Source organism: Orcinus orca, chromosome 19 (genome assembly GCF_937001465.1).
Source record: "Orcinus orca chromosome 19, mOrcOrc1.1, whole genome shotgun sequence".
Taxonomy (NCBI): Eukaryota; Metazoa; Chordata; class Mammalia; order Artiodactyla; family Delphinidae; genus Orcinus; species Orcinus orca.
In genome coordinates, this window is record NC_064577.1 from 54540462 (window position 1) to 54612550 (window position 72089).

Consider the following 72089-nt stretch of genomic DNA (forward strand, 5'->3'; position numbering starts at 1 on the left):
GCCAATGGTCTAAGACTTTATATTAGCAGCTTATTTAATTTCCATAACAACTCTATGAGACAGATTCTAATATTCTTCTCACTTTAGTGATGAGGAACATATTCAGTTATATAGTACAGATCTCTCAAGGAAAGAATATGGGGACGTTTCTTGAAACGTTCCTGATGGTGAATGATTCCACTCATAGTAAATGCCAAAAACAGACATGATGCAAGCTTGGAATGAAAGCTACCTGAATTCCAGATTATTTAGTGCTCTCCTGACCCAGGAAACTCATGTCTTCCATTTATACCCCTTAAATATTCATCAATGCAGCTACTGATATCACTAAAGCTCCATCTATTAGGAAGCTGTAAAATAAAATGACCTCTATCCTACCAGAATATTGTTCAATTTTTAACTTAAGGGTCAACTCTTTCCATCTTGATAGCAAGAAGGGGAAGCACTGCATTTATGTCACCTCTGCAACTAACAGTTGTGGGGCTTGGACGTGGAGGACATAATTTTACCTTCCTGGGCCGCTCTCTTGTGAAATGAAGAGTTTGGCCAAAAAAGTATAAGATTCTTTCCAACTTGGCCTTGTTGTAACCGGAACTTAGAATAGTCAGTTTCACAACCAATCTGTTCTATTTTGTTCAATTATGGAATTTTTTAAACAAAGTTTCTCAGAGCTGAGCAAATCCTTCCCTTCTATGGGAAGTTTTATGGTTCTATTTTAAAAGTGTCCTCCACAGCTGCTCCCTGGCCCCTTTTATGGTCCATGAGTCTGTTTATCTGGTAACCAAGTGTAGAGACCCCTTGTGACCTGAGGCAAGAGATTCAAGGTTCAAACATGCGGGCATGGTAGGGGGACTTTAAATTGCAAGCCTGCATCTCGGAACAGAAATCATCTGAAATGCTAAGCTCAGTCCCAAACTTCCTCACCTCAATTTCATGTCCCTAATAGTAGGAAATGCACTACGTACACCTTAAACTACCCACAGGCCAGGAACCATCAGATGAAGAAATAGCACAAGAATTCTGCTCAAATCTGTATAGTCTCCAAAATTGTCCAGCCAAAGAGCCGTTCCATCTTAAGGTCAGTGAGTGTGGCCAAGGCCAACTTCTCTAAGTGGTTAGAGGCGCTATGGATTCTAATCCTCTTACTGAATCATCAAACGGGTTTGATTTCTACAAGTTGCAGGCAGGTCTGCAGTTACCCCCATATTTCAGCTGGAACTCTTGAAGCAAACTGCCATGCAGATGACTGCTCCCAAAGTCCACCCACCTGCCAACCTTCCATCCATCTTTTTTTTTTTTTTTTTTTTTCCGGTAAGCAGGCCTCTCACTGTTGTGGACTCTCCCGTTGCGGAGCACAGACTCCGGACGCGCAGGCTCAGCGGCCATGGCTCACAGGCCCAGCCACTCCACGGCATGTGGGATCTTCCCGGACCGGGGCACGAACCCGTGTCCCCTGCATCGGCAGGCAGACTCTCAACCACTGCGCCACCAGGGAAGCCCCTTCCATCCATCTTGCTGCCACCAGCCCCGCCCCAGCTCCAGCTCCCTCCTGGAGTGCTTCCTCAGCATTTTCTTACTTAAGGAAAGGTTTTTAGCAAAAGTAACTTTGCATTGTGATTGATTTTTCACCTTTATTTCACACAAACACTAAAAATATATATATATGAAATGGAGGCATTTCAAACTTCTTTTGGAAGGGATTTAAGGTTGCCCCTACTGTTTGTTGCCATTGTTAGTTTTAAAGTTATGTATATTGTCAACTTCAAGATGTAGCCCTAAACCCAGAGCCCCACAGAGTCGGGGGGAGTCCCTTTACCACTCCCCCAGCAGCTGTGGGAACTAGAGCTTTCTGATTGCCAGACTTGGGTGGGAACGTGGAAAGGCCTTGCCCCACTTTGACTCTGCCATCCTTGCTCAGAGGCTGACCTCCTTCCCTCTGCCCAGGACACAGCACCAGTATTTCTAAATCAGGACCTAACACAGCAAAGTGTAAACTCTACATTCCATTCCTTCTGTAAGAGAGTCCTGTTAAAGTTCTCTTCTTGAAAAGGGGGTGGGGATGGGGGGAGCTACCACTGGCTGCCTGCTTTCAGGGTAAATCTTTCCATCTCCCCATAGAAGGAGACTTTGAAAGGAGGAGACTGGTTAGGGTGATGCATCATGCCCCAAAGGTGGTCCACGTACATTCTGCTACCAAACAATTTCATTTTAAAATAAGGCTGGGGAATAATGCATGTTACTGACTCTCAGAGATTCACACTGACGTGTTAAAGGTTCTGAGAAAGAAAAAAAGCTGTTTGTTTGCTTTTATAATTTATTTTTTAAATTATTTATTTATTTATTTTTGGCTGCATTGGGTCTTTGTTACTGCACGCGGGCTCTCTCTAGTTGCAGCGAGCAGGGGCTACTCTTTGTCGTGGTGCGTGGGTTTCTCATTACAGGGGCTTCTCTTGTTGCAGAGCACGGGCTCTAGGCATGCGGGTTCAGTAGTTGTGGTGTGTGGGCTCAGTAACTGTGGCTCACGGGCTCTAGATGCAGGCTCAGTAGTTGTGGCACACGGGCTTAGTTGCTCTGCAGCATGTGGGATCTTCCCGGATCAGGGCTCGAACCCATGTCCCCTGCATTGGCAGGCAGATTCTTAACAATTGTGCCACCAGGGAAGTCCAGAAAGCTGTTTAAGTTTAGTGCAAGATTTCCAAAAGCTATTTGACCATACTGCCTTTTTTTTCTCTTTTATTCAACACTTATAAACGTCTCTTCTGAAGAACACAAACTGGGAAATGCAGGTTTAATGGAAAATCGTGACCTTTGGTGTTAATAAATCTAGATTGGAGCCACCATTGTATCGTTTACTTGCTGTGGGGCCCTGGGAAATTTACTTAATCTCTCTAAGTCTCCATCCTGCCATCTTTAAAAGTAAGCTAATAATTCCAACCTCATGAGGGTACTGTGAGAATGAAATAAGTCAAGGTATCGCTTGACACCTGATGGGAGTCCAATGAATGGTAATTGCCATTTATAAAAATGACACCTTGTGGAATGGCAGCTGTAAGGCACTTTCCAGATCCCCCCTTCCAGAATAAAGGAAGGAATTATTTCCCCAGATGCTGAGAATGCTGCCCGGGAGGGCTCAACTCTCAGCCCTCTTCAGGAATTGTCTTGGCTGGAGACCGCATGTCAATGACATACCCCATCCTTCCAGCAGCTGTGAAGGGGCCGGGGTTACAAAGGTCTGACCCTCTCACCCAATATGGGGGCCTGTCTGAAGGGTCATCTCAGCTTCAGAGCTTCCTGTGGGGTCGGCTAAGGCTGTCCTCCTCCCCCAATCCCACTTCCCTCTGCTCCCCTCCCCACTTCTTTCCCCCCTTCCCTCCCTTCTACAGGTGTCAATCCAAGAGCACTCCCTAAAAACCTCCAGCACATCAATTTCCACTTCAGAGTCAGCTTCCTGAGAACCCAGCCAGCACCACTGTGATTCTAATAGTCCACCTTCCATCAGGACTTTGATGGCAGGAAGGAAAGGCATAGGGCTCAAACAGCCTCAGCAAGACCCAGATTTATGCATCTAATGAAGTAGGAGTTCCTTAAAGAAATGCATCTTATGCTAGGCAAATGTCCTCCCCAACCATGTCTCTGACAGGTTCTCTCAGTAGTAGGCTATGGTATCACCTGAGCAGCTTGAAAACCATGGGGCCTGTCAGGCCCATCCCAGACCGTCTTAGGAGGCACTTTGGGATGACACTGAGAATCAATATTTGTAACAAACCCTCCAAATGATGCTGGTGTGGGCTACTCTTGGACCACTGTTAGAGAAGCAGTGCTGCAAACTTTTTCGTTTTTAGGTGTGGCAGGTCAGATAGCCTGTGCCATAACTGCTCAACTCTGCATTCGTTGTAGCATGAAAGCAGCCACAGACAAAATGTGAGATGAAACAGATAGCTGGAGTCCAATAAAACTTCATTTACAGAAACAGACCGCAGGCCACATGAGTCCGTAGGCCATGCTTTGGCAACCCCCACCCTAGACTCTTATTTTTCAAGGCATGATCCTAGGATCATCAACTTCACCTTGGACCCTGCTATAAAAGGCTGGTTCTCAGGCCCAGGCCCGGAAGTACTGAATCAGAATCTGTAATTTAACAGGCTGATCAGGTGATTTCTACTATGTTTGAGTTTGAGAAGCAATGCTATATAGTGTCCATTGGAGCAAGGTCATAGATTTGTATCGCCATGACCTAGTTAAGCTTCTCTCTGTTCCATGATTAGAGGAAAGATTGGAACTTTCCCAACCTGTGCTAGGTATCTCGCAAAAGTGTGCCACGTAGAGCAGGTCAGTTCAAGTGCCCCTTTCCTGGGCAAACCAAGTAAATTCTGACTTTCTAACTGGAGGCCAGTGGTTAATTAATGCGAAAGACACACATTTGTAAAATGATATAATCAAGCTGATACGGGAGCCAGGTGGGAGTCAAAGAAACCTTTTAATCCTTGTGGGGAGGTAGAGTGGAAGAGACCATCTGGATTGCCAGGCACAAGAGCTCATCTTCCTGACTCATTCAATCCTGTTTTTCTGGCAGAGAATATTTGCAATATTGCATTAGTCAAGTGATTCTGCAACATCATTTAAATGACATAAAATGTCTGCTTGTGTCTGAGCATGATTCTGAGGGAAGACTTGTGCCAGCCCATCTGTTTCTCTGGAGAATAGATCCAGAATTAATTATATTAGGAAAAAACAGGCTCATTTTGACAGGATGACCCTGGTAAGTGTGTATAAAAGGCCTATATGCTAGAACTGTCCTCACAAGGGGCATGGGCATCACCGGCATAAGGGCAGATACATCTTGTCCCGCCCTCCACTCATGCCCTGACAAAAGTCCAGAGATGCTTTCTTGGTTGGACTTAAGCACTCCATCTTCTAAAGCAGTGATTGGCAAACTTTTTCTGTAAAGGGCCAGAGAGTAAATATTTTAGGCTTTGTCAGCTATAAGGTCTCTGTTACAACCACTCAGCTCTGCACTGTAGTACAAAAGCAGCCATAGACAGTGAGTAAAGGAATGAGGAGGACTTGTTTAATAAAACTTCATTTACAAAAGCAGGCAGTGAGCTGGATTTGACCTATGGATTTTAGTCTGCTGGCTCCTGCTCTAGTGTGGTTTAAACCACTGCTTCTCAAACTGTAATGTGCATAGAAATCAGCAGAGTGTCTTGTTAAAATGCAGATTCTTATTCAGTAGGTGAGGCCTGAGATTCTACATTTTTTTTTATCCATTTATTTAATTTTTGGCTGCATTGGGTCTTCGCTGCTGCATGTGGGTTTTCTCTAGGTGCTGAGAGTGGGGGCTACTCTTTTGTTGTGGCGCGCAGGCTTCTCATTGCGGTGGCTGCTCTTGTTGCGGAGCACGGGCTTTAGGCATGTGGGCTTCAGTAGTTGTGGCTCACGGGCTCTAGAGCGCAGTCTCAGTAGTTGTGGCGCACGGGCTTAGTTGCTCCGCGGCATGTGGGATCTTCGCGGACCAGGGCTCGAACCCGTGTCCCCTGCATTGGCAGGCGGATTCTTAACCACTGTGCCACCAGGGAAGCCCGAGATTCTACATTTTTAACCAGCTCCCATATGGTGATGATGGTGGTGGTCTAGAAACATGTTTTGAGCAGCAAGGATTGAGTTTAGACCAGAAGTTCTCAACCTTGGATGTACCCTGGAATCACCTGGAGAGCTTTAAAAATACCATTACCCAAGAGGAATGACAACAATGCCTGGTTCCTACCCTTACCCTCTGAAGTTCTTATTTCACTGGTCTGGTTGTGACCTGAATATCAGCTTTGGGTTTTTTTTTTTTTTTTTAGCTTTGTTTAAAGCTCTGCAGGTAATTCTGATACGCAGCTGAAATTAAAAATCATTGTCAGGATAGAATCTGGAAGTTGGGGCATTCATGTCAACTGTTTGGTAGAGGAAGGGATATTCCCCCAACAAACACTTCCTGAGCAATTAGCATGTCCGAGGGAAGGTCATCTATTGAGTGCGGGAAATGCAGGTGGAGTGAAGGACTTGAAGAAAATGGTGAAAATTCAGAACAGGTACTCAGAACACTAAGAGAAGATGCAGAGCAGCGGACAAAGGGATTTCCCAGTGCTGTAAAGGGCCCGTTATAATTAGAGACATTTTCAACTGAATAAAAGGAAGAATTTGCTGACAGTAAAACTGTCCAAAGTTGTCATGGGCTCCCATCGGAAATGGCGAACCTCTGTCACTGGATGATTTCAACCACTGGTGAAATCGGCACTTTTCATGCACGAAACCTAGGTATCAAGAACAGCCTAGCAGGGTGTTACTAGTAATTTTGGCTATTAGGAGTTAAACTGCCAACCTTTGCAAATGAATGACTTTAAAAATATACTTTAGAATACAGTCAAGCCTGTTTCTGTAACAGCATCCCTCTTAACTATTTGCATTATTGATTCACTTTGAGTGGAAAAAAAAAAGCGTGGCACAAAGTTAATGCCAGGAGTTGCACACAACCCACTAACTCTCTTAATCTCATCAGCAGAGGTGTTGTATCTCACAGGTAGCATCACCCATCACGTGTGGAGTAGTGGAACAAAAGGACTTTGAACCGCTGAGACAGATGGTACCGTGGTAGAGGGGGATCCAAGAATTGAATTTGGAGAGGAGATGTCGAGCCAGCAGCAGTTAAAATTCCTTCCAACTCTGATACTTGGTGATTCTAAGAAAACACCTGTGCTTCTGTTTGTTCTTTTGGTTTGAAAGTAAAAGCTTCCTATTAAGAGGGAGAATGAATCACTACATAAATTATTCAGGGCTTGAAGTCCTTTAGAGAATTGCTCTCTGGTCTTTGAGGCAGGGATCTTCTCTTACAGCCCAAGTCTGGGTCAGACCTGCATTTATTTTTCAGATGCAGAGAAAGGCCACACATAGATAGTTAGGCCATAGGTAACTAGGCCTCCTTGACCTCATATTTTTATGATTATCAAAAGCATCACCTTGTGCATAACTTGCAATAAATTATTTTCCTTAAAGCCCAGAATTGTTGTTTGGCCTAGATTAGGTGTTGCTGCAAAGGGATTTCACTGCTAGCAAGATGCAGTGTGACACAGCAGCGTGCCTGCATTCACGTATCAGCTTTGCCACTTTCCGGGCAGTTACCTTAGATGGGTTGCTTTCTGCTCAATGCCAGCCTCATCATCAGTAAAATGAGGATAATGGTACCTATGTCAGAGGGTTAGTATGAGGACATAATACAGGTTCAGCGATTAGATTAGCAACTGGCAGGTACAAAGGTAAGTATTCAGGCTACATTAGTTATTATATAATTCCTGCCTTGTAGGAGCTGAGAGAAAGATACACTTAAAGGACACACTTCTACAGCACATGCAGCCAACAAAATAAGAGCATAAAACAAAAACAAAATTAGACAGTGGGTATTTTATTACTTTTCTTTTATAGATTCTACTTGTTTTTAAAATTAAGCACCAACTCTTCAGCTTAGCATCAAAGTCCATTATGATCTGATGCCAACATTTCTACACACATGACACATTCTTCCCCATTAAGTAAATAACCTATACTAGAACCTAACTGGACCATTAACTGTGATCTAATGGGCTCTATATCTTCTTATCTCTAAAAACTTAAACCTGTGTGTAATATACTTTTTACTCACCTTTACTGGTCAGTATCTCCCCACCCTTCACTATCTAGGCCAAATGACTTTCTCCATGAAGACTTTCTTTATAACCCCAGCAGACAGAATGTATTTATCCTTCTCTGTGACGTCAACACTTTATGCCACCGTTACCATATTTATCATATACTCCCTTGGTTTAGAGTTATTTTGTGAAGTCCACTAGGTTTTAAATACCTTGAAAGACAGAAATTGCCCCTTATTCATCTTTACATCCCATCCTCTGACCTGACCCCACCATCACCACCTTCACAATGCAGGCCATGGTGCCTTCTACACTGTAGGCATTTGACAAATATAGGCTGGGTCTGTGAATCTCTGGGATATAGGAGAACATAAGTGTGGAGATGGGGGAGAATTTCCTATGTAGCCCAAGTAAGAAAAGAGAAACCATATGACTATAACCCAGGGGCTTAACCGCTTATTAAAATTTGATACTCAACATCTGAGAACAAATTCTTGCACACATGTAGTATTAGGCAATTTTTAGGTGCTAGCCACACTCACACCCCCTTCTAAAAGGACTGTCCCCCATACTCAGACATCCTGATGAAGTGGTGGATGAGTCAACTTTGTTGTTCTACCATAGTTCACCCTCCAGCCTGCGAAGATTGGATCAGGGCAGCCAATTCACAGAAAGCCTGGTTACCCATAGCCTCGCAAGACAAGATGAGCTCAGCCAATGGCTCTCCCACTGAGAATGTCAAATTGGGACTTGGAGTATTCAACCAAGAGCTATAAACACCAGAGCTTCTGTAATAATAACAACAACACAGCTGTATTTATTGAGCATGTACTATGTGTCATGACTATGTTGAGTATTTAAGGACGTTACCTTAATTACTCCTCACAATATTCTGTGAGATTGAGGCTGTTATTAGCTCCATTTTATAGATGAGGAAACTGGAACACAGAGAAGTTAAGTGATAAATCAGGAGTCAAACTCAAGCAATCTGTCTCTAGAGTCTATGCCCTTAACCTCTGGGCGGAAATGTTTGTTTCCCCAGGACAGGGCAGGGCAGGGTGAAATGTCTGAAGACTGAGAGATGAGACGACCTTTTGAAGGTCACGGACAAGCCAAGGAGTAAGTGGAGGAAGCCAGTCTTTGTAGGAAAACAAAACAACAACAAAAGGAGGGTCGAAGAGAGAAAAGTAAATGAAAGATTACACAGTGGCAGAAAGACCTCATTTCCCGTCAGCTGTAAAATTCCCAGGGGCTTGGCAGTATTGTGTTTCCTGCCATAGAATTTTGTAACCCAACTGCTTATGATAAACTGACTTTTGTATGAGTTAAATTGAGTGGGGCTTCTTTGCAATGAAAAGAACCCGTGTGCACTTGTTCAAAGCCTGTGTTTCCATATTGCATGTTCAGCCTGTGGACTCAGAGGCCCCACTCATTGCATGGTCCCCAACTCAGCCCTGCTCCAACTCTGCAGACCCTCTAGCTCAGGGAAAAATTCCTTACTCGGAGTCACAGGACCTTGTAGTTCTAGCTCAGCCATCTTATTAACTGTGTGACCTTGAACTGGTCCTCGACGTGTCTAAACCTTAACCGCTTCATTTATAAAGTGGGTGTCAGGGAGGGGATGGCCAATAACAAAACATTTGTCCTGCCTCCTGCCTCCAGCCAAAAGTTGTGGTTGCAGTTTAACTAAGTTAACAGAGTAGGTGAAGAGGCTGTGCAAAATATGGAGCACTCTTTTAAGCATAGCATTCCTTAGGGATTGTTTGTAAACTGCGGCTTTTATCAGTGGTGCTGGGACAGTCAGTAAAGAAAAAGGTAATGTTATCACCACCGCATTCCCTTACTCCTGTCTCTGTTTACAAGGTCACAGGTATTGCCAGAAAATACTCACATTCCTTTCTTCTCACTAATGAGTCAACTCTGGAAGCACCAGTCTCTATCAGTAAGACATCTATTTTTCTTCTGCTCTGTGTACTCATGAGTGGAAACACACTCCTGGGCTGGTTCTCCCTAGTCTTGGTTCTGAGTGTTCCCATTTCTCTGCTTCAGCAGACCTTACCTACTCTGCCAAATTGGGCCTATATGGCCCCCTCCTCACCCCCAAAAAGAGTTGTGATTGCTGTCCAGGGAACCCTTAACTGACTGGGAAGAAAGTTACTTGACAACAAAGAGATGGCAGAGACAGATATTAGCTTGAGAGTCAGGCCAATTGTGTGATTCTCTGATATAATTAAGATCAACTGTATCTTGTGATACAAGACAGAGGGGTTTTAAATCTAGGTTAATTTCTTTGGCGGGTTTGTTAGTAAATGAACCTTCCTTATAAATATTATTTTGTGGGTTTTTCCCAACTTCAGAAATGTTTATCATCTCAGCAAAACTACAAAAGTCACTAAATCATAGTCTTCCTATTTTGTAACTCATGCAGACATAACCCAAATTTCCCATAAATAAATGATGAGATAGTTTATGCTTGCTTTCTTAAGTTAGGGAGTAGGGAGGATCCTGAGACATAGGAGCCCTGAGGTAGGCTGGCAGATAAAACACAGGACCCTCAAGTTAAATTTGAATTTCAGATAAATAATGAATAAACAACTGCAGATGGAAAATGTCTCCTGCCATATCAGTAGACAAAGGATGTGGCAGCAATTAAGCCATCAGTCATTGCAGCCACCCACCTGAGAGGTACAATGTGCACCCTGAGAGGATTCAGGACAGAGAAAAACAGGATACTGGCCCTAGATCGTTAAGGTGAATATCAAAGAAATGATTTCAATGAGCCCAGACTCTTGCATCTTCCCATACATAGAAAAGCGCTAAATTCATTAATTAGAGGTGTCTGTTTTTTCTTTAATTAGCAGTAATCTTTTGTTTTAACTATCTTTTCTTTGTTTGTGTTTTTCTTTGGTTTTTTGGGGTTCTTTTTGCGGTACGCAGGCCTCTCACTGTTGTGGCCTCTCCCGTTGCGGAGCACAGACTCCAGACGCGCAGGCCCAGCGGCCATGGCTCACGGGCCCAGCCAGTCCGTGGCATGTGGGATCCTCCCGGACCGGGGCACAAACCCACGTCCCCTGCATCGGCAGGCGGACTCTCAACCACTGCGCCACCAGGGAAACCCCCCTTTGTTTGTGTTTGTGGTTTTGGTTTTGTTTGCTTGTTTGTTTTGCAAAAACTCCTATATATCCTGGCTCCTCCCTTACCTTTTTTCTTTTTTTTTTCCCCTTACCTTTTCAGAAAAGTGCCTAAGAAATACCTGAGAGGCTGTCTCCCGGGCTTAAGCCCTCAATATGTGCACCAAATAAAATATAATTCTCGGGCTTCCCTGGTGGCCAATGCAGGGGACACGGGTTCGAGCCCTGGTCCGGGAAGATCCCACATGCCACAGAGCAACTAAGCCCATGTGCCACAACTACTGGGCCTGTGCTCTAGAGCCCGTGCTCTAGAGCCCGCGAGCCACAGCTACTGAGCCCGCGAGCCACAACTACTGAAGCCCGTGCACCTAGAGCCCGTGCTCTGCAACAAGCCCCCGCAATGAGAAGGCTGCACACCTCAACGAAGAGTAGCCCCTGCTCACCACAACTAGAAAAGCCCGCACGCAGCAACAAAGACCCAATGCAGCCAAAAATAAAATAAATTAATTTTTTTAAAAACATAATTCTCAACTTCTAGGCTGTGCCTTTTTTTTTCAGCCGACACAACCAACTCTCCATGGGATGAACTTATACTAAGAAATTATTTGTTGTTAACTGAAATTCTAATTTAACTGGGCGTCCTATATTTTTATTTGCTAAATGTGGCAACACTATCCCATTCTGACTCTTATTAACAGATAACATTTAAATTCTGCATTCCTCAGAATCCTCTATAAAATGAGAAGTCTGAACAAGATGAACCCTAAAGTTTCCTACAGCTCCATAATTACATAATTCTGTGACTCAAATACTAGTGAACAACAAATGTGATATTGGGTGAGTGATTTAATCTATGAAAGGATCAGTGTTCCCATCTTCAAAGTAAGGATGATAAAGCCAACATCACAGAATTGTTAGATGAGTGGACCTTTGTCAAAGAGAGACAAAGCCAGACATTAACGTGGTGAAAACATTTTATTCAATAAGTACTGACAGTAAGGGAAAGAGCTGAACTCCACTCTGATCTGTGCAGAGCTGACCGGGCATTTAAAGGGAGGATGAGCTAGGGGAGGTTGAGGGGGCAATTGGGGGCTCAAATAGAGGAAGTGAAAAATTACAAACGGTTAGTGTAAATTGACTAGCCAGCTGTGTCAGCTAGTTGGCAATTACTGAAACAAGGAATCTATCCTCCCACCAAGACTGGGAGACTGAGGCTCTGGATTCCATTTCAAAGGAATAACTTTTAGGGGAATTCCCTGGTGTTCCAGTGGTTAGGACTCTGTGCTCTCACTGAGGAGGGCCCAAGTTCCCTGAGTTGTAGGAGATACAATATACATCTCAAAGTGACAGAGGAAGAATTTACACTTGTAAGGGTTTTTTTTAGTAAATGCTCTAAGAAAGGGAGATCAGGGGCCTATTGTCAAGGATTGGCTAGAACTGGGAATAAGTTATTTTGACAGCCTGAGCTTTTCTAGCAGGAGCTCAAAAGGGGGCTGGGTCATCCCAGGAACATGGCCTTAGGCGCTGGAAGCCACAGACCATTGGTCTCTCATACAGGGGTTTGAATGGAGTCCTCTTGTGCCCAGATCTCTTTGCACTTCTCAGCTTCAAAAGTGCCTGGCACAGGAACTTGTGCTTAACAAATAACACTCCTGTTATCACATTAGATGTGAGGCCTCCCTCCTGGGGCCCTATCTGAACCGAAGTCCCCTGCCTTGGTCAGGGAATACTTTTCCTGCTCACATTCACGCTGTCAATAAGAAAACTGAGTTTGGTACAAGCAAGACAGGCTTTTATTCAATGGCCAGAGAATGTAGAAGAGGCGCTCATGTTCCCGAAGGGAGGAAAGTGGGGAACTTCCAAGGGGTAAGAGGAAGGTGCATCATCAGAAACTGGGGAGAAGGACAGAGACTTCCAGAAACAGATGGCACATGCAGTCCCTCAGGCTCCCTTGCACCTGGCACAAATTGTGCCTAGCAGAGTACAGATCTCCCCTTTGGGTGGAGATCTTAGTATGGTAATGAAGCTAAGGTAACTTTCAAACACCTCCAGATTTCACCTGCACAGGTACATTCCTGTGGTCAAATCAGAGCCAGTTTGAGGTAGTTGACCACTGTAAATCTCTCAAAGCATATATCTCTCAAAGTACAGCTGCAAAGCATCTCTGCCAAACACCAGGAGCTTTTGAAACAAACACAGAGATAAATCGAGGCAATGAAAGTGGCGACTTTTAGCCTATTTTGCCCACTATCTTGGATCTAGCTGGTTAAGTCTGGTTTTGTGGGGGGGTCTTTGTGGCATCCTGTTGATAAAACACAACTAGGGCTTCCCTGGTGGCGTAGAGTCCGCCTGCCGATGCAGGGGACGCGGGTTCGTGCCCTGGTCCAGGAGGATCCCACATGCCGCGGAGCGGCTGGGCTCGTGAGCCATGGCCACTGAGTCTGCCCGTCCGGAACCTGTGCTCCACAACGGGAGAGGCCACAACAGTGAGAGGTCTGCGTACTGCAAAAAAATAAAAAATAAAAAATAAACAACAACTAGCCTGTACGGTTAAAAACAGTTTTGGGGCCTGGGGCTTGGCCTGCATAGCAAGGGTGACAATTCCTTTATTCATTCAAAACACTGTGAGATCTTTCATAATCAAACTGTATCCAACCAGAATTTTTTACAGTGTGAAGAAAGAGCTTGGTGCAAAGTTTTAGTGTAAAAAGGGGAATAGAAAATTTGCTTAACTTGCTTAAAATATCATTGTCTTAAGAAATTGTTGGCAAGTAATGGACATGCTGCAGTTTAAAGTGAATCTTATTTTCCATTAAGACATCTCTTAAGACTTGCCATCCATGTTTTTGTTGACATGGAATTGGTGATTTACAGGCACAAAATACAGATACTTAAATTATTCTAGAATTTGTACTGTACGTTAGTTCTCAGCTTGCCCTCCCTTAGTCCAAATACAAAGATTTCTCAGTTTCTGAATAGGTCAGGGTACTACATTGATTTAATCATATCTATATTGCTGGCAATCTGAGCTGGGTCTGGGGAAGAGCATATGTCCTATTTTTGTTTCCCTTTACTCATTAGATTTCTATTTTTAAATGGTACTGAATTGTGAGTTTCACTTAATGCTCACAGAAGCAGTCATGGATGGAACTGTATTCCTCCCTGAGTTTTCACAGATTCAGGCTTTGTATAAATAGCCCTTTTATCCTTCTCAGATGAGCTCCTTTCTCTCCACTCCAATGGCATTACCCTAGTTCTGACCTTCATCACTTCTTGGCTGGATTATTCTAATCATGTTTCACCTGGTCACTCTACTTCCAGTTTCAGTCACAGTATCTGTTAGAATAACTTGCATGTGAGCGAAGCACAGACTAAGAGTGGTATAAATGAGATAGAACTTCTCTGGGGCTCAAAAGTCTGGCTGGCATGGCAGCTCTGGACCATGGGGACCTGACTCCTATCTTGCTGCTCTGCTCTGCTCTACCACATACTTCCCATGTTGCAGTTCAGTCTATGCAGGAAGGGACATGGATGAGGGGGCATTACCTTTAAAGGCATAACCCAGGAATTGCACTTCAGTTCACATATCCCATTGCCCAGAACTTAGTCATATGGCCCACACTTAGCTATAAGGCAAGCTAGAAAATGCAGTCTTTATTTTGGACAGCCATGTGCCCAGCTAAAAAATTGGGCCTCTATTAGGACAGATAAAAAGGAGAAGGATATATAATAGTGATGTCCAATATGGTAGCCACTAGCCACAGGTGACTATTTACATTTAAATTTATTAAAATTAAGTAACAGTATAAATTCAGTTTTTCAGATGCACTAGCCATGTTTCAAGTGCTCAGTAGTGTAAGTGGCTACATACCATGATACTGGCCAGCACAGATATAGAACATTTCTATCATCATTGAAAGTTCCACTGGATAGAGCTGATATAGACAACTAACAATCTTGTCCACACCCCTCCAATTCTTCATATAAATTTCAGCATATACAACTGATCACCTCACTTGTGTGTTTAAAGTTTTTCAACAGGTCTCTACTGCTTTCAGTATAAACTCCAAATCTCCTTAGTTTACCACATCAGTCCTTTGTTTAATCTGAACCCTTCTTATGACTCCATCTTCATCTACTACAATTCTCCACAAATGCCTTTTACTTATAGCATGTGGAATTGCAGGTCTTGAATCACATCATGCTTTTGCATATGCTGTGCTCTGTTACCCCAAAACTGAGTTCACCTCTTGGTGGGTGTCAAGCCAAAAGACTCCCTACCTTAACTGCTTACAAAATCTCCCCTTGAGATACTTCACTCCTCAATCTCGAGTGCTACAGGGCCAAAGGTCAGTCTTCTGTAATTGCTTCCTGCTGAGAATGGGTGATGTAGTCTCCCTAGTTAGAGGAGTGAAACTCTCTTGCTGCTAGAGCTAGATAAATTTTGGAGTCCACTGAAGCAGAGTCTGAACCTCGCTTAAAGAGCATTATTCTAGCAGTTGTAGGAGAGGCACAGCAAGAGGGACAATGAACAGCAACTTTGCAATCATTATTAGCAGAGATATGAGCCAAGAGCCCCCTAAATCAAACCGTTTTTCTAATGTTTTCCCTAAACTAGGAAGGGGATCATTCAGAGAGGAGATTTGATTTTTCATGTGCATCATAAGTTGAATCACATTAGAAGACTAATCAGGTATAAAAAACAGTATTTGGTATACATTATAGCATAAGTTCCTCCTAGAGAGACTGTTAAAATATCAAGAGCCATGTGTTTTTGTAGGACCACTTTTTTTTTTTTTTTTTATCATAGAAACATTTGAGTTCAGCAGATTGACAACCCGATTACTATCATTTTAAGGCTTGCTGGGTAAAATTCATTAAGGCCTCTATGTGAGTGATAATATCCTCTATTTTTTATTTCTAAATGCATTCCCCTCCTCAACAGCCAAAGCAGATGTACAATGCATGTTTATAGGCCACAAAAGAGGCCACTCTGGTCAGTATAAAGTTGGAGTTAAATTATGTGTTCATCAGAATGACTTCCTCAATTGGAAAATTTCTTTTATCATTTCCCCTTTTGATTGCAAATCTTTTGATAGATCAAAATATCTGTCCCTACATGACAGGGTGGTTGCTGCCTGCCATGGGTCCATCATGTCCATCAATGCTAAGCCTTCTTCTTGTTCATATATTTGCCTAGTTACCCACATTTTGGGAAAACTAATCAGATATAGTGAAAAAGCTCAGAGTTAAGTTAATGGGGAAACATTTTATAGGCTATACATGTTATTATACTGAATTGTCACACTAACATTTTACACGTGCTTTTAGCAGTAGACTTAAAGCAAGCCATGATACATGCCATGAGTAGTTGTGACAATTTCACTACAGAATTTCCTTCCCATCCTAAACATTGGGGGAACTTTCAATGTTGATAAGGAGACAAATGTTTTGTAAACAGCTCAATTAAATTAGTAGGATGGGTCTTACAGACCTGGTCCAGATTTTCGGGTCAGCTGCCTACCACTGCTGTTGTCTTTTTCCCTTTCTGGTGTGGGTGTCCTCTGGGGTCAGCAGTCCTTTGTATAGACCAGTCCAATTCAAAGTCCCTTCTGACAAAAGTCATTTTAATAATTCAATTAAACTTTACAATAATATAACATAGCGGCAAGGAGCTATCTGGGAAGTGAGTCTTAGGCAGTAAACACAGACCTCAGTTAACAAACTAGAATTTAATATCCACAGAAACATAACTTTTTTCTTTCTAAAATTCCCCTCATTTCCACCAAATATAGCCAGATTAAGACTAATTTGCTTGCAAAATAAGTCTGGCTAATGCACCACATAGGTTTTTTTAAATTGACTGTGCTGAAACTTTTCATAATGTAATTAATCCTTTCTGTTAACAGTTTTATGAAGCCATCAGGGTTTTCATTAAGATTCTTTAATTTCTTACCCAGTTCAGCAGTATGATCTGAAATTTATCAGAAACCTGTAATTGTCAAAAATTCCTTCCTGTGAATCTTCTTGAAGATAAAGCAATGTTTTTTGCAAAAACATTGGAGTAAAGCAAAAGTTGCCTACGAATGACAGAAGACTCTAAATGCATAATGAAACACCTGATCACAATGCAGTTGACAAAGAAACTTGGTTATAGTAACTAGAATTATGACTGATAATATTTTATCAGGACATACCAGAGTTTTAGGAATTTATATGATTTTTAGAATACCTGTATTAATAAAATTTACCCATACACGCATACAGATTTTTAGAAATTTATATGATTTTTAGAATACCTATATTAATAAAATTTACCCATACGGGATAACCTAAGAAGGCTTAACACCAGTCATTTTACAATACTTCCCACATAATTTAACATACCAAATAATCCTAGTTAATTTAGTCTCTCTGTGAGATGCCTCAGGGTTCCTCCAAAGCATCCCAAAGTTAGCTGGTCAAAAGAACTTCAATTAGTATTTGATATTTGGGAAGATTGTAAAAAATATCAAAAAGTTTCAAAACACCTGGTCAAATGGGATCAGAGGTCACTGTGAAATACCCATTCACTTAACCAAAGTGATAATAAAAGATCTCATAGGCAAATACAGAAAGTTCCAATCAGATCTCTCAAAAGGCAAAGAAACTTATAATCTACTATCAAAAGCAGCTCAACACTCTAAGAAAACTGTTTTCCCAGCAGAGAGAGAAAACCAAACTCCAGTCTTGCATCAGCCTACTCTTAATAACAAAGTTCATTTACTTAACTAAATTCAATCTAATCTTAGCCAATCCTAACCATTTACAAAACTCTTTTCTCGGTGTTCCTTTTCCACAAACCTTCTATAACTTTTTGTATCCATATATTTTGCCCCTTATTTTCTTTTCCATTCAGAAACAACTAGTTCTAGAACAAAATACCTTTTTGTTCCTTTAGCAAATGAATTTCTATTCCTCATACCTTCTTTTACTCAAAACATGCTTCCTATTTTCCTCACATACTGAAATATTTCCCCTATGATTTTTTTTTTTTTTTTTTTTAAAGAAGATGTTGGGGGTAGGAGTTTATTAATTAATTTATTTATTTTTGCTGTGCTGGGTCTTCGTTTCTGTGCGAGGTCTTTCTCTAGTTGCGGCAAGCAGGGGCCACTCTTCATCGCGGTGCGCGGGCCTCTCACTATCGCGGCCTCTCTTATTGCGGAGCACAGGCTCCAGACGCGCAGGCTCAGTAGTTGTGGCTCACGGGCCTAGTTGCTCCGCGGCATGTGGGATCTTCCCAGACCAGGGCTCGAACCCGTGTCCCCTGCATTAGCAGGCAGATTCTCAACCACTGCGCCACCAGGGAAGTCCCTCCCCTATGATTTTAGTAACTTTAATTACATATAATTTTAACCCTTAAAAACCTTAATCTCTAACAAAAACCAAGAAACAAGAAATTGTAAACTGTTTGTCACACCAGCACTTCCCAATTGGCAAACTTATGAACATATTTTATAACCTCTAGAAAAATACATTTTCTCATAGCAGAATATCTTTCTTTAATGCGGTATAAGACATGCATTTAATAAACCCAAACATCTTTAGTTTCCCTCTCATAAGAAGACAAAAGTAGGTAAGCTTAGACCTATTTAGCAATTAATGTTCCAGTATTTATTTTCATTTGAAATGACCTAGTCAATGAATTCATTTAACTTAATTTAGTTTCAAGCTACCAAAATCTGTAAAGAGTATTTTTAAAGTAGAAATTCATAAAACATAATTGCTCCTAACAAGCTCACCCTAAAAAAAAAAAAAAAAAAACTCTTATCTCACATCTAATTTACTTAAAAGTATAATTGTATAAGGTTATTTTCCTTGCTGACAAATTTGCAACAGATATAATACAATCTTATTTAACTTCTAGAAAGCCTAGGTACAATAAAAGTATTATACTTAATGTTGATGACTCTAAAGACATGTCTATATTAATTAAACCAACAAGTTTAAGCTAGCCTCAAAACCAGATATCAGTTTAATATTAAATATTTTCCAGACCTCATGAACCCAGAATTCATTCTAGTCAGTTTCTTTTTATGTCTCTGAGAATTTATATAAGCACTTAATTTGCTTTAAGACAACTAAATAGAGCTCATTCACAAATTTTGGGCTTCTCTGGTGGTCTAGTGGTTAAGACTCCATGCTTCCACTGCAGGGGGCATGGGTTTGATCCCTGGAAGGGAAACTAGGATCCCATATGCCATGCGGTGAGGCCAAAAAATAAAAAACAAATTAATTTTGATAATACCATCCAGAGGTAAAGACATTTCATATCTGTAATGAACAAAGACATACTTACGTCCACACAGACACAGAGATCTCATAGTTTTCCTGCTTGAGTTTAAAAAGTCCTCTTTTTTTTTCTTCTTTCAGTCTCAGGAATTAAGAATGGTCTAGATAAAAGCTCCTGAGAGCCTGGGTAGAACATTTACATCTCAAAGGCACAGGGAGAGAAATTCAGGTTACTTTTAGAAAGCCAGCTGTTATTAACTGCATAGCAAAACCAGTTTTAGAATGTCAGAGAAGCCCCATTTTGACCATTTCCAGGGTGAGATTTCCTAGTATCTTTCTTTCTTGATGACACTTTGATGATGTATTCCCTCTTGGAGAGGGGAACACCCTCAGGTTGTCAACACCGAAAGTGTGGCTCTGGTATCAAACAAAAATTAAACTGGCTCTTCCCTTACTTCTAAGGTAATCCAGGGCTCCTCAGGGGAGATTGGGATGGTGTTTTGAAGATCCAGTTGGGGGGTCCCCAGGCCCCATCAGTCCTTTTCTTTGGCTACTGGGAGCTGAAAGGAAGGGTGGTGAGCTCAGGCCTTCCCTCTCTGGGGAGAGTCAGAGCATTCCGTCTTCCAATGTCCCTCTATCTTGCAGTAAGTGCATTGACCGGGTCCCAGTTTTGCTGGAGGCCTGCCTGCATGTCTCACGTTTGGGGCAGGGGCCATTCATGCATACTGGGGTGGTCCGTATTTTGTCTTCATTTTCTTCTTTCACCATGTTCCAGTTACTGAAAACTCTAAAGGCCACTTCAACTAGTTGGGAGGTGGGGGTGTTAGGTCTCACTGCAATATTTTGAACTTTGCAGCAAATATCTGGAACACTCTAAGATATGAACTAGGTGTTTATTCCTACTGCACTTCTTGGATCCTCAGAGTCCAGGGTGGGGTGTTGCCTAAGTCATTCTCTAATCTTCTCCAAAAAGGTGGAGGGGTTTTTATCCTTTCCTTTTATAAAACAGTTCAAGTTGAAAGATGGTGTTATAATTTAATGAACCACTCTCTGGCCATTTCTCCTAGTTGCCTAGTTGATATTGTGGCCAAACAGTATTACAAAAGAAAATAAGTTGTTTTTTGTCATTGGGGTATATCTACAGAGTTTCTGATGACTCAGAATGCACGCTAATTGGCTGTCTGAGGGAACAAATATCTGTTTCCCCATATCCTCAGATCTTGGTTGAGGATTTGTGTTCAACTACCAAGAGGTCTATAATGAGGGCTGATGGAGACACAGATTCAGCCATTCTTAGCCCACTGAAAATTTTCTTCTCTAGAGAGTTAGTAATAATTTCTTCTAATCAATAGTTTAAAAGTATATATGCAGGTTGTTCAGGTATACCAAACTGGCAGCCCTCTAGAAATGATTCAAGTTACCAGGACCCCCTAGCAAGGGCCAGTACCAGGAGAGACACAGATTGTCTCACTGAAGGCTTTCACAATCAGGCATCCTTCTCCCCCCTTGAGATGGGGACAGAGCCCTGAATCCCATTTGTGGGATAAATGTCACTCACCTCTCCAAAGGGACTCCTTAAATCAAGATGTCCAGAGTGGCCATTGAGCCTGTTCAGTGAGTTGAGGTGCACAGACTAACAAGTCAGGTGCCAAGAGGGATTCTCCTATGCCCTTCCCCACAGGTCCCCCAGCAACATAGATAAATTCACCTGGGTGAGCTGCCACAGCCCACTGCATAGCCTATTGGGAGCTGGAGGAATCCAAAGGGGTTAGGCGAGATATCCCATCTGGGCCAAAATTTGTTACTGGAAAACTGGGTTCACCTCTTGGTGGGTGTCAAGCCAAAAGACACAACCAAGACAAAGAGCAGGAGAAGGAAGGATTTATTACTTGCAGCAAGTAAGGAAAACACCAGGGATCTCTCCCAAAGCAATGTCTCCCCAAACAGCAAAATTGGGGAAGTTTTAAGCTAAGGGTACATGCATATACATTCATATTCATGGCTTAAGCAGAGGGGAATCCAGAATAAAATTGGAGCTTAGGTCAACAGAGTCCAAGCTTTAGTTGACTGAAGGCAGGAGGGTCAAAAAAGGTTAATATGCCCCAGATTATGGAATGTTTTTTTCTCACTCATCTTCACCATGTAAACCAAAACAGCCTATCTGCCAAGGCCTCTGTTTTTCTCCCTGGATCTCTCTTCCCATTGGTTTCCCCAATTGTTTTCATCATGAAAGTCTAGGAACTGGGCATGAAAGAGACAGGTACTCCTCGAAGGTCAGGTGTCTTAATCTACTTGAGCCACTATTGAAAAACAAAAAAAAAGGCTGGGTGGCTTATCAAACACAGAAATTTATTTTTCACAGTTCTGGAGGCTGGAAGTCCAAGTTCAGAGTGCCAGCATGATCAGGTTCTGATGAAGGCCCTCTTCTGGGTTGCAGACTGACTTCTTGTGTCCTCACATGGTGAAAGAGGCCAGCGAGCTCTCTCATGCCTCTTTTATGAGGGCATTAAACTCATTCATGAGGGTGGTGGTTGACCTAATCACCTCTCAACATCCCCCCCACCAATACCATCGCATTGAGCATTAGTATTTCAACATATGCATTTTGGGATGAGGGCATAGACAATCAGGGAATGTAGGCAAAACACTAAGACTAAGATAGCGTTCCTCTCTTCAGAAAAGGGGAAAGGATGGGAGTATTTACTTTGTCATATTCGTGAAGAGACATATTGAAAGCCAGTCACAGAGCATTACTTTGTCATATTCGTAAAGAGACATATTGAAAGCCAGTCACAGAGCAAGACTTGCAATCAGAGGTTCAGGCAACCTTCCTGGGCATCTGGAGTCACAGTCTGGGGCAGAGCTGCTACTTTCTGATTGGATGATGGCAGCCGAAGGACTAGGTTCCAGGTGCTTCCTAGTATGGTCAGCATCCAGTCCAGGAACTCTGTGTCCCTCAACAAGCAGGGCAGGTGTTCTCCCAAGAGATTCCTCTGCAGCTGGTATCTGCTCCTTCACAAATCCTTTATTCTAGGCAGAGGCTACGCAAATAATTTTCTGCAGTTCTGCAGAAAGAAGAACTTGTATATTTTTGAGCTAAACAAAAATGTCACATCCTACTAATGTGAAAAACTTTCCATTTTCTTCCACTCCAAAACGCTAACCTCTAAGTCGAATCTAGTACCTTTTTTCTGCAAACATACTCAGGATTTCTCCTAAAAAAGATTCAAATGGACACCTCACCAAAAAAAAAAAAAAAAAAAAAAAAAAAAAGTGGCAGGTGTTTATGTAAATAATCTTAAGCTGCTTCATAGTTTTTATTTTTATCTTTTGAGAATTGCTTTCACTTCTGGGGGAGAGTCACCAAAAATGAGGTTGATTTAAATTTGTGATCACATTGTTTAAACAAGCCACTTTCAGTTAATACTCCTGCATATTATATTCCTTCAACATTTCTATGGAAGACACCACTGTAGGTCAAGGTATTTTATTCTGATTTGATCTAATTTTTCTCTCACTCATTTTTTTCCCCTTGGGTAAATGCCATTCACATTGATGTTTCTAAACCTAGGTGGCCATTCACAAATTTTCCCCATACTGACCACATCCCCTCTTTGTCCAAGCTGTTGTACTGTATGAAAGGCTGTGTGTCGTCATGCCCATCATCTCTTTCAAAATCCATATCCAGACTTCCTTCTCTCCTGCTTCCCATTACCTAATTAGCCTCACCACAATTTGCTAGCTCCTTGCAGTCTTCTGCATGTTCCTAAGTCATTGCTAGGATGTGACCTGACATCTGCTGGTTCATTGTTTTCTTAATCCTTCCTATGTTATTTCATATCATTATTTTTTACCTATTTTTATTAGTTATTTCCTTTGTGACCTTTCCCTCTCCCACCAATTCACTGAGCCCAGGGGCTGGACAGAGCAGTTCAGTAAACCTTCAATCCATGCTCATTTTTCTGACTTTTAGAAAAAAAAAATTTAAAGAAATATACTACATTAAAACTTAGGAAAATAAATAAATAAATAAAAACTTAGCGAGGGGCAGTCTGGCCCACTGAAAGCATCTGAGTCTTTAATGTTAGACAAAGCTAGGTACAAATCCTAGTTTTGCTTTTGGCAAGTTTCTAAACCTCTTAGCCTCCTTATCTGTGAAGTGAGTAAGATAATATTTATCTCCTGGAGTTCTTGGGGAAATTAATGAAATAACCTCGGAAAGCACCCTTCTAGAGCTCACCAACTTGGCAGGTGTTAAAGGAAAGGAAACTAGAATTATGGGGGAAAGAATTCCCAGCTTTCCAAAGCTCTCACTGCATGAAAAGTAAACACTCCTAACAGGCTGGCCTAATGTCCCCTTGAGAGTCTGAAGTTTAGGGTGTGGGGGATGGTGTGGACAGGCTACCTGGAGGGGGCCACATCTACATTCTAGGGGTCATAAGGGAAAGGATCAAGAAATCAGCCATAGGGCTTCCCTGGTGGCACAGTGGTTAAGAATCTACCTGCCAATGCAAGGGACACGGGTTCGAGCACTGGCCCGGGAAGATCCCACATGCCGCAGACCAACTAAGCCCGTGCGCCACAACTGCTGAGCCTACGTGCCACAACTACTGAAGCCTGCGCGCCTAGAGCCTGCGCTTTGCAACGAGAAGCCACGACAATGAGAAGCCCATGCACCACAACGAATAGCAGCCCCCGCTCACCGCAACTAGAGGAAGCCTGCACACAGCAACGAAGACCCAACAGAACAAAAAATTAATTAATTAATTATTTTAAAAAAGAAATCAGCCATTTGGGACTTCCCTGGCCATCTAGGGGTTAGGACTCCATGCTTACACTGCAGGGGGCACAGGTTCGATCCCTGGTCAGGGAACTAGGATCCCACATGCCACGTGATGTGACACCACCATAAAAAATTAAAAAAACAAAAACAAACATTTTCATTTACGACTTTGAAGATGATTAAAAGTTGTACATAGCTTAGTTCATCCCAAGAACCCTAACCCCCCACCCCCCAAAAAAAATCAGCGATTCATTCACTATCCTTTGAACCTCTCTTACAGCAAGCCCTCTGGGTTTAGGATTTTCCCACAGGACCCTGATTCAAATCTACTTTAAGTAAAGTAGATTTGGATTAAATAAATAAATAAAAGTATAACACAAGCATCCCTGCGGAGGACTCCCTCCTTTGAGTTTCTCATAGAATCTGAGTTAGACAATACATGTCATATGACAGACAAGGAAAGGTTTTTAAAAAATCTTCCCCAGAACCTCGCACAACAGCCCAGGTGTAGCTGTCCTTGAAAATGACGAAGGAATAAATGAACGGAGGGATGGAGAAATGATGAGGAAGGAATAAATGACACAGAGCCAGGACTAGAACGCAGACAGAGGTCCTTGTTTGCTGCTATTTTCATTACAATTTCTTTCAAGATTCGTGTCTCACCTCCTCCTTTACAATTTTTCTTCCTCTGTCCTCTGGCTCTTCTATTTTCTCGCTCCAACTCCACCCCTTCTACAAGTGAGCCGCCCTTCTAGCTCTCCGCCCCTCCCCGCGCTCCGCCCCTCCGCCGCGAGGCCCCTCCCCTCCGCCCGGGCGCTGCGGGATGAATGGCAGAGTTGCCGCTGCTCCGCTCTGGGCGCTGATTGGCCGCCCGGCGCGGTGACGCGCCGACGGCCGCGGGAGCACGCAGGCGGGCGGGGCGGACGGGGGCGGAGCCGGGCTCCGCTGCGGGGCGGGGCGCGGGCGACAGTGGGTGGAGGAGCCGGGAGGCTGGAGGCGGGAGGCACCGGGGCCGTTTAAGCGGCTTCCCTCCCGCCCCCAGCCGCCAGGTCTGGCTCCGGCCCTGTCCCGACCCCCGGCCTGGCCCACTCCGACCCTGCCTGGCCGAGTGGTCCGCCGGGCACGCGGCGGCCTCCGGAGCAGCCCAAGCCCATGAGGGCCGCGCGCCCGGCCGCCGGCGCTGACGATACCGAGCTCCTGGCCCACGAGGAGGAGCAGAGGATCAATGCGGTTCCAGAACCGATTCCAGCGGTGAGAAGGATGGCGCCCCCGCCCCGCCGCCCGTGCCGGGACCGGGTCCTGGATCCCGCCTCCTCCCGCGTGGGTCCCGGCTCCTCACTTGGGTCCATCCCCTGTGGATCCCGCGCCTCGGCCGGGGACCGGCTCCCGGGGGATTCCCCTCCCTGCTGTCCCTGGGTGATCCCCTTCCTCCAAAGACCAGGATCTCGTGCCTGTCCCGGGTCCCCCTCGCGATCTGCGAACCTCGGATTCCCAGACCTCGGACCACGAGCCTGCCCTTCTCCCGCGGTATCCCATTGCTCACCCGGCTTCACCCCATCCAGGCGGGGCTCTTGCTTGATCTGAGGACCCGAACCCCAGCCGCAGGCGCTGCCCCCGAGTCTTCCGAACCCAGCTTTGCCCTCCATCCCTTACCGGGAGCTTGGAGGGCTCCCGGTGCGGGCGGAACCGGGGCCCATTCGTTGCTGCGCCCTGCAGCGAGAGTTGTGGTAAAGCGGGGGTGCTGGCCGTTTTAGGTGCTTTGTCTTTGAACGGCCGTAGCAACGGGGAAACTGAGGCAGGCTCTGCTGGTTTAGTCTTGCCTGGCCAAGTCCGGGCCCTGAGGGTACTCAGGCTTAGAGTCCCTGGGCGTGCTATTTGGGGGCGCCGCGAAGGGGCAAGTTAGCGTCCGGGTGGTGAGACCTGCTGTTGAGGAGCCGGTGTTAGGAAACGAGGAGGAGGAACCGAGGAGGCACCACCGGAAGGCTGGCCGGCTGCCCTTTCGCTGGAGAGCCGATGGTAACGCCGGCCTGGGGAGGTACCGTGGCCTTAATCCCGACCCCGGGTGTCTGCCATCTAGCAATGGATGGAGGCTGGCCATAGTTCCGAGAGGAAGCTCTGGGCTTTTTTTTCTAATCGCCTTCGTTTAAGCGGGTGAAAGTTCACCTCTCCTGTGTTGTGGTAACTCTCCATCCCTTTGTCTGAATCAGGCAGCCGTCCCCATTCCCAGACCTTCACCCTGAGCAGGCTAGCTTAGTGTGCAGTGACAGGGGGAATTTGAAAAAAGACAAAGAATGCATGAAGTCTTCCAAGGAGGTTATTGTTGAGTTTTTAGGCACTGCTTTTTATTTCAAGATTTTAAAGTGCACTTTTTTTTTTCTTTCCAACTTCCTAATCCCTTGATGCCCCCTCTCCCATTCTGATCTTATTCCTCCTCCAGTCCCACAGGGTAAGGAGTGAAATATTCACAGGGAGGGTTGTGGTGGATTGTGCCATCAGAAGGGTGATCAGTTTGAAGACTTGGATTAACTTCCGAATATTGCTCATCACTCAGGGTGTTGAATGCCTGGCAGTATTCCCCTAGTGGGATATCATATCAGTACTTCTAAAGGCAAAACGAAACCATGGTGTTCTGGCTTGAGAACATGAAGTCAGCCATGAGGACTGGAGGGGCTTTAAGGGAGGATGTAACACAGGTTCAGTAATGGTTGGCAAAGCTCTGTGCATGTGGTTTGTTTGATTTGGTCTTACTTCTCTGCACATCTCTGCTCTTCCTGTTTTCAGAGAACAGTGGCAATATTCTGTGAAATTACTGGGTTTTGTTAGATTAAGAGTTGTATTTCTTTTCTATCCTTTCAGTTCTTCTCTAGAAAGAAGAAAAAGAAAAGGAACCCGTTTTATTGGTTGTCGCACAAACATTAAAAGTGTTAAGAGAAATGAAAAACAAACAAACCTTATTTAGGACACTACCATTTCAGCTGATGGAACTTTTTTTTTAATAAATTTATTTGTTTATTTATTTTTGGCTGCGTAGGGTCTTCGTTGATGCGCGTGGGCTTTCTCTAGTTGCAGCGAGCGGGGGCTACTCTTCATTGTGGTGCACGGGCTTCTCGTTGTGGTGGCTTCTCTTGTTGGAGAGCATGGGCTCTAGGCATGCGGGCTTCAGTAGTTGTGGCACGTGAGCTCAGTAGTTGTGGCTCACGGGCTCTAGAGCACAGGCTCAGTAGTTGTGGCACATGGGCTTTGTTGCTCTGTGGCATGTGGGATCTTCCTGGACCAGGGCTACAGCCCGTGTCCCCTGCATTGGCAAGTGGATTCTTAACCACTGTGCCACCAGGGAAGCCCTGAACTTTTCTTTTTGCTGGACGCTAATCTATCCAGTCCTTATTATCACAGTTGTAAGGTGATTTTGCGCTCTACTTCATTCATTTAAAAATGAAAAACTACAGGCGTTTTCTTTTAGTGCAGCATAGACATTGTAATTTTCTCAGCGGCTGCACAATATCAATGGATATTTAACAGTTATTTTCTTGATGACATCTAGAACTACCCCGATTTTCTTTGAACAATGAATGATCCCATAATTTCTTGTTTTTCTGTATTATAGGCTAAAATGGAAAGATATTTCTAAGAGTCAATTTGAACTTAGAAATAAAGCCTGCCAATAAAAAGTAATATAACAAAAAAAATCATGGTTTTTGTGGTTCATACATTGACATGTTGAGAGTACTGTTCTGCATCTCTTAAAAACTGTGTTTATTATACATCTTTTGAGCATTCAGGAGAGATACAAGTAGGTAAATGACAGAGGAACTAGAAAGAGGAATACACTATCTTTGAACCCATGTGTTCCTTCTGGTAGATTTACCAGGACTCCATTGACGAGCATTTGACTGCAATAAAAACATTTCATTAGGCCATAGTTTGTGGCTATGTCTAAATTATAAGAAAACCTGAACACCTTGCTGGTTTGTTCATAATGGAAACTTGGCGGTCACTGTGGCTTTGGATCAACTTCCAGAGTTCTGACGTATCTGTGGAGGAGGGCTGTAGGGATGCCTAGCCCAGTGTAATAAGTGGAGGGCTTTATGCAGGCATGGCTTCTCAAAAAGCTTAGGATGTGAAAAACCCCAGTGGGACACCTTTTATCTTTTGTGCTTTAACCCTTCCACACTTGATTCCACCACCCCTCCACACAGAGTCATTCTCTCCCTTTCACAGCATCTCTGACTGATTAGAATACCTGCTGGCATTTATTAAGTACCTACTGGTGCCAGGCAGTAGCTGGGTATTTGTAGATTACTCATCTCATCCTCAACTGTAACCCTAGGAGGCAAATTTTATACCCATTTAATAGAAGAACAAATAGGGTTAGAGAATAAAAGTGAGCTTGCCATCATCACACAGCAAGGAAGGGGCACACTGAAGGGTTCAATATCATGTCCCTCTCCACCACCCATGCAGCCATTCACCTCTGTCTCCCCGCCCACATCACAACATCTGTGTGACAGCGCAGAGGCCTAGGACCCAGAGCTTCTAATGTATCTTATTGGTATCTTACTGGTGCATGCTCATTTCTCCAGCCTGGCAACCAAAAATCCAAGGAAAAGGATGCTCCTTTCCTTAACCCCAGCCTCATGACCACTGGTTAGCTTCAAATTGAATATGTGGCAAAGCATATAATTCTAAAGCATTAGAAGTCTTCCAGGACTGCCTATTGCCTTTTTTTGTTTGTTTGTTTGTTTTTTGGCGTGTTCTCAGAGCATTGAATCATAGGCATGGGGTAGTCTCCTTATATGTGCCATTTCCCTTATTTAAGTTAAATGTATCCCACCACTATCACTACCTCTGGCAGCAGACACTTTTCCTAAACATCATGCTTATTCATATAGGGAAGCTAATTAGTAAGGTTGTGCACAGGGGTCAGCTTATGTTGCCCCATCAAGTGATGTTGAAGGAGCCCTTGGAATGTCCATGGTATTGGCCTTTGAGAATTTTATTTTCACGAGATTGAGGATTCTCTTTGCCCTAAGACTGCCTGTTTTTCTTTGTTGCATACAGAATCCCCAGTGAAACTAATTGACGAGTGGATCTTTCTCGGGTAGGATAAAATACTTCAGCAGCAGGCAGAATGTCTGTCTTTCTATTCATTCATTCAGCACTTATTTATTAAGCTCCAGCAATAAGCTGGGCCTTGTGTTTGGAACTGGAAATGAAATGGTGGACAAGATGGCCTTCATGGAATTCACATTACAGTGGGAGAAAATGAAATAAAAAATAAACAAGTTCAAAAAGTCCAATTCTTACTAATTATGATAAGGGCTCTGGTGGAGTGAGGAGGGCTGAAGTGATACTTTAGGTAGGATGGTCAGGGAAACCTCTCTAAGGAGGTTACATTTGAGATGAGTTTGACCGGTGAGAGGAGAGCTGGGCATTCTGGAGAAGAATGTTCTAGTTAGAAGTAAACAGCAAACACAGACACCCTGAGGCAGATAAGACCTGGGTGGTTTGAGGAGCAGAAAGGATGCGGTTGGTTGGAGGCAGAGAGTGAGAGGAAGGTAGCACCAGGCTGGAGAAGTGGGTGAGGGCTTGTGGCCTGCGGAGGATGCAGTGTTATCCCAAGCACTTTGGGAAGCCAGACAGATTTTAAGCTCTGCTTAGTGTTTGATGTGATCTGGTGCTGATAGACTTGTGGCTGCTGAGTAAAGAAGAGAGCCCATGTGTGGGCAGGCAGGGAGACGAGAGACATTGTATGTTTACAGACCAGAGGTGTCGGTGTCTTGATTTAAGGTAGGGTCTTTGGAACTGTAGAGAGCGGAACTGATTTGGAATATATTTTGAAGGTAACATTGATGGCGCTTGCATGTGGAGTATGGGGAACACAGAGGAATCAAGGACAACTTCTGAGATTTGATCTTAGGCCTCTGAGATCTGCTGGTGGGTTGCAGATTTACCTTCGGAAGGCCACTGCTTTGGGCTAAATTAAAAGTGTGCTAAGGAGTGTCCCCAGGTCCCTCTCTCCATAGGTTTGAAATTCTATCACCGGGAGAGCATGAGGACACTGGGCCAGGGGAAGTGGAGAGAGTGTTGAAAGAGAAAGTGAGGGGATGAATGAACAAACCCTCGTCAACTAAAAACTTTAATCACCTTCCCTCAAACCCTCTGAAGCTGGCTGGATGCTGTCTTCTAGCACTGGATAACCATTAGGGTGGCTTTGCTTTAAGTAGAGATGTCTTCCATAAGTGGGTGCTATTTCCCATAACTCTTGATAACCTTCCTCATTCTTTTTGGGGGGAAGAGAATAGGCTCGGTGTGTGGGAGTTTATTTGCATTTTACATCTGCTTTTCCATTTAGGTCTTGGACGACTTATTTCTTCATAGTGATTTCTGCAGGAGGCCTTGTTGGAGGCTTGATTGTACCCTGGCAGATCAAAGAGAAATGGAAAAATGCATTGTAAATTTCCCGGCAGAACCATGTGCTGTCCCATGGGGCCCCAGGCAGTGATCTGTGCCTGGAATACTTGCTCTTCCCTTTCTGTATTGTGGAATACTTGCTCTTCCCTTTCTGTATTGCAGGAATCTTGGCCCTGCCCTTAAGGAGAAACTACCTTAAGTCACATGGGTGGGATATTTTTCTCTGCAACTTCTGAGTTTATTTTTAACCTGAGTGATTCCAGGTGGGCAGGAACTAAGCTGTCACAAACATGGCCACCGAGTTTCTCAGCTTTTAGGAGAAAATTTGAAAGTCTATCCCTGTCACTGTGTAATAGCCTGACTATTTTTAGATTGGGCTGCCAGAGATATAAATTGCTATTTTAGTTTGCAGCCTGTGGTGGGTAGTCAAACCCTACCTACTGTACCCTGCACAGAGTGCTCACAGTTTAATCTACCTTCAACCATCCCGGAGCCTTGCTCTTTACCCTTTACAATTCCTAATAGGATATGCTACTTATAGCCCTGTCGTTATGTCTCAGGCTAATGATTTGGTAGATCCTTGAATGCTAGGGACACTTTTAAAGCATCCTTCCCAAGAGTGTAATTATTTTCCTTTTTACTAATAACTGCCGTATAGCAACACTCTCGTTCCTTAGGAAATTTAGTAAAATTATTTAAAGGATTGTCAGGGGAGAAAAGATTTATTTATCTATGTGTGAGAATAGCTTGGAATAATTCTGAAGCTGTTAACTGCACATTTCTCTTAAACAGTTTCCAAGCCATCTGGTGAATTCCATTCCATATGTGTATATTTTGCATGCTAGTTAGATAGCTACCCATTGGTGGTCCAAGTAAGGTATCTTAAAGGTCCCAAATCCATTTCCTAGTGGATCTGCCACTTGAACTCTCTATGTTGGGTTAGCAGGGACTGCCACTTTATTTATTTGCTCTAGGGATAACAGGCCCTTCTTAATTCAGGGAGAAAGTGTTGGCTAGTCTTTTCTTAAAGTGAGCACTGTTTGGAATCGCTTGACCATGTGTTTTAGTCAGTTTTTGGCAACCTGGCTGTGCCATTTGGTTTAGCCTGGTACCATTTTTTCATCATGTTAATTAATAAGGTGTGACTACTGACTAGTGACGGAATCTCCTCCCCCTACCCCCTTAACCTAGCTCAAGCAAAAAGCTACTTTATTGTGCAAAGCCTGTTGACATCTTGCATGCCCCAAGCACAGGAATGCTGCTTGAATGCTGAGACCTGAATGCCATCATGGCTGTCTTACCTCCATTATTTCTCTGCATCTGCTTCTTTCAGGCAGCTGCCTTTTTATCTTCCTGAGTTTACATCTCCCTCCTTCTAAAGAACACACAGACTAAACCAGAATCCCTCATGAAACATGGCATGGGTATGAACTGGGGCTGGGGGGATCCTCACCCACACACTGAAATAGAAGAAGGCTGTTTATCTCTTCATGTCCGATGGTATTTGTGCTTTTCACTGCTTTGCTGGTTGCCACAAAATTAGCCCAGAGGGGATATGGAATATGGGTGTATGTCTATATGTGTAACAGATTTTGATATTTAGATACATACACATGTGTTTATGAATTTTATAGCCAGTGTATCTGGTGCTAGTCACATATTTAGATTTTGAAGGAAACTTTTAATTCAGGAAGAATGCAGGTGAAAACGTACCTCTTGTTTCAGGTGCCAGGAGGCAGCCAGGTATCATTTATTTAAGCTGTCTGGTGCCAGAACAAGTAATGCAATAGACGGAAACTAGTTCAACAGGCCTGCCAATCATGGGATGGAGGCTTTAAAGATCTACATATATAAGCTTTATACATTTTGAGAGAAGAAATAGAAACCTTTCAAATACACTGAATTTGCATTAAATGGTGGTTTCTGGTATTTGTTAACTTTAGAAAAATGACCTTGGTTTTTTTTTTTTTTTTCTGTTAAGATTTAAGATTTGGTTGTACCATTTTTTTATTTTTAATTTTTTTTACTGTGGGGGTACCAGTTGTGGATATGGTTTTTGTTTGTTTTTGGTAGGTAGAAAATTTTTCTTCTAAATGAAATGAAAGAATACTTAATCCAGTAAACTAGGGCATTCGCTTTAGGATTATGGCTGTTGGCTCAGTTTACACCTGTTTAGTGGCTTTGGTTTTGATCCCGTAACTAGGTTTTTCCAGCAGTCACCTCTTCAGTTAGAATAGACCAAACAACCACTGACAAGCTTCACCATTGTTCTTTACACGCTCTGAGCTTTTCTCACGTGATGTCTTTGTCTCTACAGGTTCATGAACCACCGGGCCCCAGCCAATGGCCGCTACAAACCAACTTGTTATGAACATGCTGCTAACTGTTACACACATGCAGTGAGTATGAGTTTTCTGCCTTTTCCATCCTTCCCAAAGGGCTTTGGTGGGAGGAAGGGGCAATCATCTCTGTTAACCTCAGCCCCGTTAGTCGGGTGTACCCACCTCTGTGACCTTACCTGCCAAAGTGTCAGTGCTAGGTCATGTCACCAGAAACTGTGAGCATGTCAGACACTTTGAGTGCTCCGACTACAGTCAGCTCTGTCTATCCTGGACTTGCTTTCTCAGACAAGATTGTCTTTGAAAGAATAATAATAGTAAGTACCTTAGTTATAAAAAAAAAAAGACAAAGAAAACTATGAAGACTGTCGCCCCTGGAATGAAATGAATCACCTTTTCAAGACAGTCAGCGTGTTTATTGACAAGAAGAATTCACCATTTGTTGACAAAGGTGGTTTTTTCCCCTGAGTGATCCCCTAAAACAGGTAGCCACATCCTCTCCATCTCCACTGTGGTCCTTGCTTCTCAGAGCAGATGTTAGTCCATATTGTAGAAGAAAAGTTCGATTTAATCCCTAAATTCTTAATTTTTTTGATAGTAGAAGAAAAAGCTGATTTAATCCCTAAATTCCTAATTTTTTTCTTCCTTATAAAAACAAAACATATTCATTATAAGAAACATAGAAAATACTGAAGAATATATGAGAAAAACAGAACTACCTAGAAATAAATTGCTAACACTTGGATGCATTTCTTCTTTTTGCCTGTGGTGTTTGTAAATATGTGTGTATTTTTATAGTTTTCCTATTAAGTTCATTTTATTGGCATTTTCTTGTGTCATATAAATTTCCTTTTATCTATGATTTCATTATTCCCTTTGAAAGTTGTATTTAGTGAGACTTTTGAGGGGAAAGTGGTGGCTGGTATATAGTCTGAAGACAAGAAATAGAGAAGGAGACCAATTTATTCCTTTAGTGAAGTGTTAGAACAGGCTAATTAATTATTTTAGACAGTGTTAGTACAATGTGTAGGTTATATACATATGTTATTAGAATAAAACTTGCTTGAATTCAAATTGTGCCTTTTCATTTCTTGAACCCTTCTTCAAAGAATAGTCAGTATTTCTATAAAGAGGTCATGATACCAAATAAACCTGAAATAAGCTAGTTTTTGGTGGATTTCTTTGTAATCTAATAGAACAATGCTGTTTAGTCATTACTTAGCAGAAATCAAACTTTATAAAGTATCAGTTTTATGTATTGTAATAGTGGAATTCAAATACTACTTGGTAATACTGAAACGTTATTCTCATCACTGTCCTTTTTCTTTAGGTGCTCAAAAGATTTTTATTTAAATAATTAATATGCTGAAATCTTACTAAATGTTTTTTCTTTAGAAGAAAGTTTGTACCTGACATGCCTGCCCTGGATTCCATAAAAGGGCTTCAATAATGAAATTTGGCGTAACCTCACTAGTGGACAGTCTCCCTGGACCCATGGTTTGGATTCTCAGGGCAGGAAGGATTTAGTGGAATTCTCTAGCCTTGAGCTGACCCCTGTCTTTGCATTAGTGAACGCTTTGTGAAGTGAGCTTCACAACACCAGAGGGTCAAAATGTTTAGAGTCCAAACTTGGTTTTAAAGAAAAAACAGCCTAATTTGATTGTCAACTATACTTGCCTGGATATCCATCTTTTATTCTTTTTTTTTAATTGAAGTATAAATATAATATTTACAATATTATGTCAGTTTTAGGTGTACAGCAAAGTGATTCAGTTTTATATACACACACACACACACACACACACACACACACACACACACACATATTTTTCAGATTGTTTTCCATTATAGGTTATTACAAAATATTGAATATAGTTCCCTGTGCTATACAGTGAGTGCTTGCTGCTTATCTATTTTATATATAGTAGTGTGTATTTGTTAATCCCATACTGCTCATTTATCCCCCACTCCCTTTCCCCTTTGGGAACCATAAGTTTCTATATCTGTGTCTGTTTCTGTTTTGTATATAGATTCATTTATATTATTTTTTAGATTTCACGTATAAGTGATATCATGTATTTGTCTTTCTCTGACTTACTTCACTTAGTATGATAATCTCTAGGTCTATCCACGTTGCTGCAAATTGTCAATATTTCATGCTTTTTTAGGCTGAGTAATAGTCCATTGTGTGTGTGTGTGTGTGTGTATAATATATATATCCATTCATCTGTTGATGGGCATTTGGTTTGTTTCCATCTTTTATTCTTAACTAAATGTCTGATGAATTTAACAGAGATTAAAGTTACTTCTGAAGTTAATTGTCCACAGGCCCCTAAGAAAATGTAGGGGTGTGTGTATTTAAATCTAGGTCAGCATTAGGATATAAAGAATATAAAAGTTTGAATAACAGTTTATATGTCCTGTTCCTTCACTTATTGTTCCAATGTACATCCACCATTTTATGGATATGCCTTTACCAACTGCAAAACACTGATAAAAGTTATGAAAATAGTGCTCTGATAGTTTTTATAATACTGACCAATAAAAGCAACCAATGAGGGACTTCCCTGGTGGTCCATTGGTTAAGACTCCACACTCCCAATGCAGGGAGCCCAGGTTCAATCCCTGGTCGGGGAACTAAGATCCCATATACCACAACTAAAGTCTTCGTGCTGCAGTGAAGACCCAGCGCAGCCAAAATAAATAAATAAATAATAAATTTAAAATAAAAATAAATGAATAAAGCAACCAATGAAATGCTTATTACTTAGCATAATGTTGAGCATTTAAATATAATGGTTTGGCTGTTGAGATGCACAGCTCACCTTTAAGAAGAATATTTGCTTGAGATAGACCTGAATAATCCCTTAGTTTCTCTCTTCTGGATTGTCACAAGGAACACTTGTAGAAACCAAAGTTAAGGAAAAACCGACAAAACATCCACATTAATTTTTCAGAACAGAAAATGTCATCTTATTAAACTTACTAAACTGTATCCCTGATTTTTGGATTTCAGAGAGCAGTAAAATTTCTAAAACTGACAAAACAAGAAACTTCCATCTAATGTCATCATTTCATTAAAGAGAAGATACTTTAACATGAAAAAAGTAGAAAGGACATAATCTCAAAATTAAATTGTTTTATGAAAAACTTTGTTGTCCTTAATTTTCTTTCTGTTCTGGGCCATTGAATACTTCAGCATTTGAAATTCAGTGCTGATCTCATCTGGGAGGTTTAATATTCTGTTTCAAGAGGGAAATAGAAGGTGTTCGAGATAAAAAAAGATAAGATTGCTAAAGTTTGCGTTCTTTGCCAGGTATGTTTATTCCACTATCTAATAAAGTAGTTTATTTCTTCTGATGATTTCTGTTATTATTAAATGTTTACTAGTCACACTGATATGACTAGACATTGAAATTTGTGTCAATATGTAGTGTAAAATGTGGTGCAGAAAGCAAAGTTCTCTAAGATTCTAGTCTCTTAAAATTATTTGAATAAGTAGGAGTGTATTACTCTTGCCTACATGAAAGGTGCTATTAAAAATGAAATAACCCTTTCACTCTGCAGTAGCTCGGAAATTGGTGGAATGTAGACATCCAAACTAGAAATCAGGACATATGATTTGAACAAATGATTTATTTGAGTGTGGTATGTACATAATAGTTACTGACTTGATTCATTTAGTTACCCTTTCCTGAAATATTGGGATTTCAGTAGCACATGGGGGAAACAGGAAAGAATATTTAAAGATCAAGACCTCCCAGGGAAATCTGGGTACATGCTTGCCATTTGAATATTTTAAGTGCCTACCTTAAATCACATTAGAGAATAGGATGAAACATGTTCTTAACTAACGAAATTAGGATAGAGGACATTTGTTTTGCAACAATTGAGTAATGTTTCATTCTTACTGCTTGACTGTGTACCCATTGGTGGACACAAGTCCTGGGCCCTAAACAGCAGTACTTGTTTTCAGTGCCATAAACGGACAACTTCATCTGGCTCTCGTTATGATTATCCAGGAAAGGCAAATGTTTGTTTTAAAATGATCTTCCTAAAATTGCCCCTGGTAAACCTATGTATATTTAATAAAGTTCTCAATTCAGTGTTTTGCTGAATATTTACTTTTCTTTCCCTTTCTCTCAGTTCCTCATTGTTCCAGCCATTGTGGGCAGTGCCCTCCTCCACCGGCTGTCTGATGACTGCTGGGAAAAGATAACAGCATGGATTTATGGAATGGGCCTCTGTGCCCTCTTCATTGTTTCCACAGTATTTCACATCGTATCATGGAAAAAGAGCCACTTAAGGTACAGTGGATGGTACGCTGTTTCAACAGGTCACTCACAATAGTTGGCTCGGGTTAGCCTCTCACGCTGGCATGCTTTGGTCAGGTGAGGCAAAGAGTGCACATTTTCCTGCCTGGTAGAGTCTAATGCTGTCCCAACACTCAGGAAATTTCCTATGGATTGGACAGAATTTGAGCACCCCTATCTGTGTCTTAAGAAAGCAGGTCTTTACTCGGAAACCGAGCAAAACCACATTGCTTCCCCAGGACTTACAATGTACAGTCCTGACACCTGTTTTCCAGTGTGTCAGCACACTAAGGATGAGCATGGCAGCTGCAGGGTGATGACCAGTACTCTGGACTTGCAGTCACCAGTTGGGCTTTGAGTCCAAGCCTGCCACTTAGTCTCGTGTAGCCTCAGTTTCTTCATCACTAAAATGAGAATGGTAATGCCCGACTGGCGGGCTGTTGTGATAGGTGAATGAGATGATGCATGTGAGAATGATTGGAAAATTACAAATCACTACAGCTGTACTACAGGTATATTACAGCTCGGATTTACTGTTTTGCAAAGTTCAGCTTTCAGAATTAGGTCCCGTGCATCTACTCAAACAAAATTCACATATGTTGCTACAGTTAGCTGTCAAGCACTTTCCAAACAATATTGTGATCCCTAGCCTCCCAGTGAGGACATAAAAGCATTCATCCTTTGAGTGAAGGGTTAATTTGGGTGATACAAAGGTAGCAGCACACCATCTAGTTGCTTATGGAACGGATTCTGCACAACCCAAAAGGACAAAGTTTCTTCTCGAAAAGGAGGACTCAGAACAGACTTAGAGTGATTTAATGTAATATTAGAAGATAACTTTTGGGGGCTGCCCTGGTGGTGCAGTGGTTAAGAATCCTGCCTGCCAATGCAGGGGACACAGGTTCGAGCCCTGGTCCAGGAAGATCCCACATGCCACAGAGCAACTAAGCCCGTGCACCACAACTACTGAGCCTGTACTCTAGAGCCCATGAGCCACAACTCCTGAAGCCCACGCGCCTAGAGCCCGTGCTGCGCAACAAGAGAAGCCACCGCAGTGAGAAGCCGGCGCACAGCAACGAAGAGTAGCCCCCGCTCACTGCAACTAGAGAAAGCCTGCGCACAGCAACGAAGACCCAACACAGACAAAAAATAGATAAATAAAATTAAAAAACAAGGTAACTTTTGGTTTTATAGATAGAATGTTCAAAAAAATCTCGTTATTCAAACAATCTAATATTAAAAAGATATGCTTTATTTAAGAGCAGGATTTGGGATTCATATGATGATTACTGGTTTCCTCATATGTAAAATCAGACTTTTAGAGCTAGAAGGATCCTTAGGGAACATCTGATCCAAACCCCATAATTTTCTCCTGGGGAAACTGAGACTCGGTGATTCCAGCAGAATCTGATCATCATCCCAGGATCTCTGACTCCCAGTCCTGAGGTTTATTTCCACTGCACCCTTTACAGTATTGCTTCTAGTTGGCAGTTTGCTACCTTTGCCTATAAGCTGACAGTTCCCAGGGCTTAACATAAAACCACAGCATTGAATCACGAGGGAGCTCTGGTACACACTCAAAAGCAAGCCTCAGAAGTACTTGTCCTGGCTCTTCAGGGTGCACTGTTGCAGAGCCCAGAGGCAGGAGCACTTCATTATCTTCTTGGCACGATCCAGTGCTTGTGGTTCCCTTGGCTGACTTGGCTTTGCTGTCTAGATAGCTGAATCAAAGAGTTGTAGGTGCCTGCTTCGTTATTCAGGGCCTCCCTGCCAGGGCCTGAGACGATGTAATAGAAATCAGTCTCTCTTGAACCTTGAAGTAGCACTGCTAGAATCATAAGCCACATGTGGATTTTTGCTCTGAATTAATTCTTTAAAATATCCTAAGTATAGCCTTAATTTAAGTAAAAGAGGGAAGGGGACAAGCATTTATTGAGTACCTACTATGTGCTAGGTGCTGTGCTAAATGCATGGCTACATCGTCTCATTTAATGTTCATACGCACTCTGTGATAGAGATGATATTACTTCTGCTTCACCCTTGAGGAGAGTGAGGGTCAGAGATGGGTGGTGGGTCTTGAATAAAACTGCACGCTTGACTTTACCTGCTGCAACAGTGCATAACAGTCTAGAAAGCAGAATTAGAAAGACCCCAGACCTGGCTTGGAATCACAGTCATCCAAGGAGTTATTCTCTTCCCTGCATCTTCTACCACATCTTCTAGCCCTTTTAAATCAGGATCTTCTGGACTGGAGTTTGCGCCTGTATTTTATAAGCTCCCCAGGCGATTCTGCAAGGCAGTCAAGTTTGAGAAACATTAATCTAGTGTTTGCTTTTTTACACCTAAATTATTTTCACTTCTTCACTAACATGTGACTAGCACTAACAGTGACTAAAACATCCTCAGCCTGCTTTGGTCGACACAGAGTGTGTGATGAGGCAAAATCTAATACTTGTGCGCCACCAAACCACAGCTACTACCCCTTGGACTGAAAATGGATTCAAGACAATGCAATGCATTTGTACTTTTAAATTACCTCAGGAACTTCCCTAGCAGTCCAGTGGTTAACACTCTGCGCTTCCACTGCAGGGGGCGCAGGTTTGATCCCTGGTCAGGGAGCTAAGATCCCGCACGCTGTACGGTGTGGCCAAAAATTTATAAATAAATAAATAACCTCAATAAAGGGTGGATTCTGTCTAATCCGTTTTGTGAATAGACCTCAATGAGCCAAATCTTTGTACATTTCCTGACTCTTCAGTTTTAGAAGGAAAAACTTGGTTAGAAGCCCAGGTCGCGGGGCTTCCCCATTGGCACAGTGGATAAGAATCCGCCTGCCAATGCAGGGGACATGGGTTCGATCCCTGGTCCGGGAAGATCCCACATGCCACGGAGCAACTAAGCCCGTGTGCCACAACTACTGAGCCTGGGCTCTAGAGCCCGTGAGCCACAGCTACTAAGGCTTGTGCACCTAGAGCCCGTGCTCCACAACGAAAAGCCACTGCAGTGAGAAACCTGTGCACCGCAACGAAGAGTAGCCCCCGCTCACTGCAACTAGAGAAAGTCTGCATGCAGCAACAAAAGCCCAATGCAGCCAAAAATAAATAAGTTTGTTAAAACAAAAAAAGGAGCAGCAGCCCAGGTGGCTACCCTCTTGACAGCAAATGAGCGTTTTTTTTTTTTTTTTCTGGTTTGTGTTATTGCTGTTCCTAAATTAGTTTCTAAATTTGCTTTATTGCAGCTTACTGTCTACACTAAGATTTGGAGTAAAAGCTGCTTCTAAGACATTCTAAAAAGAATGTGGCTTTGGCGAGTATTTACTGAGCCTTCATGATTTTGTGCCCTGCACTATGATAGGGGTTGAGAGGTGGTCTACCCTCAAGGAATTTCATTTTCCTATTAGATAGGATCTAAAAAAAATAGAAAATATCAGAAAAGACAGATTTTGAGTTCCTGATTATTGTGGGGTTCTTACATGGAGAGGATCTATGGTATATGCAATCTTAAAAATAATATAGACCTTTTACTTGTGGCTCCATATTATTAAAAATAGCTGTGCAACTTTGAAGGCCAAGTTATAAATGCCATGAGAACCAAGAACAAGAGTGGCAGTTGTGACATAGTGGAGTGATAACCCCTACTTTCAGTTGTAAAATTTTCTGAAAACTCTAACTTGTTCCCCCCCCCCACAGGACAGTGGAGCATTGCTTTCACATGTGTGATAGAATGGTTATCTATTTCTTCATTGCTGCATCTTACGCCCCATGGTAAGATACAGTCTTTATATTTTTGAAGATAGTGTTTTTATGAGAGAATTCTCGGTCCTCCTTCCCTTCCTTCTTCCTATCCCTGCTCCCCGGTTCCCCATCCCAACACACATACATGCTTTTTTTTCTTTCCCATTTTGATTTACTTGGGTCAGATTGCAGATTTTAAGGGGAGAATGTTACTGCCATTCAGAATACATATGTGGCACTGGATTGTTTGAGAGAAGTGCTGCTAAGTTGTATGTAGGCAGCACGCTCACCTTTGAAATATATTACCTTTGCCTTCCATATTCTTTCTATATGCTTCTGCTGCTGCTCAGAATACCTGGACACCTAATTGTTTAAGTAGAAATACTGTAAATACGTACAAAGAAAACAAGGTCACTTTTGAAATTTATACTGTTGGTCTTCACAGTACAGTAGCTACTATGTATGGAGTGCATTTCTCATTTCTTTAACTATATGAATAAGAGAAGTAGCCTAATTAGTTAGCTATTTAAAATACCTACTATTCAGTTCAGTGTCCTTGTTCTTCCTGCCTTTTTGGTATAGATCAGATAGAGTCTTTTGCTGCTCTGTAACCCATAATTAAAGAAACATTGATTTTCCTCTATCAAGATATGGTCCAGTTTTAACCACTCAGAAATTCATATTATGCCATCGACTATATATCATTAGAAACAGGAGGCCTCTAGATTCTGACTAATGCAGCATCCATCATTCAAAAGAAACCTAATTATCTGTTGGAGTAAAAAGTAAGTGCTGTCTCTCCCCAGTAACTCTTACTAAATTATAGGTCTGAATCATACTGGAACGAGAACACTTAAAGGCTTTTGTGAAGTATACCTCAATTTAAAATAAGTAAATAAAAATTTTAAATGTAGACTGAGGAATCAAATATTACAGTAGGCAGTTTGTTCGCATGTAGTCTTCGATATGCAGGTGGAACCTTTTCCATTTGGAAATATTAATCTTGTAGTAATAGCCATTCAGAACATTTTATTTTCATATCTATTCTTAATCTGAATTTAGTACAGATGAATTTGCAGCATTTTAAATTCAGGCCTCACAAGAGTCCATGGTTAAATTCTAATCTACAGAGTATCTTCCATAACATGTATTAGGCTAGACCTTCTCATGTTCTCTCTTGGTGGAGAAATTGATAATGGAGACACTTGGTCTGTGTATTAGGTATCCACTGTGTGTATGTGACCTGGTTCAGGGTTTTGTTGCATTCTCAGTCAGCTTTGTAAACAATCTGCTCCCAAATACGTAGTCAGGAACAATAAGGCAAGTAGCCTTTACAGCAGTCTGCCTAATAAGGAAAGTTGGGCATCACAGATGTGCTGGGACTTACTTCTACATGTCTCCTTTTAGCTGGTTCTATTTTTAAACCACATTGGAACTAATTCTGAGTCTTAAAGCTTGAATGACAATTTTATCCTTGAGTTATTAATTTTATCCCAGTTGCCCAAATACTTCCAACCGCATGGTGACTGCTTTTTCTTTCTGGTCTTGTCCTGGTACCTTCTCTCCCGGTTTTCAAGAGCAGAGGAAAACACAGGTTGTATGAATTCCCTTCATTTATCACTTCTGTTCTTTTTTGTCTGTTTACATTTTTAGGTTAAATCTCCGTGAACTTGGACCCCTGGCATCTCATATGCGTTGGTTTATCTGGCTCATGGCAGCTGGAGGAACCATTTATGTATTTCTCTACCATGAAAAGTAAGAGAAAATAATTTACATTTGATAGCTTTAAAATTAACTTCCTAAATTTTATCTACATTACAGTATAATTTATATTTGCAGTTCAAAATAGTAGAAATACATAAATAGAATATGTATTGTTTTAACAAATCTTTAAAACCATTTGATATTCATCATTGGTCTACAGATTACTGCAGACAGAAATGAATGGTGGCTGTGTGATATATAGTTGAAGGACAAGGTGCACTTGTCCCTCATCTAAAACTACAGTTTTGGAGTCAGTCAGACCTCATTTCACATCCTCAGGCAGGCTAGTCTTAGCAAACTAGCCTTATCCTCTATGACTTACAGTTACCACATGAGAAAAATAACTGCTTTTCTAAGTTTCTTTGAAGGTTGAAGATAATAGCTATTAAGCCCCCACAGAGCACCTAGTTAGAAACCCAGAGGATGTTCCAACCTAGGACTCCCTGAGAAAGGGGACATTTGGAAGGGCATCTAAACCCTTAGTATCCTCACCATGGGACACACCTTTTTTAACCCGTTATTCATATCTCCTAGTCTTAAGTGTGAAGCAATATAAAAAGAAAACGTATTGAAATTTAGCAGCTTAGTTCTAGAGGAAACCTTCAAGGTTACCTATTTGTGCTTCATGTTTAAAAAATGAGAATGTTGGGCTTCCCTGGTGGCGCAGTGGTTGAGAGTCCGCCTGCCGATGCAGGGGACACGGGTTCGTGCCCCGGTCCGGGAAGATCCCGCGGAGCGGCTGGCCCCATGAGCCATGGCCGCTGAGCTTGCGCTACGTAACGGGACAGGCCACAATAGTGAGAGGCCCACGTACCACAAAAAAAAAAAAAAAAAAAAAATGAGAATGTTTAGTACATGCATCAAATTAGTGACTCATCTGGAATTAGGACCCATGTGTCCTAGTTCCTGTTCCATGGCTCTTTTCATTATTTCACATGCCTGAACTTGAGAAACTCACAACCATGATATAATTGTCCTTGGATACACTTTATTAAATTATTTATCTATTGTTTTTGGCAGAATGGCCCTCAGAATTAAACATAACTTGTGTTTGTCACAAAGTAATAAATTGTTTTCTCTTTTCAGAAGAAAGTGGTAGTTTTAGCTAACTTCTCTCTGACTTTGAAATTCACTTAAATGCATTTTTGACCATAATTAGCAATTCTGAGTGGTATTATGCGTTATATATATATCCAAAGGAACAGTTTGCTTCTCAGGCTCAAACCCCTAATTTATATCCTTGGATAAATTAGGAAGTAAAGTAAGACAACTATCTTTTCTCCTATTCAAGACTTTCTAATATAAACCAAACCCACATTCATCCCCAGTTCCCTGATATGATTACTTCATGGTGGACTTTGAGTATAAAACACTAAGAATGAGATGCGAGTCACACTTGGCCATTTGGTTTGGCAGGTGTTACAGAGAACCTAAATGGTGCCACTATACTGTTCTAGGCCCTGCAGACCCAAACATAAACAGAACTTGGTCCCTGCCTTCGAGGAACTTAGAGTCTAGTTTGATTAGGCATAAATATAAGTTGAATTTCAGTACAGTGTGTTTTTTAGCATTTTCAGACTTCTGCACCTAAGGTGATGAGCCTTACAAACTGGGTTTGTACAGATACAAAATTAAGAGACAATCAAAAACACATGCCCTCAAAAAATAAAAAAATACCAAAAAAAAAGTAAAAAAAAGAAAACAATAACAACAAAAAACACATGCCCTTAGTTCCTTAGGGCTCCCATCTCTTTGCCACTGATAAACTGCTCCAAGCTATTCCCTGTGCAGCTTCATAATTTCAGTGTCTTATAACAATGGATTGGAATGGTGATGAAGGCAAACACTCTGGGATTAGAAACAGAAAATGCATGTGAATTGGATTCAATGATAGCTTTTGGCAGAGAACGTTTTGCATGTAGTATGTGGAATTTGATGCCTTATCAGTCCTGAAAGAAATGCTATTTCATTGTTACTCAACTACAGTATTTCAGTTAGAGCCCTAATGGTCTCATACAGGGAAAATACATTTCATTTGAATAGTCAAGAGTTTACATTTGTTTTTCAAAAGAAAAAGGGAAAAACTGGTAAGGAAATAGTCTGAGTGTTGTAGGAATAGATATATTAAATTAACTTAAATTAAATTAACACATTTCTATTCTGCAGGTATAAGGTGGTTGAGCTCTTTTTCTATCTCACAATGGGGTTTTCTCCAGCCTTGGTGGTGACATCAATGGTAAGAAGTTACTTCATAATTTAAGTTATTTCACCTTATTTTCTTTTAAATCACTGTGACTCTTACTATGTCTATAGATATGATCTGAAGCTTTTCTTTCTGAAGTTATGACATGTCCAATAACTAGAGATTCAAAAGAAAAAATATATAAATTACAAAGTGCCACAACTTGTACTACCTACTGTCTGTAGTTTGGAAAAGCTATACATCTAAGTGTGACTCCTTCCATATGATAATCTGCTGCATTTGTTCTTTGGGATAACCCTTCTGTTCACCCCACCTCCACTCCCACCCTTTTCCCAAAGAATTGTGAGATTATTTGAAGGTGGAAATTTCTACTTGGATTACTTAGTGTCTTAACCCTAAATCCATGGTGAGGGTAAATTTTGAGGTTTCTTACAATGAAGAAAATATAAATTAGTGACTTCTTTTTTTTTAGAGCAGAAATTTTTTTTTCTTAATTAATTAATTTATTTCTGGCTGCGTTGGTCTTCGTTGCTGCAAGCGGGCTTTCTCTAGTTGCGGCGAGCGGGGGCTACTCTTCATTGTGGTGTGTGGGCTCCTCATTGTGGTGGCTTCTCTTGTTGTAGAGCACTGGCTCTAGGCGTGCGGGCTTCAGTAGTTGTGGCACGCAGGCTCAGTAGTTGTGGCGCACGGGCTTAGTTGCTCCACAGCATGTGGGATCTTCCCAGACCAGGGCTTGAACCCATGTCCCCTGCATTGGCAGGCGTATTCTTAACCACTGTGCCATCAGAGAAGTCCCATGACTTCTTAAAACTTAAGAATTGGAAGGACCTCAAAAGGTCATTTGGCTCAACATTTTATTGGATATTTCTCAAATTTCTTCACTCTTACTTTTCCTTTCACTTGGTTTTAAGTCCTATTATTTCTCTTTCTCAGGAAAGTGCTTTTTTTTTAAACTTTGCTTGAAATTTTCTTTTGGGGACTTTGATGGGTGAAAGTGTGGCGTTCATTACCTGTAGTAGGCATTTGCACTTATGTGTTTTGTACTCCCATTCAGACTGATTACTGTTGAGACATCAGTTTATCCGTCAATTTAAAACAATAACAAAACAACCTCACGATCCCATCTACTGGTCACTTGTGCCTTTAGCTTATGTTTTCCCAATCCTACACTCTGCATTTTGGGGCACCAGCCACTGTGTGTTTAGTTTGAACTCTCTTCTCAGGCTACAAGGGTCAGAATTGTACCTATAATTTCCTCCTGAGCTCATAGGCAAGTTATAAGAATGTAATTTTGCCATGTATAGTTCTTGCCCTGGTCACAAAAACACCTGTAAGAGGTTTAGGATTTATAGGTTTGCTTATGTTTTTTTAGAGGGTATGTCTTATGAGAATGTATCAAGATATGTTCTTTGAGATATGAGATTTATAATGGCTTTAATAATTACCTCGTAGCAAAAATACATACACTTTAGCTGGTAAAGGCAACAGGGAATAGTGAGGGGAGGGAGGTGAAAGTCAGAAATGAGAAGATCTTCCTTGAAGGCCATATAGGTAGAGGGCGATTGAAGACACCCAGAGCAAGGTCTGTGTTGATGGGTCACTAATCATTAGAGTGTAAATTCAAGTAAATTCCCTCTGGGTATCCATAAGAGCAAGTTTATCCAGTATTTTTACTAGCCTAAATCTTTCATTGACATTTTCAAGTACAATAGCAAGTGACTAATGTTTATGTTAATCAAACAGGAAAATCCCCACACTTGCCCAGATAGAACTTAGAATCAAGCAGAAAAATACAATTCATATAAAATAAGAAATTACCGTAAAGTTTTACAGTGTCTTTGATTGGGGAAAGTACAGCTTGCTATGGGAGCACATGATAGATTTACCAGAGGAAATGCTATTTAAGCTGATTCAGAAAGACAAATAGGAGCCAAGAGATGGAAGGAGTGATGCAGGTGGTACAGGAAAAGGATACAGCATGAAGGAAGCCCCAGAGATGCGGAGAGCACGAGCATCTGAATATGCATGTATGCATGAGGGGGTTTAATTATGCAGGTAGCACAAGTCTCATGATAAAGCTGGTGAGCTAGACAGAGACCAGATCAAAAAGAACCACACAGGCCATCTGAAGGAACAAAGGAACGGTACAAGTGATGAAGACTCAAACCTTTGGTGTTCTGGTCAGAATAATGGGTATCGGAATTACCCTTCTACCATAAAGAACTTATAAAAGTGGGAAAAGTATGTGAAACAACTATTTTTTGGTGTTGGACACAGACATATAGGACTATGATCCTTGCGGGGAGAGAAACCAAAAGATGAACTTCACACGCACTGCAGTTTTCTCCCTGGAATGCTTTCCAAACTGCGAAAGAAGATGGAGTCCAAGAGCAGCAGTCTGGGTGGAGGAAACAAATCAGCATTTCACCTCCCGAGCCAGCTGCAGTTTTGGGGCAGGGTACTGGAGAGGAGGGAACTTCACAGAGAAGAGTCTCCAGAAATCTACAAGGGGTTTCCTTGAGTCCTTGCCTGAATACTAAGCTGCATTTGTGCCCTGGCTGAGGATAGCTGTTGGAAGGCTGTGAGATCAGTGGAGATTCCAGAAGGAGCCTAGTACTGGGAGATACCAGAGTTCCAGCCAGCCAGAGCGGGGATACCATGCTGAACAACTTAGGTATTCCATTGACCCTAGCAAGACCACACCTCAGGATAAGAGCTACTCTGGCCCTAGAGTGAGGGCGGCTCTGGCGCTGCCATAACAAAGCCCAGAAACCTCGAAAGGATAAAATTGATCCTTTGGTAAATAAACTGCCTACTGGAACAAACTCCACATTCCTTCGAGGAAGACAACAAAATCTATCCTCTTTAACAACTCAGCATCCATTATCCAAACAAATACTACTAGACAAGCAAGAAGGGCCAAATGGAAATTCTAGATCTGAAAACTATATGTTAAGAAAAAATTTTATTTGGAGGGGTTTAACAACAGATGGGATACTGCAGAAGAAAAGATCAATGAACTTGAAAATAAATAGGCTCAGACTGGGAGAGAATATTTGCTTTCTCTATAAGTATCTGACAAAGGATGTATATCAAATATTGTAGCACTCTAAGTCAATAATAAAAAGCCAATCCTATAAAAATGGGTAAAACACTTGAACAGACACTTTACAAAGAGAAAGAGATACAAGTATCCAGTAAGCCCTTGAAAAACTGCTCAGTGTAACTAGTCATCAGAGAAATCAGGGAAATGAAAATTAAAACCTCAACATGCCACCGCTACACACCCTTTAGAATAGTTAAAGTTAAATTAAAAAGACTGATGCCACCAAAATCCAGCAAGGATGTGAAATAACTAGAACCCTAATTCATTGTTGGGGAGAGTATAAAATGGTATAACCACTTTGGAAATTTGTTTAGCAGTTTATTATAAAATTAAGCATAAATTTATGACAACAAAAGTGAAAACATGTATCTACAAAAGGACTTGTAAAACAATATAAATGTTAATTTTATTCATGATAGCCCCAAAATGGAAAGGATAAACAAATTATGTTAAATAATTCAATGGAATGCTAAGTAATAGAAAGGAATGAATAACTGAGATACAGTAGCACATGCATGAATCTCAAAAACATTATATTGAGCAAAAAGGAAGCCAGACACAAAAATGTACATACAGTTTAATTCCATTTATGTGAGGTTCTAGAACAGAGAGGCTTAGTCTGTGGTAATAGCAATAAGAACAGTGGTTGCCTTAGTGGAAGGGCAAACCTTATTGTTCACTTAATATCTATGCATTACACTATGTAAATTAATCATCAATTTTTAAAACTCCCCCTCCCCCCAAAAAAGGAATATAAGTTCAGTTCTTGGTTCAAATCCTGATTCTGACACTTAAAAGTTACGTGACCTTGGTAGATTATTTAACCTCTATGTATTCTAGTTTTCTCGTCTGTAAAGTTTGGATAAAAATAGTACCTAAGTTAGGGTTGTGAGGATTAAATGAGTGCTTCAAACAAGTCCTGGTACATAGAAACATAGTAATGACATTGATAATGAAGAAAACATACCTGGTTTTGTTTGTTTTAGGATTAACTATGTTCTGGTTCTTTGAAAGTTGATAAGCAGATGTGGTATCTTGAGGAACTACCTATTAACAGAATGTATGTCAAAACCAACCTGTGTGCTTGGTTTGGTCTCTTGTTTATTGTTTTAGTGGAAGAAGAAGGAGTGGTGTCTTTCGGGGCAGCAACCAGCTGTGTGACTTCGTTCAGGCTACTTATTTCTCTGGCCTTAGCCTCTTCATCTCTAAATTAAGGAGGTTGTGTTGGATGAGTGAGTCTTCACTAGGGAGTCAGATGCCCCTGTGAGAATCCCATGAAAACCTCAATCCTCTCTAGGAAAATGCCTCTAATAACACATACACAGAGAATTTTGTATAATTAATGGATACTAATTGCTTTATAACCTCTAGGAACTAATAAATGTAGCTGGTGTTTTGTTTTGCTATGTTTTACTTTTTAAATAAAACAAAATCTGACTGATGTGCCATCTTACCAAGGTTAAGAAGTCCAGTATCAGTCAGTTTGGATTGGCTCCTTCCTCATCTTTTGATCTTACGAAAACCACGGTGCTTATGTGAACTTTGAAAATAGGGCTAATCCTCACCCCTGGCCCTGGATCCTCACACTTGGTTCTTAGCTCGTGTCTGTTGCTGCCACTGCTCTGGCCGAGGCCAATGGGGCCATTCAAGTAGGTGGCTGCACTGGAGCTTCCCCATGTTCCTTGTTGGACTTGGCCACCAGGACCTGCTCCAAGGCTAACAGGGTTACAGCCATCAGTGCCCAGGCCTCTGGGACACCCACACACCTGTCCCCTTCTCAGGTCTTGCCACGACTTGACTTAGGTTTCCACTCACCTTGCAGAACCTGAGACCTTTCTATTCCTGGTCCCCAGAAATCCTGACTTGTTTCTCTGTCAGCTTCTTAAGCTCTGCCTCTGTTCTCTTCCCCTCTCATTCATACAGCCCAGTCTAATCTTGTAGATGGGTCGAGGTCTTTGAAAACCAAGAGTAGCCTATAAATATTCCTTTTTGTGCTAAAGCACACCTGACTGTTAATTTCCTCCTAAGCTAAGAAACTCCCAGGCATAAAGACAAAAAGGCCTGGCAACATCTAGAATGTTAGGAAATATATTGTGCTACATGGTCTCAGATCTCAGAGGTCACTCCTAGCTATGATTTTCTCGTGTCAGCCCTAAGGAAGCCATAAGCTCACAGAAGCAGGTGAAGAGTCTGGGAAAAGCGATTAGTGTAGAACAGTGTTTGAGGAGGACAAAGGGAGTGAAAACCAGGCTGAGATGTGGATTATAAATGGAGTGGCATGGGCGTAGGGAAGAAAGCTCCTAAAGAGGAAGATGAAAGCCAAGGATTGTACTTTATTAAAATGAGCTGTTGTTCATTTTAGATGTGATTGCAGTCTGCTTAAACATGGTATAAACGAGCAGAAGGTGCTTCTTTTTCCCATGGGACCTGTAACCTGACTGCTTGGTCAAATCAAGACGGCTGATTCAGAGGGTAACCCAGGTCAATTTAAGTGTAACTCGTGTTTACAGATGAGGATTCTATCTGTTCAGAGCTACTTCATTGTCTAGAAAATCAGGAGACTTAGGGAAAATTGCAGTGATCTCTTTAGCTTGTCATATCAGAATAACATCAAAACCCTTTAATTCTTTTCCTGTGTTGACAGAGTAACACCGATGGACTTCAGGAACTTGCCTGTGGGGGCTTAATTTATTGCCTGGGCGTTGTGTTCTTCAAGAGCGATGGCATCATTCCATTTGCCCATGCCATCTGGCACCTGTTCGTGGCCACGGCAGCTGCAGTGCATTACTATGCCATTTGGAAATATCTTTACCGAAGTCCTACAGACTTTATGCGACATTTATGACCAATCTTTACTAGGTCTCCAAACCAGTATTATTTCAATTATGGCACTTAGGAGCGGGGTAAGAGCTGAAAACTGCACAGAGGGAAAAAAAAAAAAAAAGAAGAAGAAGACAGCTGTACTGACTTTATAACTTTTGAATATAATTACTGTGAAAGTATAAAAGCTGTGTTCTGGAATTTTCCCCCTCACAGCAGATAAATAAGGTAGTGAATTAATTATTCATTCCATTCCGCTATCACTAAGTACTCTGGATAGACTTGGCCAACTGATGTTTACAAACCAGAATTTTGTATTTTAATTTTACAGATTTTACTACATAATTTTTCTAAATTACTAGGTCAGGCTGTAAAAGTCAGTGCAATAACAAAACTTCCTTTTTAAGAGAAAATGGTTTCTATCACTTTCCCATTAGCTGTGAGAAGAATCGTGGACAGAATTTACACTACTTTTTACCATGTTTCATCTTGGCATAACATGGTTATTTTTTAAATAGAAACTTCAGTTTTTTGTAAATTTTTAAAAAATACTTCATTGAAGCGCATTTCTGCAGTTCCTCATTCATGTGAATTTTTGCAGCAAGCTGTCAACATTCCACAAATGAACAAACATTATACCTCTTCTGATAGTTTTATTAAGCATGGAGAAATTGCCAATTTTTAAAAACTACAAGTTTTCCAAAACTCTTCTGCCAGCCTCTGACTCTGAATTCCATGTTGCTTTGGGCTGTATACTTGACCTAGTTTGGTTTCCCAGCAATGGAAAAGTATTTTGATATCATTAACTTTTTCAAAAGGTTCAACTTTTTCTCTATGCCTTTGCCATGTCTTCTTCAGGGTTTTTTTCAACAGCGGATGAGTATCTAGTCTGTACTAAGGGAGTATTGTTGGGTTGGCCATCCACTGAAAACTCCTGAAGAGCGTTATGGATTACAGCGAATAGTGGTCATGCCTGTTTGGTGCCCAATGGTTAAGTCATTGTCACTTAGCTTTATATTATCAGTTTGATAGTCATTTTAAATTATGGAACTAGATGCATAAATTCACATTTCTACCTTTTCTTTGCATCTTCTGATACACTTTCCTCTTTTTCATGGAAAAGTATTTAAAGCACTGATTGACAGATAAACTCATGTGTCTGTCGTCCATGGGTTATATCCTGGCTCAGTGGAGTGGTATTTAATATATTGTTTTTGGTTTTCCTTCAGTGTCTTATATTAACATATTAGTTGCTTTGTTGGTTAATCTCCTGTTGGTGTTTTAATAAATGAGATAACCTTGCCTTTAGATCAGGTGCTGTTATTGCCTGTTTTCTAGTGATGGGTTTGATCATTGAATTGTTGGTTTGACAATACATTGAATTCAATTCATTGAAATTTTGTACTGACGTAGCTTTTAAATGAGGGTTTATATTGTGTGTGTATGTTTAGAACTCTTTGACTTTGTTAAATTATGTGGGAATGAAGAACAGAAGAATGGCCTCTTGCTGGTGAATTCTTAAATAGGCAAGGTATCCAGTGATTACACCGACCAGACCACCCCTTCTGCATGATTCTGAACATCTGGATGCCTCTCGTTTTATTGTGTATATTTTATTTTAAATGTATTAACTTTTGTGGATCCATTTAAAGTCTGCTCAAAAGTACCACTGTCAAAACCACTAAAATGTATGTTAAAAAATTGTGCTGTAGACTAAAATAAAATTGTTACTTGGATTTTTTCCACTGTCTCTAAATTAGATGACTGTGAAAATGATAATGCATTTTTGAAAGCCTGAGCTCATCTAACATATGTAATACGTATAGTAGCCTTTTTTTTTGAAAAGTCAGGATGGGAAGAAAAACAAATGTACCCTGACATCTAGAATTTTCTAGTCCACTTTTTAATAATTGAATTGCCAGAACCAGTGCAAACATTAAAATCAAACCACATTTTCAGTTTAAAATATACTAGTCTGGGCCTAAAGATTATAAATTTTATAAATGATGTATCTTCATCCCAGAGAAGACTTTTGGTTTAGTTTATATAATATGCCGTAGGACTGAGGTTGCACGCTTTTTTGTTACCAAGCAGACACACATATTGCAAACGTAACAACTCTGTGTTTGTTAGATTTCATTCTCCCTCTTCTACAGTGTGGGAAACAGAGTCAGAGCTGCTCTGACTGCTTCATGCTTAGGTAGCTGAGACAGGAACCCAGGTCTCTCCAGCTCTGAAGCCTCCCATTCACTTTATACCACAGCAAAAACAAGTGAATCGAAAAATTTGAACTGAAAATTCGTCAAAGTCAGCAAAAACAAATGAATCAAAAATATTGAACTGAAAATTCATCAGGCATGCACATGGAAAAGAAAACAAATAGTCACGCAGTCTAGAGCCTAAAAAAACCCTCGGGCAAACCTCCATCGAGCCTAATTTTGAAGATTGAGTGTCTTGAAGCGCTATTATTCCCAAGAATTCTGTCCTCTAGTCCACCAGGGTAACCTCATCTCTCTCTAGAGCATCTGCCCTCACTTCTGTGCTATCATCTTCCTTATCAGTATCTCCAGCCTAAAACTTTTCTGAAGGCCAGTCCTCTCTAATCAACTTCCCAGATGCCCCCCCTTCCCCACCTCCGGAACATTTTACTCACCCTGTCCCAAACTGAGTGCATTATCTTTCTTTATTCCCCCACCAAACCCATTTATCTGAAGCGTCCTATCCTGGTTAATGGCATGGCCATCGCCATCTATATCCTTGATTTCTCTCACCCCCCACATCCAACCAGTCAGCCAGAACTGTCACCTCCACTTTAGGCCCAGCTCCCTGATCTGGTTTCTCACCCTCTTCCCACTGCAGGGCCCTAAAAAGCCCTAGTTAGCTGTCTTCAGACTACTGTAGCCACCTCATTTGTACCCCTGCCCTGGTCACACCTATCAGACAGGCTCATCCTCCACACTTACCAGCATTATCTTCCTGAAAGAATCTAAGCATGTCTCTCCCCTGCTTCAAAACTGCCGTTGACTATGAGTCTATATGACTCAAGCCAGTCTCTTTCTCGTGGCCTCTTCACATGCTAACTTGTCCTGAACCTCTTCCCTGCTGAACCCCACAGACCAGTCCCACGACAACACCTTGCCCTCATGGTGCTTTTGTAACCGTGCTTTCGTACCTGCTGTTCCTCGGCCTGGAATGCCTTTACCCCAGCCCTTTCCCTGCCCTGAAACATTTGCTGGGTCCAAACCTCCACCGATGCCAGCCAGGCCCAGGCCTCTTTGACGCTGCAGCACTGACACTCCTTCGTGGCCCCTGTCATGTTGCACTGGGATGCATTTGCTTGTCTGCTCCCTCTGTGGCTGGGGATTGCCCTCTCTCATGGCAGGAGCTGAGTCTCGTCCACCTCTGTCCCCAGCAGAGCTCTGGGCTCACAGTAGGAGTGGAAAGAGGGCTTGGGAATGAAAGACGAGAGGGAGAGGTGGGCTGGAGGATGGTGTCACGGAAGAGAGAGACTGAAAATAAAGTGTTTTTAGGGTGGACTTGATTTTCACCCTGTTGATCTGGTCCATGCAAGTCAAGGTGGCTCTCACTGACTGGCTGAAGCCTGACTTTCAGTTCCTTGGCCTCACTGGCTTCCCTGACCAAGGGCCAGCTAGAACATTTGTAGCAACCACAGCAGAGTTGATGAGAAATTGGCGTGGAAACATTAGACAGTGTGTCCTAAATAAGGAAAAATCCAAGCTTGTTTACTGAAGAGTCCAGAGGACCAACTATCCATCATTTAAAAGTCTGAAAAACGATTTTGCCTACCCTGCATCCCTCTGGTCCTCTTCTCTGAACATAATAATAAACTGAAATAGCACTCAGTTCTGCAACCCTTGAACCTCGGTGCAGACTGCACTGAGAAAGCAACAACTTAAGCATAATTCTACATATTATTTTGTATATTTTTAATCTCAGAAAACTAAAAATTACATAGAGTTCACTCATCCTAATGCATGTTCATGTATTTCCTGCCATTCTTCTTTCCCCCCTATTTATGGGATTTGGTTTTTGTTTTATACAGTTGTAAGTATGCCGCATTTGCAATTATTACACTGCTTTTTCCCACTTATTACATTATAAACACTTTAAAAAATTATACAGTTTTCTAAATTTTTTTTATTTTTGGCTGCATTGGGCCTTCATTGCTGCACACAGGCTTTCTCTAGTTGTGGCGAGCGGGGGCTACTGTTCGTTGTGGTGCACAGGCTTCTCATTGGGGTAGCTTCTTTTGTTGTGGAGCATGGGCTCTAGGCTCACGGGCTTCAGTAGTTGTGGCATGCAGGCTCAGAGTTGTGGAGCACAGGGTTAGTTGCTCCACAGCCTGTGGGATCTTCCTGGATCAGGGATCAAACCCGTGTCCCCTGCATTGGCAGGTGGATTCTTAACCACTGCACCACCAGGGAAGTCCCTATTATATAGTTTTCATAGCCAGAATTTTTAATGGCTCCATCGTCTTTCCAGACCAGACATGCAGCCAGTTTTGCTTAGTCATTCACCTAATTTGGGGTTTTTAGATTCAGATGTTTCATTATTGTAAACAGTGCTGCATGAACAACTTTGCATAAAGCTTTGTCCATGTTTGTGACTGGGTCTTTAAGGTAATAAGAAACAATTTTTAAGTTAATAATAAGAAACAATTGAGTGCTTCCTATGTTTGGGGGACTGGTACTGTGCTAGTTACCTGGATTATCTCACTCTTTACAGAAAACCTTAAGGGTAGATAATTTTATTATCTCCATTTTACAGATTGGGAGACAAGCACAGATGAATGAATTTCCCTGTCCAAGGTAAGTGTTAGTGCCTGAAAAAACCCAGGAAGCCTGGAGTCTTAGTGTTTTCATTCTCAGGAGTGTAATCCCTGGGTCAAAGTTTTATTCATGGGTTTACCCAAAGGAAGACCTTTTAAACATAAAACTCATTCCAAACCTACAGATTTTTACTTGGCATCTTCAGGTTATGTCTGCTCCTCTCATGTGCCAATTAAATGGAGAGTGGAAGAAGAAAATCTCCAAATGAAACTGACCTCGAGGAAGCCGATTCACCTCCCTCCTTGGGAAGCAAAATAAAGTGGCCCAAGAGGACACAAGGAATGTCTTTAGTTTAACAAGGTTAGAATTACTGCATTCATGTCTTTCTGCTGCTTTTGCTGGTTGGAACAGACAGTGCCAACCTGTTCGTACATTCTGTGCATCTTCTTACATCCCAGTGATGGGTGATTTTTTTCAAGAAACAGTACCACTGTGCAGTGTAGCCATTTGCAAAGAGAGTTTATTCCCTTCAGGGGCCTGTTCAACACAACAGCACATTCTCATTCTCCTACACAGTTCACTGTCCCTCAGACTAAGTCAAAACACTGGCTAGGCTTCAGGGGGGGCTTGGGAAACATGCTTTCAGCCTTACCTTATCTCCTGGGAGAGGTCACAGGTCCCCTTGCTGTTCTGTGCCAGGCCAAACTTAGTACACCCAAACGAATGTGTCAGCCACCGAAAGGGTCAGGAAACTTTATCCATCAAAAAGATTTGGTTCTCTTAAAATCACGAGTGTTTTCTGATCTCATCTGTGAGCTGTGTGTTGAGTCGGCGTGGAATCAGCCAGCCTGGGACAGATTGGCCGGTGAACTTAGGCAAGTCCCTCGTGACCTTGGAGCCCCCGTTCCTACCTGCAGAAGGGGTCCAGCACGTCCCTCGTGGTGCAGCCCTAGGATGGAATGATACCCCCAAAGTGTCTAGTTCATGTCTTCTGTCATGTGACTGGCACTAGACAAATGTTAGCTTCCTTCCCATATGGCTGAGCTTTTAAAATGATGGTAGCCCCCCTGCAGAGATTTACATGCAGAAGCAACCTGAAGGAACAGTTAGTGGCACTCTTAAAAGTCTTGCGCAGTTTTTAGCTCTTAAAAATATATGGAAGTGTGGCCAAAGCTAAACGGAGGCATGTGGTCACCCCTGGCTTTCTAATGATTTTGTGCCCTCTTTCAATATTCAATATTTCTTGAAACAGACGCTGAGCGCTATGTGGACAAAGGATGGGCAAGGAAGCCTGGGTAGTTCTACTTCTGTGCACAGAGAGGATGCTTCCTCCACTTAGTCAACACAAAGGCCTCTAGTTAACTGCGCCCACACTCTTGGACAGCAATTTGGTCACTGTCTGTTGTTACCTGAGCGTGCCACTTGGTAGGCTCACCTACCAGGTGCACCTTTGTTGGCTTGTTAAAGAATTACTTCTAACTACAGTGGTACAATATCTCCTCCATCTTGTTCCTTTCCCAGTGAAGTTGCACATTCATTCATCAAATGTTTAATGGGTGTCAAGTCTATGCTAGGGACTGATCCACCACTGGGGATGCTATAAAAAGACAAAACCCCTGCCTGTCACTCAGGCCAGATGATCCCCTGGCTCCACTCCCTCCTCTGGTTCCGAGGCCTTGGTGAGGTTTTGCTGACCTGTTTTTGGCACTTTCCAGATGAATGTAGCCAGTGAACATGACAGTGTGAACAGGCAAGTAGAAAGTGATGCTGGTTTAACTAGCTTTTCAACAGGGGTGCCTTGCTTGGTTCAATAGGTTTGCATCTGCTGGGCCGAGGAACCCTGTGTGAACTCTGCCCTCAGATGTGTGATCCCTGAGAGGGAGCGAGCCACCCTGCACCCCAGAAGCTCATAAGTTCAAGTGTGTCAGGGTGCCTTTGAAGCAGGCTTTCCCCAGCCTCCCAGGCAATGGGTGAGGAATGAGAAACACCCGACCAGGGAGATGTTTCTCTTGGTGTTGACAGTGCCTGGGCTGCCTGTAGCCCCCCATTGTTCACGCCAGTCCTGGGGTGTATCGGACATGTGTCAGTGGCTGGGGAGACAGTACCAAATAAGGTAAGTCTGTGCCCTCCAGGCTCCCACATTCTCCTAGGGAGGTCAAGGGAACAAACTAGCAATTATAATGCAACCTAATCACAGTGTTTATATTGGCTGCTATTACTGGAGGAGTGATTAACTCTACCCAGGGGAGTCCCAAGTCCTCCCTATAGAGGCAATTTCAGCTGAGACTTGAAGGGTGTGTGAAGAATTACTAGGGAGACGAGAAGTGAAGGGGCAGTGGGTAGAGACAGGGTGGGGGAAGACAACATTCCAGGCATAGGAACAGCAAGTGCAGGGGCTCCTGGCAGCTGAAAGCAGGGCAAGTTTCAGGAACAGCATGGGGTGCACTTGGGAAACGCCACACAGGGTGTCTGGAGGGAAGATAATGATAACATAGTAGTAACAGCTTATATGGATTGAGTGCCAACTAAGGGCCTGTTATACATGATCTCTCTGGAGAGGGGAGAGAGAGAGAGAGAGGGAGACTGACTCATCTGTTCTTTTGGAGAGCGAGGAAGATGATCCCATACGCATGTGGATTTTTCTGCTGCAAACTCTGAATCCTAGACGAGTTTCTTTTTTCCAATATTTCTGGGCTCCCTTTTCCTTCTTTCAACCTCTCCTAAGCACATAACACCATAGAATTCTTATGGGAGGCGAATATTCCGTGGTTCATCTGAGCTAACTCCTGGGTTACTGTATAAAATTTGAAATAACACATGGTTTAGTACATTATGAGTTGGTTGGATGGGTCTTCCAACACTGGGGACCGTTATCCTTTGTTGTTGACATAGATAATCAAGATTTGAGCCATTATGGAGACCATCATCCAGGCATCCAATTCATTCAGCAAAGAATGAGCCCCTCCTACGTTTCAGATGCTGTTCCAGGTGCTGGGGATACAACAGTGAACAAAACAGACACGAGTTCCTGCCTCATGGGACTGACATTCTCCTGGGGGGGAAACAGACTATAAATAAAACGTATAAGTAAAACACTAGCGTGTTAGATGGTGTTAAGTGCTATGGAGCAAAATCAATAGGAAAGAGGCAGGGGGAGTGCAAGGGCAGGGGTGGACTTGCGCTCACAGACGGGCCCGAGAAGGCTTCTCTGGGAAGGGGAGATTGAGTAAAGACCTGCGGGGGCCATGATTCCTGCTGGGAAAGGCATTCCTGGGAAGGCCTGAGGATGGAGTGTGCCAGGCACCAAAGGAGGCCTGTGAGGAGCATTTTGAGCAAGGGAAGAGCAGCTCTGGAGATGAGGTCAGAGAGGCTGATAAAGACCATCTCCTTTGACCAAACTTGAGTCAGCCTCCTGAGTCCTCTTTCTGAATAGTCCCTGACCTTGGGCTCTGTCCTTGGCTCATTTAGTCCAGTTTTAGCAAGAATCCTGCTGGGTCAGTTCAGTAGAAAATCCCCCACCCTTGATAGCTAATGAAATTCCTCATCCCCCAACCATTGGTATCTTAGTAATTTTCCATCCTCTGGCCACCCCCTCTCCCCCGCCAGCCCTGGTGTTTGGGCTATAACTCCGCACTTGTCGTATTGAGTTGAGTTCCTTACTCCAAAACCCCACTGCAGTAGCCCCTGAATGATGTCTGACTTCCCATCTTTAACAAGTGTCATGGATAATTTTTTCTTTAATAGGGGAACGGAATGACGGATACATAGGGCCTTGGAAGCCACTGTAAGGTCCCCGGGTGCATGTGTGGGGTTGTTATTAGTGATGGGATTCCTTGTGGGATCATCCACATCTCAGGGTTAGAGAGATCCCAACGCTGGGCTCTGCATAATGAATTGAGTTCTGGCTCCTAAATATCAGAAAGGACATGGGCAAATCCCTGAGTTTTGGTTTATCTTTAAATGGAGATTTTAGTAATAAGACCAACCTCAGAGGATAGTGAAACACGTAACATTATTCATTTTAAAACAAGCACCAATCTTAGAGATAAAAAGTGGTCCTGTGTATTCCCTCCCAAGCAGCCTTGAACTATCTAATTGTTTGGGAGGGAGACTTGCAGCTAAGTCATGGAGGGAGCTGAGCTTCCTCCCCTACAAATACCCCCACCTCCACCCTTCCCTGGCTTATCTTTGCTCCTGAAAAAGAAAGCTGCTTTGTGCAGGGTCTCCACCGCTCTTCTGCCCATTGATTTAACTTGTCCACGTGGAGGCCTCAGTGGTAGAAATCTACTCTGTATCTGGCCCAAGCCTATCTTTATTCTTTATCAGCTTTAGGAACTTGAGCCAGTGAGAGATGAAAGGCTGGCTCTTCAGAGATCTGTTTTGGGGGATCTGACCTGGGCAGAGGAAAGATGGATAAGTGACTTGACTCAGCCTTGATGTCCTCAGTTTGAAAGGGAAGATTATGCTGTCACCTCACCGGGCTATGGTGAGATTATTTGCATGAAATGTCCAACACAGGACCTGACGATCACTAGGTGCCGAATTCCAATTCCAACTGCTCTTCCTCATCAGAGGTGCTCTGGAGAATGTGAAACAGCTCTTGGCTAGGATCTTGGCTAGGAACTAGGGTGAGGCAGATGGCTCTGCTCCCCAGCTCCTCTCATCCCCTGTGAGTGAAGGGTGGCCCTCCTCCTAGCTAAGGCTCTTCCTCAAGCCCATCAGCTACGGGGCCCATGCTCTACCAACCATGCCCCTCGTTTTTCACCTTCATCAGACTTGCCCTCCCTAGGAACCTGACAACACTGTCCACTCTCCCTTCTGAAATCTGCCCCATTCTCCCTGGCATGCTGTCTCGTGGTTCCCCCCCCTGCATTTTTGTACTCTCTTTCTCAGTCTTCTTTCCTGGATTGTCCTGCTCTACTTGACCTAAAATGTTGGCTTCCTGGGGTCCTCCTTGGCCCTCTTGCTTCCTCTCTTCCCCTACTCAGCCTCGGTGATCTCACTGATGCCCACGGTGAGGGTCTCTAGCCTCAAACACTCTTGTGTTCCAAATCCTCAAACCTATTTGCATACTGGCTATTTCCACATAGATGTCCCATTCTCACCTCAATCTTTTCAAAGCTAAATAAATCATCTTTCTCCCAAAGCTGATTCTCCTCCTGTGTGTCCTATGTGCCAGCAGTCTGATCATCTACAGTCACCTAAGCCAGTGACACTGAAAGCTCAGCTTCTCTGTACACCAGTGCTGAATCAAATCTCGGAGACAGAGTTTTGGGTGAAGTAGGAAAGGATAGCTTTATTACTTTGCCAAGCAAAGGGGGGACACAGCAGGCTCCTGCCTCAAAAACCTATGTGTCCCAACTTGGAGAGGATAGTGAGAAGGTTTATAGTAATGGTTCAAAGAGGGTGTGATCAACTCGTGGACATTCTTCTGATGGGTTGGTGGTGAGTTAAGTAGCAGTCCGCATCATCAACCTTCAGGTTCCAGCTGGCCTGGGGTCTACATGTTTGTGGGCAGCATACCATCGTTAATCGTTAACTTCTCCCACCTGTAAAGGCTTTCCGTATCTGCCAAACAGCTCAAAGATATTGTTGTGTGTATCTGTTGATGGGGAACCAGTACCTTGCCCCAAGGCTGCACTATTGCTTCTCTTGACTGTTTGTGTCTCCCTGGTCTCACATCCCCTCCCTTCCCTAATGAACAACTGCTTGAATCTGCCCATCGGAACACAGGGAAGGTCATGGAGGCTGAATGAAGGTAATCAAAGAAATGGGGACACAGGAAGGCTTTGTGCCCAGGAGCCCCACAGGGCCCTGCTCGGTGTCACCAGGAATCTGGGAGCCACTCTAGACTTTCCCTCCCTCACATCTGTCCCCCACATTCTGTCAGTTCCCGAGTCTCATACCCTCCGCTCAGATCTCTCTCTCCAACCCTCCCCTCCCCCACCAGCACTGGCTGAGTGGAGGCCCTTATCCACTTTCAGCTGGTTCATGGTGAATGCTCCCAACAGGTCTCTCTGCCACCCACCCCACTCCTTCAATCTCACACGTCTCTATTCTAATCTCCACATTTCTGCCAGAGCATTCTTTCTAAAATGAGAATCTGACTCAATTCCCCAAAGGAGTTCCCCATGTCCTTCAGGATAAGCCTAGTTAGTGCTGGGTCTGGCACCTAGTTACCTACTTACTCATCTCTCCTGCCATTCCACAGGTACCCTCCAGCCACTCAGAATACTTGCTGCTCCTCAACTATGCCACTGCTATATCATGCCTTCATGGCTTTGCACATGCTGTGCCCTCTTCTTAGAATGCCCTCCCTCCCCCCACCTTCACCTTCAACCATGCACATGATAAATTCCTACTTAGGCTTCAAGTTCAAGTGTTACCTCCTCCTGAAAGTCTTTTCTGACTCCACTGGGCTTAGAAAGTGCTCCTCCTTCACAGTCACCAAAGGCATTCCCCTATGATAGTTATTCATCCCACCATATGGTGCTCACCTGTCTCCCACAACAGACCTCAAGGTAAAGGAAGGTTTCTAATCTTTGTACACCTGATCCTTAAGAAGTTCTCAACTCATAGGAGCTACTTGGAACATACATTGAATAAGCAAATGAATGAATGATTAAATGAAGACTTGATGGTCAGTGGCACTGAAGGGAGCATTTGTTGAAAGAACATCCATAACACTGAGAAGACAAGAAGCTGGGAGACCAGGCTGTCAGATGAGCCGTCAGCACGTGTACTGATGTCTTTGAAAGTGAAAGCAAAGAGAGACAAGTCTTGAGCCAGGCTTAATCCCAGATGACCTTCCTCCCCCCACCCAGTATCTATCTGGATCACCTCTCTCTTCTGTTTTGCAAAGCTAAGCCTGAGCAAACAAATTTAAGGAGGTTAAAAAAAAAAAAAAAAAAAAAAAAAAAGGGTGGGGCTTCCCTGGTGGCGCAGTGGTTGAGAGTCTGCCTGCCGAGGCAGGGGACGCGGGTTCGTGCCCTAGTCCGGGAGGATCCCACGTGCCGCAAAGCGGCTGGGCCTGCGCGTCCGGGGCCTGTGCTCCGCAACGGGAGAGGCCACAACAGTGAGAGGCCCGCGTACCGCAAAAATAAAAAAAAATAGTAGTATTGCAATGTTGAATTAAAATGATCCCATTCCTCGAGAAGATCTGCCCTTTGAGATTTTGGTCTGCCCCTTAGCATGGATAATCAAGGACAGACCACATCTCTTTCTCAGGACACTGCTTCCTGAAGCATCAGAGCAAATTCATAACACCTTATGGGGTGAAAGCTGTGTCCAACCAACCAAATCAACTAGGAGGCATCCAGCTTCCAAAGCTCTGAGGTTCCATTCCAGGCAGGTCAATCACTAAGGTCCTTTCAGATTTAATTCCAGGGCAGCAGAGGCTGCCAGTGCCCTGGACTCTAGTAACCCACAAACCCGGGTGAGTTCAAGGAAAGTTCTAATAATAACGTCTCCCAGCTTAAGACATTCTACTTTGGAAATTTTCCAAGAGCCTTCATGGCTATCACCCCGCTTTCTTTTTCAGTTTTCTTGGGAGGCCATTTGGTGGCAAATAACGTAACTCCTATGCTACAGTTGAAGAAAGTGAACCTCTTAGGAGGGAAATAATAACCCAAGATCACACGGTGAAACGGACATCAAGCCAGGACCTGCACCTGGGCAAAAATACCTTCTGAAAGTCTGCTTCACCAAGTCTTCTATGAAGCATCAGCTGCTCTTTATTTAAGTCTGGGGGAAAATTAAATTTGGGAAAAAAGAATAGAAGCATAATTAAAGGATCTGGCAAGAGAATATAAAACCCGGAGGGAGCAACTCATTCCTCTGTGCCTTTTTTTTTAGCTGCTTGAGCACACATATGATTTTTTCTTATTTCTTACTCCCAAATGTTCTTTTTTTTTTTTTTTAATAAGTGAAATCTTAAATCACTGAAGCCCAAACCCTTCAGCACCTGACTTTCTTAGGGCCTGACCTTCCCTTGATTCTCTCTGCTGAGGGCTGCCCAAGCCACTCAGCCCTATCCTTTCAATGTTTTAAATTTTTCATTATGGAAAATTACATATGTATACAAAAGTACACAGCAACTCAACTCTAAGCAGAAAGACAAATAGTGCAAAATAAAAAACCTAGGCCTAAGTATGTATTTTCATCTCAGGAAATCATTAGCCCATTTTTCTTCAACTACACTGAGGCAGCATGAACTCAAGGTTTGAAGGAAAATGTCTGCACCCAGCTTTTCCTCTTCTGAACTGCATGGCTTTTGGAAAGTCACTCTGAGGCTTGATTTCTTCACTTGCAAAATAGGAGTAATAAAGCCGACCCCACAGAATGGCTATGACAATGAAATGAGATAATGTCTGGGAATATGTTTTGTAAGTTACAAAATGCTCTTAAACTGCAAAGAGCTATTATGTATCTTTCACAGGGCCCTTGGAATATCGCCAAGGTGTATGCAAAAGTGTAGTTAATGTGCTCAGGAACGTAGACAGATGTTTGTGGGACAGGAGCTCTGTCTGTCATGCCCGCCCTCTGTTTGGACTTGGTCCTGAACTGGTCATCTCGTGCCATTTTGCTTTTCACCCATTTGACTACCAGCCTTGCTGCCCACTACTACTTTTCCTTCTCACTTCAAGGATAATTTGTCCATCAGTCTTGTCTTCCCAACTTTACCTAGGTTTCTCTTGTCCACAATTCTGTTTTTCCACCCAGACTAGACCAACTCAGATTGCCTTTGTTTAGAAAGACCTCTTCTGGGACTTCCCTGGTGGTCCAGTAGTTAAGACTCCGTGCTTCCACTACAGGGGGCATGGGTTTGATCCCCGGTCAGGGAACTAAGATCCCACATGCTGTGTGGCACGGCCAAAAAAAAAAAGAAAAAATTAGAAAGATGTCTTCCAAGTGGCACCTGTGATCCTCATATTCCAGTAATATTCTGATTGGCAGTACCTCCTTCCAGTAGTCACGACCCAGGCAGCAAGCATCGTGGGCTTGGAAAGGATGGCAGGGAAAGAAGATCCCTTTTGCACACTCAGCCTCTCTCCTGTGTGTTGCGGACGGACCCCAATCTGCTTAGAAGGTGGTTTAGGGACCAATGGTGAACAAGATGAAATCCATGACCTCATGAAGCTCATATTCCAGAAAGGGAGCTGACTATAAATGAGTAAACATACAAATAAATAATAAGCAAAGTAAAAAATAAATAATAGTTCAAATTGTGTAAGAGATAATGCAGAGAGACTGGAGCAAGAGACTGGAGGTAGGGGCAGCTAATTAATATAGGATGGCCAAGGTCATGAGTTGTGGCTTTAGTTTTGTAAGTGCCCTCCCCACCCTGCCTCATCATGAACAAGGAAGCTAAGAGCTCCACTAGCTGCTGGCAGCCATCCCATACCCTAAAATGTGCTAGTTATAGGCTAACACCATCACTATAGATAACAGAAAAAGGAAAAATTGTATCCTTGGTGCTGTGGTTAAGCCAATGTATCATTGAACCCTGAAGCCCACCTAACTCTGGACATCCTAGTTAGGTGAGCCAACAGCTTGTCCAGGACATTTTGATTTGGGTTTTCAATGCCCAACAGCCAAAGTCATCATGACTAATGAATGCCTCTTGTGGGTTATAATCCCCATACAAGCAGCTTATCCATCCAGCCATGTGCAGCTCTTCAAAGCCATGAAGGTTCTGACAAACCTGAGTTTCTCCACTTCTTACTTTTCCAGGGATGCCATTACCCAGGTAAGGCACTGCTTCACGTGCCTGACATAGTAATGATACTTGACAAATGTCTGTGGAGATGAATGGAGTGAATAAGCCGGAGAGCTGCTTAAAAAGGGATGACACACAGGAAGCCCTAGTCTCCCAAAGCCAAAGACGTTCCAAAATAAAACGTCACAGCCCTTTCTAGGTCACAGAAAGCTTTCATATACCTTCTACCCTTTCACCTTGTACTACCCCAGGGGCCATCATTATCGTCAGTTTATGGATAAAGAAGTAAGGAATGAGAAAGGTCAAGTCAAGGAGCATGGCAATCAGGTGATACTCAAAGGTACTCTGACTCCCAGTTTCCCACTCTTTTCTGGATTCTGAAAATAAGCTGGTTCATGAAGTATATATTCAGGCTCCAGGAACAAGCAAAGAGATGTTCATAGCCTTATTGACCTCGGAGAGCAAAGATTCTGGAGATGATGGTGTGGAAAATGTGTTTATCCAGAATCAGCCAGGCATGGAAGGGACCACATGTTTGTGATAGGAACACAAGAGCTCTTTTCTGTGTTACTTCAACCAAAGCTGACTGAATCCCTCTTGACTCATGGGAAAGTAGGATAAAGGCTTATACAGCAGCTGCCTCCCACCACCACCCTAATAATGCCAGCAATAAGTTTACAGCACTTTTTTTCATTGTGCAATTCATCTTTTTTTTTTTTTGGCCATACCGTGCAACATGTGGATCGAACCCATGCCCCCCGCGGTGGAAGCACGGGGTCTTAACCACTGGACTGCCAGGGAAGTCCCAATTAATCTTTTTTAAAAATTCATTTCTACAAATGACCCAATTTCGTTCCTTTTTTTTTCTTTTCTTTTTTTTCTGTAGAGACGTGGATGGATCTAGAGACTGTCATACAGAGTGAAGTAAGTCAGAAAGAAAAAAACAAATATCGTATATTAACGCATATATGTGGAACCTAGAAAAATGGTACAGATGAACCGGTTTGCAGGGCAACAATAGAGACACAAATGTAGAGAGCAAATGTATGGACACCAAGGGGGGAAAGTGGCGAGGGTGGTGGTGGTGTGATGAATTGGGAGATTGGGATTAAAGTCATTTATTTTTAACAACAACAAAAAATTCATTTCATTTCCCATAAACTTTTAATTTTTTTAATTTTTTTATTTTTTGCGGTATGCGGGCCTCTCACTGTTGTGGCCTCTCCCGTTGCGGAGCACAGGCTCCGGACGCGCAGGCTCAGTGGCCATGGCTCACGGGCCTAGCCGCCCCGCGGCATGTGGGATCTTCCCGGACCAGGGCACGAACCCGCGTCCCCTGCATCGGCAGGCAGACTCTCAACCACTGCGCCACCAGGGAAGCCCAGGGGTTATGGATTTTGAGAGGGAGATCGACGGAGGTGAAGTGCTCTTCTCATCACGTCATACCAGGGGTGCCTACTATCCACACGACCTACAACTGCTGATGCTGGCCTGGGTCACCTGGCTGAGGCAGTGGCTGTCAGCTTTCTCCACTGTCAAGTTACCCTTTTTCCTATCTTTCCACACTGTGCTCTTGGGAAGGAAGTCACCACGCACAGCCACACTAAGGAGCAGGGAGTTTGCTCCCTGTCCTTGAGGACAGAATATCTACATCAATTATCTGGAATTCTGCAGGGAAATTTAGCTATTCTTCCCATTTATTTATTCAATCCTTTATTTCTATCACTATAGAGTCATGGATATAATCCAATACTACTTTATTTTAATTGTTCGGATTGTTCTGGCTTTGGCCATTCGGAACTCTTTCCATTGGCCGAATATACATTCTGATGTCTTTTTACCTAAGAACAATGAAGCAAAGGGGGGACAGATGTTCCCCCCACCCCATCCCCACTCCATCTCTACCACAAGTTTCTGTGTTGTTTTAGTCAAATCTCAACTTGTCTCTCTTTTTTCTTCACCTGTACAGTGAAGTTAACACACTCCTCTCCCCTTTACCTCTACTATGGCTGTGAAGCAAAAGTGAGACAGCAGGTAGGAAAGGACTCTAGAAAATTAAAAACAAACCATGCAAATACATTTTAAATCTCCTTTCCCCTCCTAACTCACTCTGTAAAGCTTCACAGTTCAAGAACTCGATAAATATTTTCTGAGTGAATGAATGAGTGAGCAAATGAAAGAATGCACACACACTTCCTGAGCTGTGACAACAGGTGAGCAAATGGAAAAGACACGACACAGCCCAGGTGCGCCAGGCAAACATACCTCCACCTCGTCTCATTTCAGAGCAAACTTATCAGTTGGACCTATGATGTGCAGACCCTGGGCTTGGGGAGAGCAGGGATGCACGAGACACAAAACATACCATGAAGGAGTTTACAGTCTAGCAGGGATCCAGGCACACAAACAACTCTCCACAGAGGATGTGATATATCTCATGGATGCCAGAAACACATCCCTACTTTGTTATTTTCTGTAACTTGACTTCATCTCTATAAAAGTCTCCATCCCCCGCCTCACTCACTTCTGACTGAATTCTTAGTCAAGCCAATTCCAGGCTGTCCCAGTCAATCCCGTGTTTTCTACTTTTCCTTCCTAGCACTTCCTAGGACTGTGTCTGAGTTCTAAGCATCATATGCTGAGTGGGCATTAGAGGTTGGGGGGGCATCAGATGCCTGGGTGGCACTTGTCACTATTGTGCTGGCCTCCACCTGATCCTCAGGTGTGGTTTCCTGACCATCTGCTTCATTGTGACACAGACACCATCAGGGTCTACCAGGTGGCTGTCTCTCAATCCTTCTTGGACACACAGGGCAATTTAGAATTCTCCCATGCTCCTGTGAGCCTAGGAAACTGTGTGGCTGCTTTGGACTCTCTCTACTCTCAGCCTCTGGCATAATAATCTCTACCTACTGCTCTCACGCCACAGGGGTATAAGGAACACCTGCATGCTGGGTCCCAGGCCCAGGGCAGGGCTCCCCTACTCCTGGATATTCACACTCACCTGGGGACATTCATCTCACCCCCCCTGAAGCTGACTCTGGGGGGGGGTCCCTTCTCAGGTACACTCGCCATCTGCTTTCTTGTTTTCCTTCCAACCTTCTAACGTTCTTCCCCTTGGGAGATGGAGATGGGCAGGGGGAACCCAGCTCAGCAAGTATCCTGAGGTAAATCACTACAGTTTACACCTGGATTACGATGGTGATCTTAACACCCAATAATTTGACAATGTTGTTCTTGCTTTTTAGTCCCACCTTGAACTCCAGAGACCTTTTATGTAGCGGCCTGTGTACAGAAAGATCTCAAGACAGTAAAAGAAGGTTTGGAGGGGGAAAGGCCATATGTAGCAGCTGGGTAACACCCAACACCAATGAGAGTGCAAAGTGGCATCTTCTCCCTCTAGGAACATAATGTGATGAAGAAACAGGACGAGGCAGCCCATGTCTTCATCCACGCTTCATACACACACTTCACTCCTCACCTGCCTCCCCAGGCTGTGTAGACTCCTGCATAAAGGAGGTGTTTCCTCTCTTCTTGTCTGTGTTGGTGACCTTCTGAGGTTAAATGACAATAGAACCATAGGTGTGCTTTACTCAGCATAGTCTACCAAGCATTTTACAACCTTTAGTTCATTAGGATATCACATCCCCATTTTACGGTAAAGGACACCAAGGTTCAGAGAGGTTAAGGGATTTGGTCTGGGCAAACCAGAGAAAGATAACAATCATCAGGGCTTACAGTCTTCTGTTTCTAAATCCTTTGTGAAGGGTGCACTCATAGGAGTGCCCCATCACCTTGCAGTAAGAACAAATGGCAAAGTGAAAAGCCCAGTGCTTGCTTTGACAGCACATATACTAAAATTGGAACAATACAGAGAAGATTAGCATGGCCCCTGTGCAAGGATGACACCCGAATTCGTGAAGCATTCCATATTTTTAAGACCTAAATGTAAGGCCAGACACTATAAAACTCTTAGAGGAAAACATAGGCAGAACACTCTATGACATAAATCACAGCAAGATCCTTTTTGACCCAGCTCCTAGAGAAATGGAAATAAAAATAAACAAATGGGACCTAATGAAACTTAAAAGGTTTTGCACAGCAAAGGAAACCATAAACAAGACAAAGAGACAACCCTCAGAATGGGAGAAAATATTGGCAAACGAGGAAACTGACAATGGATTAATCTCCAAAATATACAAGCAGCTCATGCAGCTCAATATCAAAAAAACAAACAACCCAATCCAAAAATGGGCAGAAGACCTAAATAGACATTTCTCCAAAGAAGACATACAGGTTGCCAACAAACACATGGAAGGATGCTCAACATCACTAATCATTGGAGAAATGCAAATCAAAACTACAATGAGGTGTCACCTCACACCAGTCAGAATGGCCATCGTCAAAAAATGTACAAACAATAAATGCTAGAGAGGGTGTGGAGAAAAGGGAACCCTCTTGCACTGTTGGTGGGAATGTAAATTGATACAGCCACTACGGAGAACAGCATGGAGGTTCCTTAAAACACTAAAAGTAGAACTACCATACGACCCAGCAATCCCACTACTGGGCATATACCCTGAGAAAACCATAATTCAAAAAGAGTCATGTACCAAAATGTTCACTGCAGCTCTATTTACAATAGCCAGGACATGGAAGCAACCTAAATGTCCATCAACAGATGAATGGATAGAAAAGATGTGACACATATGTACAATGGAATATTACTCAGCCATAAAAAGAAACGAAATTGAGTTATTTGTAGTGAGGTGGATGAACCTAGAGTCTGTCATAAAGAGTGAAGTAAGTCAGAAAGAGAAAAACAAATACTGTATGCTAACACATGTATATGGAATCTAAAAAAAAACGTTCTGAAGAACCTAGGGGCAGGACAGGATAAAGGCCAGGTGTAGAGAATGGACTTGAGGACACGGGCTGGGGGAAGGGTAAGCTGGGACGAAGTGAGAGAGTGGCATTGACATATATACACTACCAAATGTAAAATAGATAGCTAGTGGGAAGCAACTGTATAGCACAGGGAGATCAGCTTGGTGCTTTGTGACCACCTAGAGGCGTGGGAGGGAGACGCAAGAGGGAGGAGATATGGGGATATATGTATACGTATAGCTGATTCACTTTGTTATACAGCAGAAAATAACACAACTTTGTAAATCAATTATACTCCAGTAAAGATGTTAAAAAAAAAAGTGAAAAGCCTATCTCTTTCCTTCAGCTTTGGGGAAATTGCCATGATGTGACAATTGCAAGAGCACTACTTCTTCAGTGACAGTGAACTGCTGCCCTTCAGGTCCATGGAGGGGAGTATGTGATAACAAAAGGGTGCAAATTTGGGTATTAATCATGTGTTCATTCAACAACATTTATTAATGTCTATTAGTGATGGTGTTCTAGGTGCTAGGGATAAAAAAGATGAACAATAAGATTTTAGGAGTTCACTCCCTAGTAACAAGGGACACATACACATGTATATATATAACTGAATCACTTTGCTGTGCACCTGAAACTAACACAATATTGTTACTCAACTCTACTCCAATATAAAATAATTTTTTTAAAAATCTCAAAAAAAAGAGATACGTGAACAAATAAATAAAATTCAATAAAATTCAAATAAATTTTATATTCAAATAAAATTTTATATTCAAATAAAATTTTATATTCAAATAAAATTCAATGATTGGTCATTCCTGAGGAGGAGAGGTAGGAGGCTTAATAGAGGAGGTGCCTCTTGGGCTGACTCTAAAAAATGAGTGGGTTTTGCCACGTGAAGAAGGAGATGAGGGACAGGGCAGTGGAGGGAGAGGAGGTTTCGTGGGGGAAGGTCCTGAGGCAGGAAATGACAAGAAATATCTCAGGAAATGTGCTTCCCTGTAATGAATCACTCTGTGCAGCAGGGATGCGGCGGGGATGAGACTGGAGACCAGGGGAAGAAGCCACGTCCTGGAGGGAGGGCTGAGGGTTAGGATTTTGTCCTTTAAGCCATGCTGACCGACACGGTAGCACAACCACACGTGACTATAGAGCATTTGAAATGTGGTAGCATGACTGAGAAGTTAATTTTTAATTTTAATTCATTTAAATTTTAAAGGTGTTAATTCAATTATTGAAAAATGCTTAAGTATGTTTGGAGCAACTTGGATAAGTACAACTACTCTTTCAACTCACTTGTACATTTTATGAAATCTAAATATAAATTGAGTATTTTCAATGAAAATTTAACATCTGAATTGAGATACACCTGTAAGCATAAAAATATATACCAGATTTCAATGATTTGGCATGAAAAAAAGAATGTAAAGTACCTCATTAATGACCCTCAAATTGTTTAGATGATGAAATATTTTTGATATATTTGATTTAATAATATATTATTTAAATTAATTTCTTTTGGAGACTTCCCTGGCCGTCCAGTGCAGTGGTTAAGACTCCATGCTTCCACTGCAGGGAGCACGGTTTCGATCCCTTGTCGGGGAACTAAGATCCCTCATGCCGCATGGCCAAAAAAATAAAAGAAAAAAGGAGAGAAAGGAATTTCTTTTTTTTTTAATTAAAAAATTTTCCAGTAGCCACATAAAACGATTACATATGAGCCTGCATTATATTTCCTTGGGGACGGTGCCACTTAGGCACTGGGGGAACATTGAAGAATTTTATGTAGGGTAGAGACATGATCAGATTTGCGTTTGGAGGGAACATTCTGGCAGGAAAGGAGAGGAAGCGTGGAGAGATCTAAGGCTGGAGAAAGGTACACGGTTAGGAAATGATTGCAATAGTTCAGCTGTGAGAAGAGGAGGGCCTGACTTAGGAGCTTTAGGAATGGAGAAATTAGAGAGAGGATAAGGAAGGCCAATTTAGAGCGTCATCAGAATCACCTGGAGGGCTGGTTACACCACAGATTGCTGCGTCCCAGCCCCAAAGATGCTGGTTCTGAATGAGGATGGAGTCCAAGCATATTCATTTATTTATTTTTATTATTATTATATTTTTTGCGGTACGCGGGCCTCTCACTGCCGTGGCCCCT

At 42.5% G+C, this 72089-nt stretch overlaps 1 protein-coding gene and 1 non-coding gene across 3 annotated transcripts; both read left to right on the plus strand.

Annotated features, from left to right (window-relative positions):
- Positions 1–24789: 24789 nt before the first annotated feature.
- MMD (monocyte to macrophage differentiation associated) lies at positions 24790–52275 on the plus strand. 2 transcript variants are annotated; one of them, XM_004271797.3, is made up of 7 exons: positions 24790–25100; positions 32578–32659; positions 36746–36906; positions 40602–40676; positions 42300–42401; positions 44577–44646; positions 50364–52275. In XM_004271797.3, exons 1-7 carry the CDS (start codon positions 25075–25077, stop codon positions 50562–50564), a joined length of 717 nt encoding a protein of 238 aa, XP_004271845.1. In that variant the 5' UTR covers positions 24790–25074; the 3' UTR covers positions 50565–52275. The 2 variants fall into 2 exon arrangements, with proteins under 2 accessions (XP_004271845.1, XP_033287664.1); XM_033431773.2 differs by lacking the exon at positions 40602–40676.
- A 16602-nt stretch (positions 52276–68877) lies between these two features.
- Positions 68878–68984, plus strand: LOC117202124 (U6 spliceosomal RNA). Its single transcript, XR_004484309.1, has one exon. It is a non-coding gene; the product is annotated as a U6 spliceosomal RNA (small nuclear RNA).
- Positions 68985–72089: the final 3105 nt, after the last annotated feature.

Coding starts and splice junctions, on each gene's coding strand:
- MMD (XM_004271797.3), top strand. CDS start 25,075: ATGCGGTTCCAGAACCGATTCCAGCG. Junction 40,677..42,299: donor GCTGCATCTTACGCCCCATG/GTAAGATACAGT, acceptor TTACATTTTTAG/GTTAAATCTCCGTGAACTTG. Junction 42,402..44,576: donor GTATTTCTCTACCATGAAAA/GTAAGAGAAAAT, acceptor TCTATTCTGCAG/GTATAAGGTGGTTGAGCTCT.